The following is a 72,089-nucleotide window of genomic DNA, read 5'->3' as shown; positions in this document are numbered from 1 at the left end:
TTGATATATGAACGTCGTAAAACTTTCTCATATTATCAATTTAACCGACAGATCTATACCGATCGAAATATAGCAAGACTCTGATGTAAAAATGGATATTTTGCAATATTGTTTTCGTCTGAATATTGGTAACGACAGACAAATAATAATAAAGTGTCTGCCTTTGTTCGTAGAAACATAAACATGTCGCAATGTTTTGCTAGTTCACAACCTTTATAACAAAAGGATTTTATTTGTTTCATTGGTTTATGTTTACTATCAAATACACAATGTCGTAACTATGGAGTTATCCGCTATATTGCCTTTCTAAAATCCATAATCTGTGATCTATTCAATTTCAACAAAAAAGAAATAACACCTATCTCAAAAAGGTTATTCTTATGAGATATAATAAAATAGAATACACATCACGGGTCCGTGACCGAATTTAAGTGCATACGCCATACTTTTTACCTAAATCTTTAATACTCGTATTGTCTCTTTCCGAATCTTTATGTTTGAAACCGCCTTGGTTTTCTTACTACAACCAGAAACTATATGCGATATAAACTATGATATCGGTATCGAATCGACCCGTAACTTGTTAATTTATGGAACAACTAATTATGTAGAAAACAAAAGAGTCGGGAATGGTGTAATTTGTTATAGATCACCATGTAAACAAGGTCGAATGACCGTCTAGACATGTTGGGATTCATCTGCTTTATACTTTCTTTGATGTTTCAGTACGTTTCCAGGATCAGCAAACATTATAATTAATTATTTCCTATTATGATGTCGCCTTTGGTTACTCTTGCACTTAGCATGTTTACCACGCGATTACGCAATTTTGAATCAGGGCTCTTAACCTCATGTGTCATGTTTAGCTTGCCCGATTAAAAATAAACCACTGTACGACATACTAATATAAAGTCCTGCTTTCCTTAAAGTCATGGCCAATTAGACTTAGTGTTTATTTTGATATATTTTGATATGGCAATTTTGAAATTCAACTTTGGAAATATTGTTTGAAGCAATAGCACTACTAACATTTTAAATTAGAATTTAAGAGATATAATTGTGGATATTGATATTCTGAGACGGCCATCTTAGAAGAATCTCTCGTATTGAAATTCATGGATGATCCATAACTTATAAATCACCCCGCATAACTGTCATGCCAAATTTGGCCTTCGACGGTATATCAGTAATATATGTTGATTTTTTTAATTTTTGTGTGGCCATCATGGAAAACGCCGCTATATGAAACAAGCAAGGTGTGTCCATGGCTAGTATTATTTGAAACAACCAAAGTATTACGATACCAAATTTGGTGCTTTTGTCATCAAACCAGCAACTGTTATACCAATCAGCCGGACTATTGATACATCTAACTTTTGGCTAAAAGTAAAATTCCAAAACTACTGTACTCCGTGCAAAATTCATAATGGAAAATCCTTAATCAGATCAAACAAATCAAACGAATAGATAACACTTGTCATATTCCTGACTTGGTACAGGCATTTTGTTATGTAGTGGATTAATCCTGGTTTTCTAGCTAGCTAAACCTCTCACTTGTATGACAGTCGAATACATTTCCATTATATAGATAACGATGTTTGAACAAAACAAACAGACAGAATAGGTATAAATGTCAAACATAGGGGTACAGCAGTCAACATGGTGTTATAATGAATTATGCCTGCAGACTTGATTTGGGAATTGTGCTTCGTCTACAGGTAGGTAATATTGTCTAAAATAAAATTTTGAAGTAAAAGACATTTCGTCTAATTTACATCAAATATCACTAACAACATTTCCGAGTTCGTAGTTGAAGAATAACTTTTTCGCGCGGACGTTCAGCGTCTGATTCAATTAAATGCCAACGTTACTGGTATATGTTTGAAAAAGTGACGTTCTATAGTATCTTTTAAATTATTTTTCTCATTTTTATAGCAGGTGTCTTTCGATACAATGTACAAACTAAGTCAGAGTCTTATTGTATCAATTTAACTTGAAATATTTGTGTTACTTTTGACCACAGCTTTCAATAAAAGATTTTTGCCAGTTTTATGATTTTGACGCTTTTTTTAAGGCATTCTTAATGTTAAATTTACATAAGTTTCAAATGAATGATAATTCCATTTTTTTATTATTTTTGTAGATATAATCTGATAAAAATTCCTAAATCAAACATAATGGATTTTTTTTAACTCGTTATATTTTTTTTAACATTTTATTCATTTTCAACTATAGCTCCCTAAATAGCAATGTGATTACGATGTCTAGCAATTATAAGAACGGAATTTCTGCAAACGTTATGAATATGTTGAATGTATTTACGTACATAATTCAAGTGCCTTAAATGTCATTGAAACAATCTATAATGATTTTTTTTTAAATATATGTATGCCTACACAATAATCAAGGCTTTAAATATACAGCAGGAAAATTTTGAAAATATTGATGGATTAAAAATGAATTCTCGAAGTGACTTAAATAACTAAGCAATTTATAAATAAAATTGTGCCAATAATTACTTACATCTACTTAATTTGAACTTTGGTGGATAGCTGTCTCTTTGCAATCATATCACAGTTTAAGTTTGAAGATTATTAATTCATTTTTTTACATAAGGCCGTTAGTTTTCTCGCTTGAATTGTTTTACATTGTCTTATCGGGGCCTTTTACAGCTGACTATGCGGTATGGGCTTTGCTCATTGTTGAAGGCCGTACGGTGACCCCATAGTTGTTAATGTCTGTGTCATTTTGGTCTTTTGTGGATAGTTTTCTCATTGGCAATCATACCACATCTTCTTTTTTATACGATCACTCTATCTCTGTCAAATTTGCTTTTTTTTTCTCACTGTAACATTGCCAAATATTTGTGTTTTAATCAGCGGGTGCAGTCTTTATATTTGTCAATTACTTAAACAAGATCTAGAGTGAAATACTTTAAAGAAAACTATTGAAAAAAAACATTGACGGACTAATCAACCAATAAATTTTCAATAAAAAAGAAAAGAAAATGAGTAAAAAAAAATTAGGGAAAAGAAAATCAGCATTTGAAAAAAAAATATAAACCAAACGTTAGACTAAGCAACGAACAAACGAATTAAAACCAAGTTTTTCCTATAATTCTGTTAGAACAGAAAATAAATCTCAACTACCTCTATCCTTTTTTTTCGTATAGTGGGGTGTATTTTCAGAGTTATTATTTATAAACGTTTACTTAGTAATTACAGATAAATATCAGGAAGAATGACGTAAATTCCCGACAAATTACTTTCAAGGAAACACACCATAAACCAAACTTCTTTTTTTAATTTTTATTTTGCGTGAAAAAGATATTGAATCACATTGCATCTATATATTAGCTTATTTCTTACTATATTAATCCAAGGAGTAAACTCAAGTGTACATAATATCATTGGATGTCATTCTTAAAAGAAGCAAAAACAATCATATGTCATCCTTTTGTATCCTAACAATTGGTTTTGTCGAATTTATGTCAGATTTCGAACCTTATTTTTGTTGTCGTACTATGGGTCATTCGTGTATTGTTGTTAATTCTGGGTAAACGTATAAAGTATGTAAATAAATTAACACATATTATACACTGTTTATTAATTATCTGTCATATTTGTTCATTCTTTATCCTACGATTGTATTCTCCAACCTGAAAGAGACGAACAAATACAAACATATTAAGTATTTGCGCTTACATGGTACTGTATTAGTTTATTCAATAAAAATACTTTTAAAAAGATATTCCTCTGAACAGTTAACATTTAACATTGCAAGAAAAAGTAATTCTACAAATGCATTTAGAGAGATAAAGGACTTTGATTTTCTGAGCAGTTAATGCATATAATAGAAACATTCTTCTGAACCTATATTCTAGTTTTCTTGTACATTACAGCCTATTTCATTGAGTGTGTAGCCAAAGGTAATATCTTTGGTTTGTCTGCTTGTTACCTGAACCCTGAAGTCATTATTAGGTATATTACCCTCCTTTCGAAGTAGCCTAATCCAACAGACAGATAGATTGGTTATCTGCAGGACTAGTCTACTCTTAAAGAAGAGTACTTTACCTGACCTAACAATGACTTCACGGTTCAGTTTACATGCAAGCTAATCAAAGATATTACCTTTGGCTTCACACTCAATGCAATCCGCTGTAATGTACAAGAAAAGTTTATTATCATGATAATGCTTTAAAAACGATATTAGGTAAACCTCGTATAACATTCATAAATTGTAAAACGGTGATGATAATTGACACAAAAACAAAATAATCCAGATATAAAAAAAATTGATGCAAAGGTACTAAATCGAAAACTATTTCAATGAAACTTTTGTATGCTTTTTTTTGTCAATAACACTGGAAGTTTGGATTTTTTTAAGGTCCATTCAGTTTTGCAATTATTAAATAACTGACAACAAATCAGGGTCAGTTTTGTTTCTATTGAACATATTACGAAAAAAAGAAGATATGATATGATTGCCAATGAGTCAACTCTCCACAAGAGACCAAAATGACACAGAAATTAACAACTATAGGTCGCCGTACAGCCTTTAAACAATGAGCAAAGCCAATACCGCATAAACAGCTATAAAAGGTCATATCCGTTTAATTAAATTGTCTAAACCAAAAAGCAACCTAGCATTAGAATAAAACAGCTATGTTAATTCAAATCAATTTAAGGGTATATCAACCTACTTTTTCTCGCAAATAAATTTGAAATGACTCTCACAATGGCCATCATTCCATAATGTTTTGTAGCCTCCGCCCGTCATCAGACAGTCTTCTCCCCCATCATTATTAGGTTCTCCTGGATACCAGTTTGAATAATCCAAGGCATCACCAGTTGACGCCCATTCCCATTGTCCTTCGGAATATTCATCTGTTCCATCCAACCAAAAAGATCCTGTACAGTAGGAAATATTGATTTTTTTTTTTAGGATTTTATTAGGTTTGTATTTTAAATACTGTTGTTTTTTGTCCTTTCTTTTTAACCTTTTTAATTACGCTGATAGTTTTCTTTTTTCCCGTACGTTAACCACAGGCTTTCAAGGGCATGAACTTTTTTTTATTTCCCAGGTGCTTATAGTTTATTTTTACATTAAAGTGAGAAAGGTTCCGAATTATATTGGTTGGAAAATGCTCGCGAGGGTAAAAAATATTCAAAATGGTAAATGCCATCGTATTTGAGGCAAATTCACCGGCATTTGTGAAAAAGGCAAATTCTTTTGAAATGAGGAAAACTTGTTTGAATATGCAAAAAATACACTGGTTTTCAACCAATCAAAATCCAGCATTCATACATGAGTGTAATTATAATAAAAAAAAACTGACCATATTCACATCTTCAATATATGTACAAACAGCTAGCAATGTGAAAACATCATAGCATTCAAACTGTAGGAAGTTATGCGGAAACGCTATGCACCTAATATTCAAGTATGTATTCCAAAATTGACAATGTTCAATTATCTCCAAAAAGAGCAAATATCAATAAAAATCAAACCGCTGACCACATGCACACCTTCAATATATGTACAAACAGACAGCAAAGTGAAAGTTTCATACGAATAACTATATACCCATAATGGGACGGACGGAACGGGGCAACACAATATGCCCTCCCAAACTTTTAGTTGCGGGGGCATAAAAATTACTTTTAACATTCTATTCGTATGTTTGCACAAAGATTTAAGACAGAAAAAATAAGGAACTTGATATTGAAACGTTATGACGTAAATGCACAAAATTCGCATTTGAAATAAATGCAGTGGGTGTTTTATGGACTTTTAAAGTTTATACTTGGAATGTGTATGCCCCACCTATGATAGAAGAGGGGCATTATATTTTCTTGTCTGTGCGTCCGTCTGTTCGTTTGTTCGTCCGTCCGTCAGTCCCACCTACACTAGTAGAGGGGCATTATGTTTTCTGGTCAGCGTTCGTCTGTGCCGCTCCAGGTTAAAGTGTTTAATCAAGGTAGTTTTTATTGAAGTTGAAGTCCAATCAACTTGAAACTTGGTACACGTGTTTCCTTTGATATAAAAGTTTTAATTTTAATGCCAAATAAAAGTTTTGACCTCAATTTTACGGCTACTGAACATACAAAATCCGTCTGTCCCGCTCCAGGTTAAAGTTTTTGGTCAAGGTAGCTTTTAATGAAGCTAAATCCAATCAACTTGAAAATTGGTCTACATGTTTCCTTTGATATAACAGTTATAATTTTATGCCAAATTGAAGTTTTGACCCCAATGGCACGGTCCATTGAACATACAAAATGATAGTGTGAGTGGGGCATCCGTGTACTATGGACTATGTACATTCCTGTACATGTACAATTTCATCATCGGTATAAGGAATAATTCGTAAATATAACTCAACATGCAGACATCTTATACGTTCAGGTATTTCACATCCAATCTTTTATGATAATACTCCTTACAAAGCACAAAAATGACAGTATTTAACTCAAAAGCTTACAAAACCTTTAAACAGACTTATTAAGAAGGGATATAGTTACGATACTGTTGTCAGGTCATTAAAGATTGCATATTTTGGTTTTAATATTGATTCACTTAGGGTCTTTGCATCGGAACTTAACACATTTATTTAAAAAAAAACAGTTGTTGGCATGACACGGGTTATGTTCTTCTCGTATATTTTATGAAAGTATGATACTAAACCCCTAATGGGAGGGATTGTACCTGGTATTCATATAATGAAGACATAATCTTTCAATCAGTTTAATTGAGGTCTATCAGTTAACTGCTAGTAGTCTAATGTTATTTTTGTATTATTGTCATTTTATTTATTTTCTTTTGTTACATCTTCTGACATCGGACTCGGACTTCTCTAAAACAAAATGTTAATGTGCGTATTGTTATGCGTTTACTTTTCTACATTGGCTAGAGGTATAGGGGGAGGATTGAGATCTCATAAACATGTTTAACTCCGCCGCAATTTTGCGCCTGTCCCAAGTCAGGAGCCTCTGGCCTTTGTTAGTCTTGTATGATTTTTAATTTTAGTTTCTTGTGTATAATTCGGAGTTTAGTATGACGTCCATTATCACTGTACTACTATACATATTTTTTAAGGGGCCAACTGAAGGACGCCTACGGGTGAGGGAGTTTCTCGCTACATTGAAGACCCATTGGTGGACTTCGGCTGTTGTCTGCTCTATGGTCGGGTTGTTGTCGCTTTGACACATTCCCCATTTTCTTTCTCAATTTTTTGTTGGTAATACTTTATTTTTATTTTTGAAGGAAATTGTTTCATTGGTAGTTATGTCCTGTATGTAGTATTAAAATTCTTACCTCCAAGTTTAGACATTTCAGACCATATGAACGTATTTTCCTCCATTGTCTCTATGACAGCAAGTTCTGCATGATGTGCCTGACATGAAGCCTGCAAGATAAATAAAATAATGATGACAATAACACTAACATCAAATTCATTACTCAAAATACATTTTTGCATATTAAATTTGATAAAAATTCACATTTACGATGTTATGTTTGCTAAGTCAAAATAATCCGAACCCAATTAAATATTTGAGTCCAAATCATTGTATCATCTGACATGGGGAAAAAAGTATTTATAAACTTATTTTATACTCTTGGTACTTTTAAGCATTAAAAGTTAAAATGTCCGAATTTGTTTTTAGACAATATGTTTTATTAGCAATAGATTACTTGCACTGTCTTGCATATAACCATATTTGACCAGCGAAATTTACAAAAACCTTAAAATGTGATGCCTAGATCAGATTGTTTTACTGATTGCTGATTGATTATAATCAATTTATAAGTGGTATTTGTTTCAGAGTTTAGTGTAACGTCAGTTTTTAACTGACCTAGTACTAATTTTAGTTAAGAGCTGTGTTGAAAACCAATCGGTGGGCTTGAGCTTTTGTTGGGTTGTTGGCTCTTTGTAACATTCCCCATTTCTATTTTCAATTTTTATTTTGCTACTGACACGACAAAATCGTTGACCAAATGCGTACTTAATTTACTACTGTTGGATGTAGAATCTACAAATAAATTTCATATAATTAACGTACAGAGGAAGTATCCCAGCTCTTCGTGTTATCGCTGAAGTAATAACATGATGTACTATGATGAATCCAACCGTTTTTACACTGACAAACAACATTCTGGAAGGCACACGCTACAAAAAAAATTAGTGTTGTATATTGTTTAAAAATTGTATAGTAACGTACAATTTGTCAGTTAAGCGGCAGAATCAAGGTTTTCGCCACAAACATTTTTGATGCAAAATCGTCATGTTCTATTTGCAATATTCAATTTTGATCAACATATTGAGCTTTTTCTGTCCGACAAAATCTCAATTAAAAGCCACTGCATATTTATTAACCATGGATTTACACAAAAGAGGGGCGAAAGTTACCGGAGGGACATTCAAACTTATTGATAAAAAATAAACTGACAACGCCATGGCTAAAAAACAAACAGACAAACAATATTACACAAAACCTGGGACTATAATACTATTAGTAATAGTCCCAGACAAAACACAGCATAGAAAAATACGGATTTAGCAACACGAACCCCACTAAAAACTGGGGTTAATCTCAGGTGCTCTGAAAGGGTAAATTAATTCTGCTCCAAGTGTGGTTCCCATTGTAATGATCATGTTATTACAAACCTGGTAAATAGTTTAATTCGGTAGGTCACATTTGTGAAAAGGGAACGGGATTGTAGTAACGACATAATAATAAAATCAGATATCATCTGTGAAACAGATATTACATAACGATCAACCAACTAGTGACGGTGACGGTAAAATTAACGAAAGAATATTCCAACTTCACCATTTGGAACTCTTGGTTTGATAGCTCTTGTAAGCAGCAACTCTCTATCAAGAAAATACAAGCCAATAGAAATTGTATCAATTTGGAGATATATACTACGTACGAAGGCGCTGCTGAAATACATAACAGCTTTGCAGGCGTACAATAGCTTTTGTTAATAAGAAAATGTGCTCTCCAAATTTAACAATTTATGCCTGTGAGGAAACATTGTTACAGGTAAACAAGCCGAAAGACCTGAATTTGACTCCCATTAAAGTAACAGAATGTTTCATATTTTGCTAAATAAAGTTATATAGTCTGCTTTATATTCACGTAGTTTTGTTTCTATTCATACAATAGGTTATTCAAGATTTAAGATTATAAGAGGATTATAGGTGCGAAAAACAACTGCGTGTGAAAAGAAAAAAATATGGATATTAAAATTAAATATGTTAAAATCATCATCGATTCCAGGATAAAATTTTGTATTTACGCCATTAGCGCATTTCGTCAGTAATGCTCGAATCCAAAAAAGTTAAAAAGGCCAAATAGAGTATAAAGTTGAGGAGCATTGAGGGCCAAAATACCTAAAAGGTTAGCAAAATACAAGTGATCTATTCATAAGGTAGAAAAGCCTTATTATTATAAAAATTCCAAAGTCGTTTCTTGTTACAGACCAAAAAAGGTTAACGAGAAACAGTACAGTGTAAACACATTTGTATAACAACCACACAGAAATTGATAATAGACATCACTCTATTTCTACAAACACAAAAACAAAGTACCATTCATGAGGCTACATATAATAACGTATAACAAAAAAATTATGCTTCCTGTGAATACGGCATTTGATATATTGGCCTGATTTGACCTTGTTATGTTCGGTTCGATAGACAAAAACATTTACACTACAATATTCAACAGCCACCACGTGTTGGTAAATTTAGATACTCCAAGTTACGTAAAACCTTATTAAATTTTTCCATAGATGTTATGATTTAGTTTTCAAATTTGGATATTCCTGAAGAAAACGGGATCGATAAAGTAAGCATGTTTATTCTGACTGTTACTGATGTATTAACATTAAATTCGTTGGATGTTGAATGTGTACTGTTTTTTGTTGTTATCTGAGTGATGAGTGAAATTGTATAAGTTGCATGCTATGGGCTTTGAACTAGCTGTCAGTAACATCAAATACTCTCAGATTTGTACGTTTTGTCTTTTGTCGTGGGGATATATAAGTACACTGCCACGTCCTCTGTAATTTTGTTAGATGTTTATCTTTTGGTATTCATCGAATGAATTATGCTATTTCAACTGATTTCGATATTTTTAGTACTGTAACACTTTTGTCCCATGTTAAGGGGAGGGATGCTGTTTTGATGTAGTTTTATCTCGCCTACCTATTATGGGCCTGTACCAGTTCAGGGGCCTGGTATTTATTGGTTATTGTTTCTGTGTAATAAATTTATAGTTTAGGGCCTTTTATAGCTGGCTTTGCATATAAATGAAGGCCGTACAGTGACCTATAGTTAGTTTCTGTGTCATGTGGTCTCTTGTGGAAAGTTTTCTCATTTGCAATCACTTTTTTATAAACAACATACAAGATTTAGGGGAATATAAAGTCAATACTGTATCGAATATCTTCAGTGAAATGTATGTGCATGATTTGCAATAAAAACCTTTAATCATTACGTTAAAAGGGTACAACACATTTACAAAAGTTAACACATTCTATATCGGATGTTTTGAATTGTGATTGATATATCGTTGGGGTTTTATGCCACTTTCAACACTCTTGGCTATATAATGGTGGTCAGTTTGTAATTTGATGAAGGAAGTCGTAGTACCCTAATACATGCAGAACCACAAACTTTCTTGATTTTCAACTTCTGACGATCAATTATGTATTTTGATTAACCAGCTGTATTATATAGGTAAAGGATGTGATATGAGTGCCAATGAGACAACTCTCCATCCAAGTCACAATTTCTAAAAGTAAACCATTATAGGTCAAGGTACGGCCTTCAACACGAAGCCTTGACTCACACCGAACAACAAGCTATAAAGGGCCCCAAAATAACAAGTGTAAAACCATTCAAACGCGAAAACCAACGGTCTAATCTATATAAAAACGAGACTTGATTCGTGTTATACGTTTTATAAACACGCCCCTGTCTCGCACTCTTATGTCGCCATGCTTTTCTACTATACTTTTAATCTTAAGACGAATTTAACCTATCTTTATGTTTCTTGATTTATTTGATCAATAAATTTATAAACAAAACAAAAAGTTTTTGTCATAATATGAAAGTAGTAAGGTCTAAGTATATAGTTAATAATTCTACCGAAATCTCGGAACATTTATACCAATTCATCTTAGTAAATTAGAAATAATGGTGACATACCAAATAAACTTATCAAAATGTAGCGCAACATGTCCTCATACAAGTACTTGAATATATGAATATATAATCTTATGCGTACGTCTTGTATCTAATATTTCTTATCGGGGTTCTATAGACGAGTCCATATAAACCTTTGACTGATAGTGTAACTTGAAGTATTACTGGGGTAATGTTGGTAACTAAAACACTCTTGCGGGCATTAAGAAAGAGGTCAAAAGCATGTAAACTGTTGAACAAAGATTTTATGACTGGACAATTTGAGAAAAAGTATCAAAGATAATAAGTACTTGGGAACAGGACACCTTTTTTTACCTCCCATTTTTTCCAAAGTCCGGTTATTCTACCCGTTAATATCAATTGTTTTAGTGTATACTTTGAACATACATATCAAATTTACTATAAATAGCGTGTGTTTGTTTTTTTAACTTGTAATTGCTAGTAAATAGCAAATACATTTACTATTATTATAGTGTATGTATGCTTATAGTAAAAAACAACCTATGGTCATCCGTTTTGGAAACATGTCCCAATTTGACTACTGTGATCGAGTAACATTTACTGGATATAAATTGGTCTGCAGGGCTCAATTTTACATCATTTGGTAAAACTATCATACTTGCAGACTGGTTACGGTTTTTCCATGTAAGAAAGCAACAACTCGTTGTCACCTATTTTTGGAACATGCCCAAAGTTGGCTACAGTATAACCTGCTTCCCAGTAGTACGTTCCAGGTATTAGCTGATAGCCATATAAAAGAGTTGTCTAATTGGCAATCATACCACATCTTCTTTTTTATATGTACGCTGTCTCGAGGTCCCGGTACTGGGTTATTTTTTAAATATCAAATTGGTTCTCGAGTCGGCATCTGGGAGTCCTCCTCACGTAATCAAAAGTTCTAAATTTTGGACTTAGTAGACAAAAAATAAGAAAATGAATGTAGATATAGGAAGATGTGGTGTGAGTGCCAATGAGACAACTCTCCATCCAAATAACACACATTTTTGCAAAAAGAAGTATTTTCTTTAATTTAAAGCCTTAATGATTCAAATTGTGACACAGACCGTCGGTGGTTAACATACAATACCATGCTCCTTTATACCGTCTATCAACAGTAATTGTCTATACCTACCGTCGGTGGTTAACATACAGGACACTACTGTTATATACCATCTATAAACAGTATTTGTCTATACCTACTATTGGCGGTAAACATACAATATAGTGCTCCTATATACCATATATCAACATTATTTGTCTATACCTAGTGTCGGTAGTTAACATACAATATAGTGCTCCTATATACCATCTATCAACAGTATTTGTCTATACCTACTATTGGCGGTAAACATACAATATAGTGCTCCTATATACCATATATCAACATTATTTGTCTATACCTAGTGTCGGTAGTTAACATACAATATAGTGCTCCTATATACCATATATCAACAGTATTTGTCTATACCTACCGTCGGTGGTTAAATACATTATAGTGCTCCTATATACCATATATCAACAGTATTTGTCTATACCTAGTGTCGGTAGTTAACATACAATATAGTGCTCCTATATACCATCTATCAACAGTATTTGTCTATACCTACTATTGGCGGTAAACATACAATATAGTGCTCCTATATACCATATATCAACATTATTTGTCTATACCTAGTGTCGGTAGTTAACATACAATATAGTGCTCCTATATACCATCTATCAACAGTATTTGTCTATACCTACTATTGGCGGTAAACATACAATATAGTGCTCCTATATACCATATATCAACATTATTTGTCTATACCTAGTGTCGGTAGTTAACATACAATATAGTGCTCCTATAAACCATATATCAACAGTATTTGTCTATACCTACCGTCGGTGGTTAAATACATTATAGTGCTCCTATATACCATATATCAACAGTATTTGTCTATACCTAGTGTCGGTAGTTAACATACAATATAGTGCTCCTATATACCATCTATCAACAGTATTTGTCTATACCTACTATTGGCGGTAAACATACAATATAGTGCTCCTATATACCATATATCAACATTATTTGTCTATACCTAGTGTCGGTAGTAAACATACAATATAGTGCTCCTATATACCATCTATCAACAGTATTTGTCTATACCTACTATTGGCGGTAAACATACAATATAGTGCTCCTATATACCATATATCAACATTATTTGTCTATACCTAGTGTCGGTAGTAAACATACAATATAGTGCTCCTATATACCATATATCAACAGTATTTGTCTATACCTACCGTCGGTGGTTAACATACAATATAGTGCTCCCATATACCGTCTATCAACAGCATTTGTCTATACCTACTGTCGGTAGTTAACATACAATATAGTGCTCCTATATACCATCTATCAACATTATTTGTCTATACCTAGTGTCGGTAGTTAACATACAATATAGTGCTCCTATATACCATCTATCAACATTATTTGTCTATACCTAGTGTCGGTAGTTAACATACAATATAGTGCTCCTATATACCATATATCAACAGTATTTGTCTATACCTACCGTCGGTGGTTAACATACATTATAGTGCTCCTATATACCGTCTATCAATAGTTAACTTAAGGTAAATGATATAAAGACGTTGATTTTAATTCGTAAAGCATAACATAATTGTTTTTCCTACATTCTTCCTTTTTTTGATGACTACATACTCAATTCTACGACGAAGCATTAAAGTCACTTTCAAAAATCAGCGCAATGGTTTCCCTATGTGCATTTGTGCATGCTTTACCGTTAGAACAGGAGCGTAACACAATAATCCGTACAAACCATGGGGTTCGAAACATGCTGGCATGCAAAAAATTCAGCACCGGTTAAGTAGAAAATATCGTCAATATAAATAATGTTGTTCTGTTAAAATAATTCAACAACAACAAAAATAATTAACTGTAATCAAATGTTCTTAATTAATTTTAAAAAGAACTTCCATTTCGGAAGCGACTAAAGAGACATAATTATAAAAGATAAATTAAAATTCATTAAAATAACACGATTTCTTTCTTTATACCATCTTGTAATTTTGAGGAAAAAAATGACAAACAATTGATTTTCTTGACGGGAGACATTATAAGAGATGAGACTAAATATATTTTCCCAAAACAGGATGAAAAAAAGTATCAGCATGCAACAGATGACAATAAGTATAACACCAAAATACACCTGCTCGAAAAGAATAACAAATGGTCGTGCTCTAAATATATAACTAAAGATTGGATATTTCTAAGAACAGTTTTAAAGAAAATTAAGCTCCAACCGCCAAAACATATGCAGGAATGACGTCTCGGAGACCGCTGACAGAAAAGGAAATTAAGTCTTTTTTAGCTATATTATTAATATTGGTTTTTCTTAGAAAGTCTTCCATGGAAAAATATGGGAATTCATCCATGCCAAGTCATACACCCCACTGGTTCAAAAAAGTTATGTAGAAAAATCGATTTCAGAACTTACCTTAATTCATATTGAGGAAAACAAAAGAAAATAACTAATGAAGACTCTGAAAACTGGGTCGGAATAGAAAATATTTTAGAACTCGACCCTCCTGCCTTTTGTTTTGCTCTGGACCAGATGGCAAAAAGTTACACAGTAAACATTTTAACCAAAATCCTTATTTATTAATAAGTCTCGTAGTTAATTTAATTTCCACATTGTGTAACCAAAATCTTGTTTCTTTATAGGTAAATGATCGACAGATCATCGTCAAAGTTTTGCGATGTCCGTCGCAATGTAGCTACATCTCAATTTACCCTTAAAAAATAGGATGAAGTTGAGGTATATGTACAGGCAGTGGAGGAAACGAAAAATATGGGAATTCATCCATGCCAAGTCATACACCCCACTGGTTCAAAAAAGTTATGTAGAAAAATCGATTTCAGAACTTACCTTAATTCATATTGAGGAAAACAAAAGAAAATAACTAATGAAGACTCTGAAAACTGGGTCGGAATAGAAAATATTTTAGAACTCGACCCTCCTGCCTTTTGTTTTGCTCTGGACCAGATGGCAAAAAGTTACACAGTAAACATTTTAACCAAAATCCTTATTTATTAATAAGTCTCGTAGTTAATTTAATTTCCACATTGTGTAACCAAAATCTTGTTTCTTTATAGGTAAATGATCGACAGATCATCGTCAAAGTTTTGCGATGTCCGTCGCAATGTAGCTACATCTCAATTTACCCTTAAAAAATAGGATGAAGTTGAGGTATATGTACAGGCAGTGGAGGAAACGAAAAATGCTTTAAAGATGGAACTAGGTATGTAAAGTAGAGAAAAAAAGAGTTTTACAAGATTATGTTTTACTTAAGGATTCCCAACTTTTGTACAGCTATATCTTTACTAACCCTACCTTGAAGTGAGGTTTTTCTCATCACTTGGCCATCGTCGTCCGTCGTTAATTTTACAAAATATATTTTTCCTCTGAAACTACTGGGCCAAAATTAACTAAACTTATCCACAATCATCATTGGGGTATCGTGTTTGTCTGACGAACCAGTCCGCCAACAAAGATGGCCTCCATGGCTAAAACTAGAGTATATGGATAAAATGTAGATTTTTGCTGATATCTCTGAAACCAAAGCATTCAATGCAAATCTTACCCTGGGTAAAATTGTTCATCAGGTCAAGATTTATCGGTACTGCAATTGTAAGACAAATCAGACAGCTCGTTGTTAGGTGCTGTCTCTAAATAGGTAATTTTATAAAATAAATATCCTGGCATGATTAGAGCTGAAAATAAATATATTGCCCAAGAAAGGATGAAAAAATATAACCATGCAACAGATGAAAATAACTATCTATATCAAATTCCTACTGCCCGAAAAGAATAACAATGGTCGTGCTAAGTTTTAAGATTTAATTATTAAATCTTTTGTACTGTCTATGATTGGATACAAAATTGAAATGAGAGGTATTCCAGATATATACGAAAAACAAAAATATATTATTATATGGTCCTTTATATGGGATGGGAAAACAAACCAAGTCGCAAGAACAGTGTGCTGTTTACCGAAAGAAAAAGGGGGATACGAATGATAAACTTAAGGGACTTTATTAAATCAAGACAGATGAAAAGTATGTACAGTATTGTAAACACATAAATGGAATACAATAGGTAAATACCGGTTCACGTCACTAGACGAAAAATATGATACAGACTTTTTTGTTTGTTCTTGTTCGGACACTAGAGATTTAGTCATATATAATGTCTAAATATTAGGAAATTTTAAACCTCCAACAAAATATGAACAAGTGAAATGAAGTGGTTTTTTTTTTAAGTTACTAGCACTACGGACAGGGGACGTTTTACTTTCATTTGTACGTCATATCATTGTTAGTATATAGCGACTTTGTGTGTATTTAAGTCCATGTAGAAATGAACAACATGTTTTATTATTATTATACCTCAGTTACCATTTTCTCAATAGAATACGTACACAATATTTTTACTGTTTTCAAATTGCAAGCGTTGAAAACTACAAACCGGTCAATAGTTTTAACTTATACTTGCAAGCATCATTATATTTTGCAGAATATCAACTGCAACTAGCTATGATATAAGTTAATATGAGAGTACCGCACAAATGACGACGCCGCTTTTAACCTTTTGTATCTTGGATTGCCGACAGTACGGGACAAAGACTTTGAATTCAGAATGTATATAAAGTAAACGCGAAATCAGTATGCTTGTATTTCTGCTTTTGATATAACGATAGTTGATTCAGCCCAAAATTAATGTATGTTGTCTCTTTCGGCATTATAAATACTGACTTGATATTCGTTGAATAGTAATTGTATTGTCGCCTCGTAGACGATCTTTCTATGATTTTTTTTTTATCTGTAATCATGGTCTTTTACTTTTGATAAACACTTTTCTAGATATTTTTTTTTAAAACACAGATGAAAGATGAAGTTGATAGCCCCAGGAGTGATGAAAACCAGGGAGCATTCATGAATGATGAGTAGAATGATACCAAAAGAGATGGATACCATGGAGCTCTCATGAAAGATGCAGATCATTATCGCAAGTGAGAGAGAAAATGTTACGGAGTAACCTCAAACGAGATGAAAACACGAAAACTCGCATACCAAAACGTTTTCATAAAGTATGACTAGAATGAACTCAAAAGAGATGAATACCAGGGAGCTTTTATAAAAGATGAAAGGAATAATCTTAAAGGAGAGGAATACTATAGAAATGAACAATGATGAATATCAGCGAACTCGCATGACAGATGCAGAGAATGAATTTAAAAGAGATGAATATCAGGAAGATAATAACCATGAAGCTGTTATGAAAGATGTAGAGGATAAACTCGGAGGCGATTAAAACCAGGGCGTTCTAATGAAAGATGAAAGGAATAACCTCAAAGGAGAGGAATACTAGGGACATGGATACCAGGGAACAATCGTAACAGATGTAGATAATGCCTTCAAAGGAGATGAATACCATGAAGCTCTCATGAAAGATGATTGAAATAACCTCAAAGGAGATGAAAACCAGGGAGCGTTCAAGAAAAGGGTAGAAAATAACCTCAAGAGAAATAAACATTAGGCTTACATGGAAGATGTAAAGGATAACCTCAAAGGATAATAATACTAAGGAGCTCTCATAAAAGATGCAGAAAATTACATCAAAGGAGATCAAAACCAGGAAGATCTCATTAAAGATGAAAAGAATGAACTCAAATGAGATGAAAATCAGGGAGCTATCATAAAAGATGTAATGAATGGGATCAAAGGAGATGAAGAGGTTGAACTGGAAGGGGGTGCATACAAGGAAAATTTTATGAAATATAAAGGCACATATACATTGATACCAACTGCTACCGCGACAATTTCTCGGTTTACAGTAAATAAAATGATTAGCTAATATACAAATACAAAGGTAATCCAATATGTCTTACAACATCTGTGATACTATACAATGTTTTTAATTATAAATAATCATACAACGAGTATATAGACACAATCAAGTCCGCACTAGTTGTAGTCACTCAATGATATTTGGAATTAGGTGATGTCTCCAGATTTTTAATATTTGGAATTAGGTGTTGTCTCCAGATACAGTTTAGTATTTTATGGCTGATCTGGATATATTTGAGACATCGGTGTCAGACTTAGTGATATCTTGTCTCTGTTGTATGCTTTGCTGGCCCTGAAAATGTTGTCTGTTCCACGGAGACGCAATAGTTGTAACCACTAAATGATTTTAGGAATGAGTTATTGTCTCCAGATACAGTTTAGTATTTTATGGTTAATCTGGATATTGTTGAGACGTCGGTATCAGACTTAGTGATATCTTGTCTCTTTTGTATGCTTTGCTGGCCCTGAAAATGTTGTCTGTTCCATGAAGACGATCAAGAATACCGAGGACACCAAAACAGTTAATAAACCTAAAACATATTTTTATATCAATAGCTACATGTATATTATACAGTATATGTACTAGAACACATCTGCGAAATTGCGAGCATTTAGAGCTTGATTGAAAGTATGATGAATTTTGTAAATATATTTTAGCATTTGAGAGTTTCAGGAAAAGTATCAAAAGTCATAGGTAGTTGATCATACATGTACTATAAATAAAGTGTATCTGCCACTCACTATCAATTTCAAGTCTACCGTACACGGCGTTCACTGATATACTATATAAAGATTCTCGATATTATATATCAGTTGCCACCGTGCATACCAAACCCGGAACTGATAGCAAACAGAAAATACACCACATCTATAGTATACGTGTAAGCATTCCCATATTATACAAAAAAATGCAAAAATAATTTTCCTGTCCCCAAGTACTTCTGAAAATTATGTGTAATTCAACAGTCCTAAACATAAGTGTTGTCTATGACTTAAAAGTCCGTCCCATGACGGATACAAAACTAGACGCCTTTATATACGTTTTCCTTACAAAATAACCCAAACTGAACAATCATAAGCGGGGTAAAAAATGAGACTATGCATGGTGCCGATAGGACACATAGGCATGATGATTCATTTAGTGTAGAAGGAAGAGAAGCGACACACAAAATGAAGTCTTCTCGTTTAATAAAATAAATACGTATGGTTTGTTTTTTAATGTTTGCGCAAAATTAATGAGCTTCCTCTGTTCATCGACTCACATTTGTTTCTAATATGTGAATTATTAAATAACAATGTTGGTGCATACCAAGGAAAACATGTAACTTTTAATGAATACAAGCATTCCCCTCAATTTACTCTTTATTTATATTTCAAAATGTTAGTGGAATTGGAAAATAAACGAATGTTTGCTATCACATTACTTTCTTGAATAGTTAAACAGAAAATGTAAACAATACTTGGCAATCATCCACATCTTCGGATTTCTATTCTGTATTTTCCTCGTCATAGCTAGAATTTCCAGATTTTTATTATTATCGAAACTTACATGACTGTATAAGAAATACTTGCTTTTATATATACATGATTGTTTAATAAAAAAAAAAATAGTATAACGCTATACACAGTTGTGCGTTAAAATGTGAGATTATTTACTTGTACCAAGACGTCATCTAAAACCTATAATTCCAATAACTAAAGACAACACTGTTGAACGGAAGAATAAATCATGTAGACACAACATGGGATAGATAGTCTGCGCAACGCAATCCCACCTAAAATTGGGGTTAGTCCGGAAGTTTCTGAACGGTAAGCATTTTCTACTACACATTTGGTAACTGATCTATATTGAAAAAAACTAAGTTTAAAGTTACTTATTATATTGCTTGTCCTTATACATGTTAATTCTAAAGTAGCAAGCACAACATTAACATTAAACTTACATTTGATGGTGAAAATCGTGGGCTTCTTGTGATGGCAGAAAAGGGAAATGATAACCACAATGAGATATAGTTGTGGACACAAGTGTAATAAAATACCACATCCATGTTGTAGATAAGTGTGACCCCATTATTATTGGCCCTAAAATTACAGGCATCAAATTGACGAGACAGTGCTCTAAAGGATGAGCATATATACATATAATGCCTATAGGAGCTGTCCATTCATGGTGTATCTTATGAATGTACTTATAAACGATCGGATGGTGCATCAGCCTGTAAAAAAATATTAGAGATTAGTTTACAGATGTGAAAATGTTATAAAAACACAGGGCATATACAAATTAAAGGCTATAAATGAGTTCTCAACAGAACCAGAAAATGCCACACTCTAAGATGAGTTTCCGCTGAGTTTAACCATTATGTATAGAAAAATGAACTATATACTAAAACCCGAAACAAACAATCGAACCAAAATTTAAAAAAACGCACAGAAGACTATGTTCTTGACCAAAAATGCAACAGGGTTAAACATGTTTTGTGAGATCTCAACCTTCCCCCTAACCTCTTGCCAAGCAACTGGGGATTCATTTAGTGTAGAAGGGAAGAGAAGCGATAAACAATACACAGTTTTAAAGACACCATGATGTTATATTAGGTAACAGACGAAACTGACGGAAGTGACACTAATTAATATAAATTAAACAAAAGAATACTAGCAGCTCTATGCCTCAATTAAATTGACAGAAAACGTATGCCTGCCATAAAGTAGACGAGAAGAACAAATCCCGTATCATGCCAATGACAGGTTTAAATATAAACTGTTTATTTTAAAGAGAATTGAACACACAAGTCCCTACAATTGAGCAATTTGATATGTATTTTGTATAGGTTTAGTTGGAAAATGAGTCTGAAATATTAAAGTAATATAAATCAAGATCAATCGAGAGTTAGTAAAAACCATAGGGGTGATGCCAAAGGCCAGATCTCTGATGTTTTTTACTCATGCACCCTCTATGGTTCGTCACAAGTATGACATATAAAATAAAGTCTGAGTTATTATCGACTTACATTTTAAGTTGATCCATTAGTCTGAAACCTTATGCAGTGTATAGTCTGCAATAGTGCATCAATTGCATTAATCATGTTAATGTACTGTCTGTGTGATTGCCTTTATTTGCAATGTATGTGTTGTCTCCAACGGTAAATGTTTCGTGTATTCTTTGTTATAGAAAACTTTGTTTCATTTTAGACTTTAACATTTGTTCAATTCATACGCTTTGAAAACTTTTTTGTACAAGTGGTTTTTGTATTTGACGACTTAGACAATACCATAGAGCTTTACATATGTATCAATTGTTAGAAGCCATAATACTGAATAAGACTCGTCAACATATTGTCACGCGTCATTTTTCACTGATCATGCTGATGGAACAGGGTATGTTGGCTATTTTAAAACACTTGATGGCGTAAAACAAGTTTTAGTGGGGATCGTGTTGCTTAGTCTTTAGTTTTCTACATTGTTGTTTGTGAATTGAATTGTGTTTTTTTAGTTTTAGTTTTGTAACATAGTGCTATAAATTACTCTCGACTTCTGAGTGTGACTGCCCCTAAGCTTGGTACATATGTAGGACTCAAATCTATGGTGGGTTCCAAATCTATGGCAGATTCCTAATCTATGGTAAATGTGACGTCATGCCATCCCAAATCTATGGCAGATTTTTTACAATCCTAATCTATGGCAAGTTTTGTAGTTTCCTAATTTATGGCAGATTTTTATTGTTTCAAAATCTATGGCAATTTTTTGCAAATGGAAAACAATTAATGCAGTACATTTTCGACCAATGCCTTGTCTTAAGAAAGAGGAAATATACGACAACGGGAACATGTCTATAAACATTTGTGAAATAAACATTCCAAAATGGTCAACCAAAAACAGTCATAAATTATAAATTCATAAACCTTAATACAGACTTCAAGATGAAATTATGTGTTCTGTAAAAAATAAACATTGTTTTTTAATCTGTGCATGGTATCTGTTTAATCCATTCATTAAACCAACTAATAAGTCGTTTAACAAACAAGAAGAACGCTTTTTGTATAAAAAAAAATAATAAAAAGTAACAAATAAAAATAAAGTACAGTTTGAATTTTGAAATAATATTTATTTCAGCGATATCGTTAATTCATCTTTTTTATTTGATGTGGATTTAAATCAAATTTGTATCCGGTAATTTGATCTTTCACATAATAAACTTTGCCAGCCGTGGACCGTAGAATACTACCAGAACTCCTTTTAAAAATATGCGATACTAAAAATAGCGGTGCCCTTATTCATATAAAAAAGAAGATGTGGTATGATTGCCAATGAGACAACTGTCCACAACGCAGGCATTGACCGGTACAGCACATCTTGTCCCTCTTCGGAAAAGTAGGTCATATTTTTCTTTAAACCACCGGCAAATTTTTGTCAGGAAAATAATATTTATTTCAGCGATATCGTTATTTCATCTTTTTTATTTGATGTGGATTTAAATCAAATTTGTATCCGGTAATTTGATCTTTCAATTTATAAACCTTTCCAGCCGTAAACCGTAGACGACTACTACCAAAATCATTTTCAAAAATATGTGATACTGAAAATAGCGGTGACCTAATCACGGGCATTGACCGGTACAACACATCTTGTCCCTCTTTGGAATAGTAGGTCACAAAAAACAGCATCTTCCTTTAAACCAGCAGCAAATTTTTGTCAGGAAAATAACTTCATCTTGAATGGTGTTCAAGTCTATGGGTTCCACCATCGTTAGCGGCGGCGAAGATGTAATATGGCGTTATTCAATTGTGACGTTATATGTTACTCTCTGCAGATCTGCCATAGATTTAGAGAAAACAAAAATCTGCCATAGATTTGAGTTGTTTGGCGTTTGTAACGTCACGTTTGGGATGGCATGACGTCACATTTACCATAGATTAGGAATCTGCCATAGATTTGGAACCCGCCATAGATTTGAGTCCTACATATATATTAGCCTAATTATACCTGTGAGAATAGTAGAATCCAAATTCTTCAACTAAACTAAACATTATTAATTCTACCACCACACGGGTAAAAGTAGGTAGATCACCACTAAAAGCACATCCACGCAATTTCATCGTGTAAATCCCTAACAATGTCATTGGAAATGCAACAACAAATCCATTAAATAGAACAAGTTTCACAGCCTTCTTTAACTTCTTTCTATCAACCTGTAAAACATTTTCGAATATTTATAAATCTGTATAATTCGACAGGACTAGCTATAATATGACAGGATTTAAAACTATAAAGTCAAAGCTTAAAAGAAACAAAAATATGTGTAAAATACTAGAATAAAACTAAGGTATGGCAACTAGAAGACAGTTGTATTGTATTTTAAGCTCCGGCTTCAATTGTTGCTTTGATAGTCGCAAATTAAGTTAAATGGCGAAGCGTCATTCCCATAGGGATGTTTGTGAAGGTTCGTTATCCAGTATATTTTTCAACGTCCTTTTTTTTAGGTTATTACTAAAAAAAGAGAAGGTCGATTTGCGAGTTTCAAAAATGTCCTCTTCGGTGCTTGTAGAAATAATAAAACTAACAAGGGTATTATACTTCTTAATATTGTTAATTTTTATGGAAAAGACAATTAATAAATATCACCTATTTGTTGTACACAATTCTAATATATAAAAAAATAATACTTACAGGTACATTTTTGTCCATTTGAACTTTATACTTCATCAGAAAACCTGGTTTTCCAGTTGTGTCTAGTACAAGAAATATAGCATTAGCACCCCATATTACACAATTAGTAAATAAAATTGATCCTGTAAATAATAAAAAAAAAACACACAATTAGTACAATTTGTCACCCAGCTCTTGTGTTGTCACTTTTGTACACTAGCCCCTCCCTGTTGTACTTCAGATTTGCAGCAATCAGGAGAACGCAGTATTTTTACAGATATGACAATTTAGAAATAACCACCCGTTACCATGTAAAACTTCGGAAACCCATTTAGGACTAATAGAAATATAATACAAGTTCAATAACACGAATTGAAGAATTTGTTATCACCGATTAAATTCGTGGTGATTGTGAATTCGTAACCTCCGTGTTTGGTAAACCGTGATTTAGAAGTTTCACACTTTATAAATCGTTATCGTGATTTATAAATTTTATTATTTCGATTTAAATCCGTTATCTTGAATTTCAAAACAAGTATCGAAATATAAAAGAAGGGATGATATACATAGGTTAGCAATCAACTGTCAATAATGATGTTTCATACCTTGCTTTGTGAAGACAAGCATTGAGGCTCATGCATATTTTATTCGCACAAAGCTGTTAAGTAAGAGGTTTGCTGGTAATGCATTAGTATACAACTCGATGTTCTGTTTTACCAGATTGATATATAATCAACGGCTTGTTGTAAAAAAAAACCAAAGAGAATTTATTGGTTAGTATCCCTGGTGTTTATTGTCAGATAAAAGCAGCATGCACGCTCCCTTTCATTTCTGTATTAAAGAGCAAACTAAATGTGGTACCAATCCATGGAAGTTGTGGGTTGTCTTCCATTTCTAAATCATATATTGAGCAGAAGTGGTGGCCTTCGGCAGTTTTCTGCTCTTTGGTCAGGTTGTTGTCTCTTTGCCACAAGCCAATTTCCATTCTCAATTTTAACACTCTTTACCCAGAAATCACTTTCTGAATGACTCTGACTTGGATTTACTTAGACATTACCTATAACTCCAACTGCAAAATCATTCCTTCCAAACAGTTTGTACACACTATCCCATAGGTTCTGCCAGAAATTTCCTGATGCTGCATACAATTGATGCAGGAACCTAAATATATATATATATATATATAGGTGACATATAATAATTTAAACAGTACAGACGTGCATACTTTCCTCCACAAGTAACTCATTATAAATGCAATAAAAATATATCTGTTTAAATATTCATGTTTTATTCTCTATTTGACTCTGTTTTTTATCATTAGTATAATAATAATTAGTAGTAGTATTTTACTATAAATTTTAGTATTAATATTATAATTATTATCATCAGTTTCAGAGTAGCAACAACAACAAACACATGTCAAAATACAAGTAATAATAATAATGATAATAAAAATTGTAGTAAAAATACTACTAATAATTATTATTATAATAAGAATCAAAAACATATTGTAACCAAAAAGGAACATATTTTGAAAGAAAAATATTCACTTTCAGTTAAACATGTCAATTATAGTGTCAGATAACATCTTAATTTACGCTGATTCCAAATCATGGACGTGTTTTATACTCAAAGTAAAGGAGTTCAGACGGAACTAGTACTTTCGGTCTACAGAATTTCACTTTCTGATTTCATATGAATTTACATTGTAACCTCACACTGATTCAAAAATATAACGACATAACTTTATCGTGAAAAACATGCACAAATTACCACTGTTGCTTTGCCTTTCAATACCATATATCGTCAACCCAATGGTACGACCGCCTAAATATATATCATGTGCTCATAGGAAAAGTAAAATAACAAAATTACTGAACTCCGAGGAAAATTCAAAACGGAAATGGCAAAATCAAATGATAAAAAATGCCCCAAATAGGGGAACAACAACAACACGACCCCCACCTTTCTGGGAAACGACTGCAAAGGCCAGCATCTAGAACGTCAAACTTTAACCATGACCTGAATCTCAAGGGCATAAATTAAGGACCACAAATTGTAAGGCTCTATGCCTTTCCTTAATATGGTTGATAATTTATATAACTTACACCAAATTTCAGATATAACAGCGGGTAAAGTCCAATCAAATGTCAACATACCTATTTAACCAATATTTGTTTTTATCTTACCTCCTATACATTTCTATGAATATGATTGGTTAAAAGCGTCCGCGTGCAAACCGTGTATATTCAATATTAGGTTAGTAGGGGGCGGGGCTTATTCCATACACGGTTAGTAGTGGAGTTACGTCCCTTTGTATAGTAAAGATGGCGTCGACGAGAGGTTCGAAACGTTTCGCAACCACAACAAATGAAGAAATTGATGCAAAAAGATTGAATATGAATGCGGAAAATACCTTAAAAGCAAACAGAAAGTGTGCTAATATACTGCGGGACTATCTTCAGGAGAAACAACAAGATGATGAGTTTGAAAAATTTGATTGTGTCCAACTGAATGAGACTGTGTCATTTTTATGTCGACCTACGGAAAGGGGATGGTGAACGATACAAAGCATCGTCACTGGAGTCCATCAGGCATGGCATTAACAGATACCTTAAGGCTCCTCCGCACAGTAAAACGTTTGATATTGTGAAGGATTCTCCATTTAATGACAGTAACGCAAACTTTAAAGCCGTCTTGGCAGAATCGAAACGTTTTGGACTAGGTGACGTTGAACATTTCCCCGTTATTAATGAAGTTGATCGTGAAACACTGTATACATCTATGTATCTTTCATCTACAACTCCAACTGGCCTGGCAAATAAAGTTCAGTTTGACATCAGACTTTATTTTTGCAGAAGAGGAATTGAAAATATGCACAGTATGACCAAATGTACCTTCACAATTAAAACTGACATTAAAACAGGATTAAAATATGTTACTAAGGCAAAAGATGAACTTACTAAAAACCATAGGGAATCGGATAAGGAGCTTGTCTCTGGAGTAATGCCAGAATCACCAGGTGAGTGTATGACAATAAAGGGGGGGGGGTGTTATTAGACAATTGAAAGGATGAGAAAAAAAAGATCATTAGAACATTACACCATACTAATTGTGTATAAAAAATATATGATAAAATTGAGAATGGAAATGGGGAATGTGTCAAAGAGATAACAACCGACCATATAAAAAACAACAGCATTACTAACTTTATATCAAATATACAACATTGGCGATTGCCACACAAACATGAATGACAATCAATGATATTCCTGAAAATATAAAAACTTAAAACAACAAGTACATTTAGTAACTATAAATAGTTATGAAAGGTAGCAATATCATTATCTAATTATAGACTAAGACAGGAATCTGTAATTTATTGTTGTGTTGTTTATTGCTGTAAGTAAAATGCATATCATACATGTATTTCTCATTTGAATAAATTTACATGTGTCATTTCGGAACCTTCTACATGTCTGATATATCAATGTAAATACAAGAAATACATATACCCATTGTTGAAGGCTGTACGCTGTCACTTATAGTTAAACGTTGTTAATGTCTGTGTCATTTTGGTCTCTTGTGGACAGTTGTCTCATTGGCAATCATACCACATCTTCTTTTTTATATATAGTATCTACGTCTTTGTTGTTGATGGTAAACCTGAAAATATCTAAATGATTACTCTATATTTCAGGATCTGTGTATTGTCCTGTTGCCTCATACGAGAACTATATTCGTAGATTACATCCATCAAATGATCGTTTATGGCAGAAACCGTTGGATAGTTTTTCCACAGAGGCTGATGTCTGGTATTGTAATATGCTACTAGGAGAAAAAAAAACTAAGTACATTTATGTCAGAACTCAGTAAGAAGTGTAAGTTGTCTATTGTTTATACCAATCACTCAATACGAGCAACTGGAGCCACAGTTTTATCACAAAACATGTATGGATCTGCGCATATATTGGCAGTCACTGGGCACAAGTCCGTACAGTCACTCACAACGTACCAGCGTGTTGATACTAACGAGAAAATTAAAATGGGTAAAACTATATCTGACAATCTTGTGCAAAGAGCAGTTATTGCTTCCAACCATACATGCAATAGATCCAAAAGTGATGATAGTGGGTCATTTATGGAACAAATACAAGATATTGACATTGGAGATATTTTAGGAGACTTTGATGACAACGGGCCGAAACCCATCCAATACAGACAAACAACCACATGCATGCAGTCGACAAAACCTCAGAGTCAGATCTTCTATGGCAATGTAACTGTTATACACAACCTTACCATCAACAAGTAGTTGTGAGGAAATTATCACACTTGTCATGTTGACATCAACATTTATTTTTCAATTTGTACACAACAAATGTGTTGCATGATGACTTCGACACTATTTGTCGCCTAAATGTATTGAACATTTTGTTTTAATTAATATTGTTATATCAAGGTTATTGATATTAAATTGTTAATGTTGACATTTGTTTTTCTCTTTCAATAAGACCAATGAAAGTAGATTCTTAAAGTTGTAGATTTGAACACTTTGATATAAAGACCTGGTATGATTGTAAATGAGACAACTCTAGTCGAGATTAAACAAATAAAGATAGTCTGTAAGATAAATTCGTTACATAGTGTGCTAGTAACCTAATACGATATATACGGGGTAAGTAAATTCCATATGGGGTTCGAGCTTCGCTCTCATCCCATATGGAATTTACTAACCCCGTATATATCGTATTAGGTCACTAACACACTATGTAACTAATAATGTTATGACATGGTGGATCTTACAGTTGAGTTAAATTATGTTGTTGATATCGTAAACAGTTCGTCAGAAGATGCGATACCAAGCCTAAATCAAATTTCAGAAAATGACCTTGATCTTTGACCTAGCGTGAACATATTACTTATATCAAATACATAAGAGTAATACCTCTTATTTCGAGTCCTCGGATTTCTGCGATCTTTTGAATTTTTGAAATACTAAGACTTTTCTACCTCAAGAATAGATAAACTTAGCTGTATTTGGCAAAACTTTTAGGAATTTTGGTTCTCAATGCTATTCAACTTCGTACTTTATTTGACCTTTTTGACTGTTTTTGGATTCGTGCGTCACTCATGAAACGCACATCTGGCGTAAATACAAAATTTAATTCTGGTTTCTATTGTGAGTTTATTGACATCCTGACAATGTAACAGTATCTTGGAAAAATGAATTTGTCAGTTTCTTCTACAGTTGAGAAAGCATTAGAGATAACATAGAAAAAAGAGTCCAGAGAGATTACTCTATAAGAAAATATATTCGGTAATGCGGTGTCAGTTTAGAAAACGTCAGCACTTCGGTGTTGACATGAATAGCTATTATATGGTCATTTTTATAAATTTCCTGTTACAAAACTTTGAATTTTCGAAAAAACTAAGGATTTCCGTATCCCAAGAATAGATTACCTTAGCCGTATTTGGCACAACTTTTTGAAAATTTGGGTCCTCAATGCTCTTCAACTTTGTACTTGTTTGGCTTTATAACTTTTTTGATCTGAGCGTCACTGATGAGTCTTATGTAGACGAAACGCGCGTTTGGCGTATTATCCTGGTACCTTTGATAACTATTAATGTTTTCTCTATCATAAACTAAATATCTAACCGACATCTTGCTAAACAAAACAAAAAATAACGTTAAGAGTTTTAATTTGCTGTAGCTAAAAGAACAAAATTGAACGACCTATTAATAATTAGAACAATACAAATGAACTCATCACAAAAAGGTCCTGCCATGAGAAAGTTGATAGACCTGATAATACCCATATTGATAACTATCAGATCAAATATGAATCATATACTAGTGTGGCGTGGTCTATTCCATCACAAAGTTGATGGTCAGTTTTTAATCAGTTTAATGATCTTTCATCTTGATTAATGTGACACTTTATACGGCACACGAGTTGCACAGTAGAATTGCAATAACATTTACAAGTTTATCAAAATAATCTAAGACCATTTAGCAATGTTTAATCTAAATTAAGAACAGATGTTTATAGCTCGATCTTGTGAGAAACTTTATGTATTGGTCAGTTGTTTGAAGTAACATGTTTTATAGAGCTGCAATTAAGTAACGTTAAGTTTTGTATTGGAATCTATAATTGTGTACTTTTATACGATTAAACATGTGAACATTATACAGACTTTTTTGTACATACGGTGAGCTTATGGTGAAATATATGCAATAGCTAGTTCCGTATATTAACGGGCAAGAAGGATTAGATCCCGGACACATAGATCCGAAAATAATATATGGGTCCAAAACATAAACAGAATAGAAAGACCCGTTATACTAGAATATCGAAACGAAAAACTAATAATACACAAACAATGACAAATCAAAAGTGAAAGTAATTCAGCAGGAATAAATAGAAAGTCATAAAGATATTAAGTGTGACGATGTTTAATGATATGTATATAATTACCCTTTGCTTCCTTCAATACCGCTAAGAAGTAAACAACTCCAAGCTCCCATTTCTCATTTGTTATAATAAATAAAACTATTTTGAAAATACACGTAATAACACAAACAGTAATATAAACTATATAGCTAGTGCACAATTGTCAAATTACACACCTAGTAGACTGTTAAATAATTTAAATATCTATAGTGTATTAATAGTTTTGTTAACAGATTAACCATTATTCATGACAATTCAACGCGCATCATATATCTCTATTCATCATAACCCTTTAAATCTTTTTGAAATCATTATTCCAATTGTTAGGACACGAATGCTTACTTTATTAAGTTAAACTCAAATACTGTTATCGTTATGTAATTTATGTGCATGATGTATGGTGTTTTTTAATTTATTAAATTTCGAATGGGAAACTCGGACAATTAAAGCAATCAGTCATTCTGACTACCAAACATCAATATCGTTCTTCTTCAGTAAACTAAAAGATGGGCTAAAGATACCGGAGGGACAGTTAAACTCATAGATCGAAAATAAACTGACAACAACATGGTTAAAAAGGAAAAAGACAAACAGAAATATAATAGTACACAACACACAACATATAAAACTAACTACTAAGCAAAACGAACCCCACCCAAAAACAGGGGGTGATCTCATGTGCTACGGAAGGGTAAGTAGATCCTGCGCCACATTAGGCACCCGTCATGTTGCTCATATTATTACAAACCCGGTAAATAGTCGAATTCGGTAGATCACATTCGTGAAAAGGGAATGGGATTGTAGTTACGACATAAGGAACATATCCGATATCATCTGTGAAACGGATATTCCATACCGGTAAATCAACTCAACATATCATCATTTAGAAAAAAAAATGCATAGTACGTGCTTCTATTTAATTTCACATTTATAAGTGTTTCCTGAACAATTCATTCCAACGGACGAATTTTGTCTTATGAAAATGATGATGTACCAATCATGCTAATATGGTTGTTAAATTCCAGGTCACCTATAACTGTGGTATTAATGTTATAGTTTCCTTGCTAGAAATGCTAGTCATAGATAAGAATATAGTTAGTTAAAAGCAAATTCATTCATGTGATGCTTTTTTTTTTAACTTTCTAAACGTACATGGGTCTGTTTATCTCTACATTTAAAGTTTGAAAGGGTATCAAGCCGGGATCAATCTGTTTAAAAAATTATATATATATAACAGTATCTGTTAGATGTGCATGATACGTTTCAATCATTTGCAATATCAACTTCTAAAAGGGATCTAGATATCAAGTTCATGATTGCAGATTTGACTCCAATTCTCATATTTGGTTTAAAACATACTAAAACGTACATCCCAGTTACTTTAAGTCTAAAATAAACAGTTCACAATGCATCTTCGCAAAAATGTTTATCAGAATTTCGTGTGTATTTTAGTCTATACGCCATCTAATTACCTATCGAGATGACCTCCGAAGACTGTCGATGGTCACATAATCAGACATAAACATAAACAAAAAATATAAAAAGATAACAACGTGTGCAATTGGATTTTTCTAGATCTGTTTGGTTTTATGTTATATGTACAAAAAATCAGATTTTTATCGTTGTTCATGTTGTTACCTGTTTAAGAATATATTTTGTGGATCGATTCAGTCAACGAAATGGTTTACCTTTATTACATATAAAATGTTGACATTCTGTTCTTTATACTCATGCATGCTTAACCAATGTTTAGCTAATGGGTTAAATTAATGAGTTCCCATGAATAAGGCTTCAATGAGGTCGAATGGCGATGTTTCTTTGCTTCTTTTGACCAAATTGAACCAAATTGGCTGCTTTTATTAATAATTGAACCAAACAAAATCAACTATTTTTCTCGTATCTACTTGTAGTGCCACTTTAAAAACATACTAATCTTCATAACGGCTGACAGGCAATTTGTTTTTATAAAGAAAAAGAGTGGATAGAAATTTAATAATGATATACTTCACATAGTGAACGGATTACAAAGTTTAATACATAAATACTTTTAAAAAATAGAGCCACATGTGGGCTGTTTTGGTCAGATTTAGTGACACATGCATGAATGATTCTTCAAATAAAAGTAGTTAACGCGACTAACAAAAGAAGAAAATATATATTTGGACAGAGAAGAAGATATACTTTTGTAAATGATGGGTGTTTTATTGAAACTTGCATTTGTCGTGTTTGTTTTGTCTATGCTCTCTTCTGTTGTGGACGCAGCTCCGAGGAAATTTGGAGGAACACAAAAAACGGTAAGATTAGGAAAATTCTTATAACTTCAATAGTATCTTTACAAACGCAATGATAAAATTGAGAATGGAAATGGGGAATGTGTCAAAGAGACAACAACCCGACCAAATAAAAAACAACAGCAGAGGGTCACCAACAGGTCTTCAATGTAGCGAGAAATTCCCGCACCCGGAGGCGTCCTTCAGCTGGCCCCTAAAAAATGTATACTAGTCCAGTGATAATGAATGTTTGCTTCTATATAATGTAGGCATCTGAAAGTTATAATTAGTTTTACTTCGTATTACATTTATTTGTTTCTTACAGTTAAATTTCATTTCTATTTTCACGTTTTGTTTTGCTATGGTTATTTCAGTTTCTAAACTTACAGTTTGGTTTGTTAAATGAGGTGTACTTTATCATGTTAATGTTTTATGTTATCTTTATTTTGTTTGTCAAAAGCTGTATTTTTGATTTACTATAATAATAAAGATGTAGCATAGAACATTCAATCACGAGAAGAAAAACAAATAAAGTTATTCGGTATGGGTATCACTTAATATATAATTACAAATCTAATAAATCATCGAGTTTAAATAGATTTAGTGATACCTGTTTATTATATCAAATATTAAATATTTGTATATTTATAAGAAGAAAATGTGTAATTTAACTTTGTACTTGTTTGGCTTTATAAATATTTTGATATGAGCGTCACTGATGAGTCGTGTGTAGACAAAACGCGCGTCTGGCGTCCTAAATTATAATCTTGGTATATTTGATAACTATTAAGGCAGCAACCATTTGAATTTCAGGGGTGGGGGCTATGGATTTTTTTCTAAACAAACTTTTTTTTCCTAAAAAATCCATAGCTTTTAATTCTTTAAAAGAGGGACGAAAGATGTCAAGCTCATAGATTGAAAATAAACTGACAACGCCATGGATAAAAATAAAAAGACACACAAATAATAGTACAGAAGACACAACATAGAAAACATACAGAATAAGCAACACGAACCCCACCAAAAATTGGGGATGATCTCAGGTGCTCCGGAAGGGTAAGCAAATCCTACTCCCCATGCGGCACTCGTCGTTTTGCGTATGACATTACAAATCCGGAAAATAGTCTTATTCGGTAGGTCACATTCGTGAAAAGGGAAGAGGATCGTAGTTATGACATAAGGAACATATCCGATATCATCTGTGAAACGCGTATCCCATTACGGTGAACCAAGTCGTGACGGCGTCCGTAAAATTTACGATGGGATGATTTCAACTTCACCATTTGGAACTCTTTAATATACCCTTTCAGTGGTGGATCTAGAAATTGGGGGGACCCACTGGCTGCCTAAGAGGAGGCCCGCTCCCGTCACGCTTCAGTGATTCCCTATAAAAATAACCTTTTTTTCTCATAAGGGGGCCTTAATCCGCCTCTGCCTTTATTGAACTATTAGCTGATCCGGCAGTGAGCATTTTAGCGGAACAAGTCGAACGTTTTAGCGCCAAAGTATAACCCATTTTAGCGCGGCAAGATTTTTAACCCATTGTAGAGAAAAATTAAATTATTAATGCCCACTTCAGCCAAGATGAAATTATCTATGTTCTTTTTAGGTTAGATGAAACTAATTTGTTATACGAAAAGAATACATTCATCCCATACTAAGAAAAAGGTAAAGCTTTCGACATTTCCTATCAAGTTCATTGAGGCATAAACTTTTTTTGATCCATCTACAACATATCCATTTTGTTTTGGGGGATATGTTTTCTATAACAATGAAATCATGAGAGCATTTGCATTCATAAGATCAATCCAGGGTTAAACGTTTTCGTACAAAACATTAACCAATGAAATAATCATGTCAGTTTCAATTCGCAGTAATGTGTGAACGACTCCAATTACTTAGATATTGGATACTAAACAAATACAAAATATTCCGTAATGTTTACCGTTATGATAAACAATGTTCGTATGTGTTTGTATGATTCTAAAGGTTTATTTCAGTCTTAAATGGGCAGTTGAAATGGATTTTTTTATATAAAAGGCGTAAATATTAGCTTTTAAATGGGGACACATTAACTAGATTGTTACTATCAACATAATCTGTTAAGTATAATGATATACTGTGGATTCATTTATTTTCGTGGATACCAATTTTCGTGGATTGAGAAAATAGTTGCATTTTCGTGGATATTAGACTTCGTGGTTTTGACAAAGTCTGCATACATTCCTTAAGAAAATTTGCAATTCGTTGAACATTTAAATTCGTGGTTCCCCTGTTCCCTCAGAATCCACTAAAATTGTTATCCAACGAATATTAATGAATCCACAGTACAGTGTATAACTACAAAGCCACGTTCAATACGAATATTGTGTCTTCTTTCGACCGGTTGTAAAGCCGTTGTCAAAGAAGGGGTTCTGTCTTCGCTGTTTGGGATGTACAAGTACGCAGCCACGTCCGGTCAGAATAGTGACCTGTGAAAAGAGTGACACGCTTTTTGCATGTTGAGAACACAGTCAGCAACTTCATTAGGAGTACGTGGCCTGTTGCAATGAAAAATATCAGTCCTGATCCAAGAAACTCTCCTTTTCCAGTGTTACTCGTAATTACCATGACCTTCATCCCTGACGCCTCTGTTAATGGCCTACCTACTGTATGTTTTGTTTATTTCTTCCCCATTATATGACTGAAATATTTGCCAATGGACGTTAAGGAAACAACAATCAATCATTAATTCAATATGAATAGTTCAGACATCTTATAACTAAAGGCCCTGCGGTGACATATTGTTGTTAATTTCTGTGTTATTTTGGTCTCTTGCGGAGAGTTGTCTCATTGGCCAGGTTGGATAAAGTTTAAATCATTATAAATGATAAGATAGTTGTGTAATTTAACAATTTAAATCGTTCTGCGTGATGTGTTATAATCTTTTTACCACAGACCTTTGGTTTGGTCATTATATAATATAATAGCGATATAGATTATAATACAAATCTTCAGTGTTAAACCTCAATAATTTAGGTACATAGACTGAGTAAAAATAATAACAACTGAAAATTTAATAAAAAAAAACAACCTCCAAAACTGTAGTTTCAAACTGCAGACAAGTTTTCCCCATATTTTGCTGGAGCAAAAATTTCACCTTATGGTTTATTATCTTTGTTAAATAATTTACTTTATTCATTGTGATGTGTAGAATCATCCAATTTCTTCTTTAGATACGATGCAGAATATCTATTGCTAATTGAATTCGCTCACTAAATATATTTATATTTGTCCAGAATATACACTGTTATGCCCTACCTACGATAGTAGAGGGGCATTATGTTTTCTGGTCTGTCCGTCCGTCCGTTCGTTCGTCTTTCCCGCTTCAGGGTACAGTTTTTGGTCAAGGTAGTTTTTGATAACTTAGTACACATGTTCCCAATGATATGATCTTTCTAATTTTAATGTCAAATTAGATTTTTATCCTAATTTCACGGTCCACTGAACATTGAAAATGATAGTGCGGGAGGGGCATCCGTGTGCTATGAACATTTTTGTTTTTTGTTTAGCGTAAAAACTTTTTAAGTGACTAGTGAATTAAGAAACCGATGTCCTTGTGTGTTTGTTTGTTTTCTTATGGTTTATTTCAATCTGAAATGTGCAGTGAAAGGTCTATTTTTTAAAAGGTTTTGATACTAGATACAGGGATACACATAATACGTCATGTATAATGATTTATCTTACCTCCTATACATTTCTAGGAATATGATTGGTTAAAAGCAACCTCGTGTAGACCGTGTATATTCCATATCAAGTTAGTAGGTAGGCGGGGCTTATCGACACACGGTTAGTAGAGGTGTTACGTCCTTTTATAAAAGCAAAACGGTACTGAGAAAAAAATCTCAAAGGTTTCAACAGACAATGAATGATTGAAATAAATTCATAAAACACATTTAAAGCTAACAAGTGGTTATTGTTGGCATTCGTTTTTGAATGATCAATCGAAGTATAGTTTCTTAATGCTAACGGTATTGAAGACTTGCTAACTATGATAGGTCACTAGACTAATGCACCATGTTAAGATAGTCGGTAAGATGTAACTAATAATATCGCGAATAACTGCAAAGGCAAGTTAAACATGAATATCCATTAAGAGACATAAGAATAACAATATGGTCACTTTTGTCTTCTTTCGACCTGTAGTAAAACTGCTTTCAAAACAGGGGTTCCGTCTTCGCTGTTTGGATGTACAAGTACGCAGCCACCTCCGGTAAGAATAGAGATATGTGAAAAGAGATTCAAGCTCTTTGCATGTTTATAACACAGTCAGAAACTTCATTAGGAGTCCGTACGTGGTCCGTTGCAATAAAAAATATTAGTCCTGATCCAAGATATCCTCATTTTCCAGTGTTACTCTTAATTACCACGACCTTCATCCATTACGCCTCTGTTAATGGCCTATCTACTGTATGTTTTGTTTATTTGTTCTCCATTATATGACTGAAATATTTGCCAATGGACTTATATCAACCAACAGTGGAATATTTATTTAATATGAATAGTTCAGATATATTTTAACTAAAGTTAGATAGTGGGACTCTGACATTCAGTAGTTTAAACAGATTGCGCGAGGTTGGATAAAGTTTAATTCATTATAAATGATAAGATATTTGTGTAATTTAACAATTCAAAACGTTCTGCGTGACGTGCTATAATCTTTTCAGCACAGGCCTTTGGTTAGGTCATTAGATAATATAATAGCGACATAGATGATAATACAAATCGTCAGTGATAAACCTTAAAAATTCAGGTACATAGACTTAGTAAAAAAATAGCTACTAGATTTAAATAACAAAACCTCCATAATTGTTGTTCCAAAGTTGCCGAAAAAAAATTCCCCATTTTTTTGCTGGAGCAAAAATTCACCTAACAGTTTATTGTATTTGTTTGAATAATGTATTCATTGCAAAGTTTAGAAGCATATATTTTCTTCTTTTAATACCAAATGCAAAATATCTATTGCTAAATAAATTTGCTCGCTATATAAATATATATATATATATATTCGTCTAGAATATACATTTTTTGTTCAGCTTAAAGGTTGCACTTTGTAAATACAGATGTTTCTCAAAACACGCCTAAAGGTTGCACTTTGTAAATACAGATGTTTCTCAAAACACGCCTCTTTTGGGGAGAACTTGAATATTCATAGAAAATTAATTTTGTTTACATACTGGTTCCCAGTTATGCTCTCTGTGTTCCATCTCACAGAGACATAACTTGGCAAGTTACCAGTAAATAAACATGTGCATATATTGTTTACATTGAAATCTGTGGTAACCTTTCATTCGAGGTAGGGGTAGTTAAGAAAATAAGTGTTAGTTTAAACTCTGAGAAGTTCAGGGCATATAAACGTTGAAAATATGCCGCACAGCCCTATATTTTGACCTTTGAAAAAAATTGTGGTGCATATAAACATTCAATTCCAGGATAAGATTTTTTTTAGTAGTAAAAGTGGTACAGTTTTAGCCGTAAAAGGAGTTCCTATTGGAAATTGCATTGTCAATATTTACAGAAATGCAACCTGTAAGCTTTTTAATGACTTGTGAAATAAGATACTGCAAGGTACAAAGTTAAATATAGATGTGTAGAAAACTTCAAGCTGAAACTTTTCCAAGCTTCATAGCTGATAGAATTCTTAGAATAAAACAGCCTTGGTATTTTTAAATCATTTCGAAAACCTACATTTGAAATATTTTGCAAATAAATCATAACCCTAAGACTAGCAACCTGATTCACGTTATTACATTCTACATGTAAGAAATAAACTTTGGCACAGAGATATGTCTCGCCTATGCGTTATTTTGATCGTATAACGCCTGCGAGATTTTGTGGCAGGTGAAACAAAAGACAAAAACCAAGTTTGCGAATATTTTTTTTAATTTAAGACTTTAATGCTTCTTTTTGTAAATTCATTGGGATGTAAAAGCGATGACAGAAGTACATTTCATATGAAGCGCGGAAGTGCTTCATTCTTAAACTGTGCGCACGGTCAACGCTTTTACAACCGTATGAAATTGCTAAAAGAAGCATTCAATACTTATATTACCTTTTTTTCTCTCTATAATCACGAAAACACGGTCATGAAAACACGATAACAATCAAAAATTTAAAGTTTTTCTTATATCTAACTGCACACTGATCTAAAAGTGTGTCATCATGAATGTTACAATTCATTTTGAAGTGAATGTTAATTTTAAAATGATGCTAGATTCCTGTAAGCCAATCAAAATAACGTATTATAATGAAACATATATCTGATGTAATTATTTACAGGTATTAACACCGAGACAAACTAAAACTCTTGAGAAAATGTTTATGATGTATGGTAGAAATTTTGATTTTGAGAGAAAGCATGGAATTAAAGGACCAAACTGTAAGTATTAATAGTATTACTAATATCATATACAGTATCAGGAGATATCGCCAATGTCGGAACTGTACAAAAGATATCACCAATGTCGGTACTATACAGGAGATATCACTAATGTTGAAACTGTACAGGAGATATCACCAATGTCGGTACTGTACAATAGATATAACCAATGTCAGTACTATACAGGAGGTATCACCAATGTCTGTTCTTTACAGGAGATATCACCAATTCCAGTACTGTACAGGAAATATAACAAATGTCGTTCTGTACAGGATATATTATTAATGTCAGTACTGTACAGGAGATATCACCAATGTCAGTAATGTACAGGTGATATCACCAATGTCAGCACTGTACAAGAGATATCACCAATGTCAGTACTGTACAAGAGATATCACCAATATCGGTACTGTACAAGAGATATCACCAATTGCAGTACTGTACAAGAGATATCACAAATATCGGTACTGTACAGGAGTTATCACTAATGTCAGTACTGTACAGGAGATATCTCCAATATTGTAATGTACAGAAGACATCACCAATTTCGGTATTGTACAGGATATATCACCAATTTCGGTACTGTACAGGAGATATCACCAATGTCAGTACTGTAAAGGAGATATCATCGATGTCAGTACTGTACAAGAGATATAACAAATGTCAGTACTGTACAGAAGATATCACCAATGTCAGTTATGTACAGGAGATATCACCAATTTCGGTACTGTACAACAGATATCACCGATGTCAGTACTTTACAAGAGATATCACAAATGTCAGTACTGTACAGGAGAAATCACCAATGTCAGTAATGTACAGGAGATATCACTTATGTCGGTACTGTACAGGAGATATCACTTATGTCAGTACTGTACAGAAGATATCACCAATGTCGGTACTGTACAGGAGATATAATCACCAATATCAGTACTGTACAGGAGATATCACCAATGTCAGTACTGTACAGGAGATACCACCAATGTCAGTACTGTACAGGATATATCACCAATGTCAGTACTGTACAGGAGATATCACCAATGTCGCACTGTACAGGAGATATCACCAATGTCGGCACTGTACAAGAGATATCACCAATGTCAGTACTGTACATGAGATATCACCAATTGCGGTACTGTACAGGAGATATCACCAATGACAGTATTGTACAGGAGATATCACCAATGTCGGTATTGTACAGGAGATATCACCAATGTCGGTATTGGTTAATATCGTTTTTAGGCAAAAACTATTTAAGACTCAGTATTTAAGTTTAATGCTTCAATTATGTAGTATTTTTCCATCTGGTCAAATATATCTGGAAGCTTTGCGATTCGGGGACTTTATTTGGATATTTGTAAAGATAGAATTAACTTGTCACGTTTTAATTGCATGAAATGACTATGAACATGCATGCATCTTTACAAATTATATATCAACAAATGTCGGTACTGTACAGGAGATATCACCAATGTCAGTACTGTACAGGATATATCACCAATGTCAGTACTGTACAGGAGGTAACACCAATGTCGCACTGTACAGGAAATATCACCAATGTTGGCACTGTACAAGAGATATCACCAATGTCAGTACTGTACAGGAGATATCACCAATTGCGGTACTGTACAGGAGATATCACCAATGACAGTACTGTACAGGAGATATCACCAATGTCGGTATTGGTTAATATCGTTTTTAGGCAAAAACTATTTAAGACTCATTAGTTAAGTTTAATGCTTCAATTATCAATTTCCAGAATGTAGTATTTTTCCATCTGGTCAAATTTATCTGGAAGCTTTGCGATTCGGGGACTTTATTTGGATATTTGTAAAGATAGAATTAACTTGTCACGTTTTAATTGCATAAAATGACTATGAACATGCATGCGTCTTTACAAATTATTTTTTGAAGACTGTATTGCCTTCTTGGTGAGTTCTTGCTAAATTTGTCGTCAGGTTTCATTTGAAGTGTTGTATACTCAGTGTCCCCTTTTACTCATGTCTTACTGGATAATCTAAACAATAGAAATTAACAATCCTTTTCTCCTTATTTTAAATAAGGTGAGCACAAGATTTTAATTTTGTGGCAATCAGCTTCCATTTTAGAATTTAGTTTTTAGTTTTAAAAAATATAGACATTTGTAGAAGCATAAATAAATAACATGATTGATTTGATTTTAATAGTATAACACAACTATGCTATGGTTTGAGTAAGTTAATCATTTTAACCGGGTTTGTAATAACACGAGCAACACCACGGGTACCACATGCGGAGCAGGATCTGCTTACCCTTCCGAAAATCAGTTTTGAGAGGGGTTCGTGTCGCCTAGTCTTCATTTTTATATGTTGTGTTTTGTGTACTATTGCTTGTCTGTTTGTCTTGTTCTTGTGTAACCATGACGTTGTCAGTTTATTTTCAATCTATGAGTTTGAATGTCCCTCTGGTATCTTTTAAATCTTAACCAGAATACCCGGCACACTAGTAAGTTTTGGATTTGTATATGGGCTCTCAGGTTCAGTGCTTGTCTCAATGTATATTGGCTCTCAGGATGAGTGCTTGTCTCTAAGAATGTTTTTTTTTTGTGAAATATCCATATAGATATACGAAGGATGTGGTTTAGTTTGTTTAGTTTAACATATTTATTTATAGTGGATTGGGAAACAAGTTTTGCAACTTATATTAGTCTCTTTCCACTTTGCGGGTGCGAGTGCTGCCTTGTAGTGGCATTAGCCTGCTCTTTTTCGAAATCTACAAGAGCAACTTGCAAGAGATCTGGCTCTCTCTTAACACGGGTCAGCCATTTATCGTCCCCTTCCGACGGACTATCATCGTTTCCTCAAGACCATACTCGCAAATGGTGTAACGGAAGAGCCGAAATTTCAGTCCCTGAAATTTTCATCCCGGAACGGGAATCGAACCAGGAATCTTTGTGTTAGTAGTCCGATGCACCAACCACTACACTACGGCTCCCTATGTGGTATGAGTACTATTGAGACAGCACTCCATCCAAGTCACAATTAGTTAAAGTAAACCATTATTGGGAAAAGTACGGTTATTCAACACGGAGCATTAGCTCACATCGAATAGCAAGCTATAAAGCGCCCCAAAAATGACCATGTATGTCAATTATATTGATATTGGCAGTTATAGTATATATTACTCAATAAAGAACAAATGAATGCAAAAAATAAGGAACCGTTTGACAATGAATTGCATGAGACAACATATCAAATAATGATTAATTTTGATATATTTGTCCATCCAAAAACAATTGGAGGAGGGGGGAGTAAAGTTCCATTATTCCCTCTCTGAGTCCACCACTGTGTATAAATGTATATTTTCCCTTTTCCCTCTCTGAGTCCACCACTGTGTATATATGTACATTTTCCCTCTCTGAGTACACCACTGTGAAGATATGTACATTTTACCTCTCTGAGTCCACCACTGTGTAGATATGTACATTTTCCCTCTCTAAGTCCACCACTGTGTAGATATGTACATTTTCCCTCTCTGAGTCCACCACTGTGTAGATGTGTACATTTTCCCATATTAAGAAACTGTATGATATTCTGTAATTCAACATTTACTCAGTTTTGTGTCTGTTAATTGTATTTTTGTTTCTTTTCACAGATCTGTGTGCCATTGCAAAATCATGTGATTCCCGGAGAAAAATAGATGATACAACTTCCAAAAAAAATAAATGAACAGTGTGACAAAGCTTCAGTATTACTTACCAATAACATATATATAGAACAAATGTTCTCAAATTAAGCATAATTTGAATGTGATTAAAATAAATTAATAAAACTTGTAGTTTTTTCAAAGGGTTTCGCCTGAGGGTGTACTGGAGTACTTCAGGGTGTTAAAATATGTTTTAAATTCGTTGTAAATTAGTGTATGCGCAATCTGTAGTTTTGACCAAAAGTGACAGAATAATCAGAAATGATGGCGGCCGACGAATAGCAGAAGCAAAAAATACCCATATCTACGGATATGAACGTACAGAACTTATAATATACGATTGTTACAGAGTTTTACGTATGAAAAGATTGTAATTAACGTACGTTCAAAATAGAAATACGATGTGGAATGATTGCCAACGAGATAACTATCCACCAGAAATCAAATAACGTATAAATATCAGCAACTATAGGTAACCGTACGACATTCAACGAGGAGCAAAATCCATAACAGTAGGACCTACTAATAAAGTGTGCTGTAAAAGGCACCAGCATGATCACAACCTTATGCATCTTTATCATGCATAACATTTCCGCCTTTAAGGAGGTATGTTTGTGTCAACCATTTTCATTAATATAAACTAAGCTTCTATGTTACATAGAATACTTTCAATCTGTTTCAGGCAAATGCTAAAAATACATTGATGAAACTTTACTTTTACAAACCATATCTGATTTAAAGAGTTATCCCCCAGAGCCCAAGGCCTACCACTTTAAACGTGCGATTTTCATTGTGGTAAGAAACGGTCGGCTCATGGGATATAAACTCTAAGCCGGGAATGTCACAATATATACCCTGTCTGAGACCTGAATAACATATAATGTAGGGGAGAGTAATATAAAAAAAAATGTTTAACCCCGCCCAATTTTTATGCCTGGCCCAAGTCAGCAGCCTCTGGCCTTTGATAGTCTTGTATGATTTTTAAAATGAGTTCATTTAGATATTCGGAGTTTAGTATGCCGTCCATCATCACAGGACTAGTAGATATTTTTTTGTTTAGGGATCAGCTGAAGCACGGCACCGGGTGCTTGCTGTATTGTAGACCGATTGGCGACCTTCGTCAGTTTTTTGCTCTTTGGTTGGGTTATTGTTTCTTTGACACATCTCCCATTTCCATTTTCAATTATATATGAAGTTTAGACACCATGACTTCATCAGATATATTTTTTTATAATATTGATAAAATGCAACAAGAACATGAGCGAGCGCGTTGACGATATTACACTATAACATACCAGGTCAGGAGCCTATAAATCAGCTGTTGTCGTTTGTTGCATATTTGTTTTCATTATTTTGTTCGTTAATTAGAGCCTAGATTTCTCGATTAATTGTAATACAATTGTAATTTCGGTGCCTTTTTTAGCTGACTATGTGGTATGGGCTTTGATCATTGTTGAAGGCCGTACGGTGTACTATAGTTGTTAATTTCTGAGTCATTTGGTCTCTTTTGGAGAGGTGTTCCGTTTGCTACAGACCACAGTCAGTATTAATTTCGGTTTTTGACACATTTAAAAAGGACACTTCACTATAACAACGGCAAGCATGATGTCACGAAACGACAGAATCGAACAAAAAACAAAAATAAAAATACATATATATGCTACAATAAAAGGAAAACATTACGGATATAAATGAAATTATTCAGATAAATAAAAATAAGTTCAAGTAAAGAAGGTGTCATTACCACCACTGTCAAATTAATTAGATTCGCCTTTAATACAGGAGTAGGTAAATATCACTGACAGGTCCATTTGACATGTGTCATAAGTTTAGAATTATGAACAAGTGAAACAGAAATTCGTGTTAACCAGGTAGAATAATTCAATTAAATTTTCGAATGAGGGGGAGTGTCGTTTTGAAGATTTTGGAAAATAATCTTCTAGCATAAAAAGAACTAACAAAATAACCTATGATTAAATGTATATTCTTCCTCAAAAATTGCTCGGAATGATGATTTTTAAAAATTGACAAAACTTACCTAGCAATAGGCGAAATCTAAAGATTGCAAAAATTCACCATCATGCATAATGATTCCTCTTTTTTTTGAAAATCAAAGATAAATTAAAACAGCATTGATCTTATTAAATATTAGAAGATGTGGTATGAGTACCAATGGGATAAGTCTCTATCCAAGTTACAATTTGTTTTAGTAAACCATTATAGGTCAAAGTCTTCAACATGTACACGTAGCCTCGGCTTACACCGAGTAGCTGGAATGGCCCCGACCGTTACTAGTGTAAAACTATTCACCGAACAGCAAGCAAGGGCCCCAACAATTACTAGTGTAAAACCATTCAAACGGAGAAACCAACGGTATAATCTACTAGTATATAAACTAGAGGCTCTAAAGAGCCTGTGTCGCTCACCTTGGTCTATGTGCATACATGTATTAAACAAAGGACACAGATGGATTCATGACAAACTTGTGGTTTGATGATGGTGAGGTGTTTGTAGATCTTACTTTACTGAACATACTTGCTACTTACAATTTTCTCTATCTGTAATAAACTTGGTCCTTTAGTTACAGAGGAAAATGTTTTGTAAAAATTTACAAAAAATTACCAAATTAATGAAAATTGTTAAAAAATGACGATAAAGGGCAATAACTCCTTAAGGGGTCGAATTACCATCTTAGTCATGTCGACTTATTTGTAGATCTTACTTTGCTGAACATTTATATCTCTATCTATAATAGTATTCAAGATAATAACCAAAAACGGCAAAATGTCCTTACAATTACCAATTCAGGGGCAGCAACCCAACAACCGGTTGTCCGATTCATCCAAAAATTTTCAGGGCAGTTAGATCTTCATTTGATAATCAATTTAACCCCAAATGCTTTGGTTTTAGAGTTATAAGCCAAAATCTATATTTTACCCCTATGTTCTATTTTTAGCCATGGCGGCCATTTTGGTTAGTTGGACGGGTGACCGGACACATATTTTTAACTAGATGCTCCAATGATGATTGTGGTCAAGTTTGGTTAAATTTGGCCAAGTAGTTTCAGCGGAGAATATTTTTGTAAAAGTTAACGATGGATGACGGACGCCAAGTGATGTGAAAAACTAACTTTACCCTTTCGGCCAGGTGAGCTTAAAACGAGAATTGAGAAACACATATGAACCACATAAAAAACGACAACTTAACATCAGATTTCTGACTTAAAACATGTGCAAACCAATGGAGGGGGTTTAAACGTTTTAATAGGAACCAACCTTCATCCTTATCTAAAACAATATTTTACAATCACAGCATAGAAAGATACAGTATAAAATATAAATTGAAATGACTTAACCCAATAAAAAGACATATTAATACCATTGAACGAATTAATTTGATTTCTGATACAATGTATATAAAATATCAATAAAATAAGTGGTGAATGAGTAAAGACAGCAGTGGAATACCTCTATGAGATGTTGAACAAATTTAAAGACAACAATAACATTGAACAAAAAGCCGCCATATACAATAATATACAAAGGTAAAAAAGAAAAAGAAAATATTATCAGAGCGCCTGATCTCACCTTGTAAAATATTATCAAAATTTTCATAGTTGGCTTTAATCGTGTAGTAGAAACTACTCGGAAACAAAATATGTACAGATTGTTTGTAGTGTCTTTTTCAATCCTTTTGTTAGGTGAGTATTTTCTTTGGCGTATTCTCCGCCACAAGATATTACATTTATTCTGTGTATATATATATATATATATTGTATATTATTAGTATATGTTATTTGAATTCTGTTACATTCATCATCGAACACAAACGTGGCGAGTAAAGAAATGACTGGAATATATCTTTATAATGGCTGAACAAATTAGACAATATTAAAATAATTTCAATCAATTATTTTATTTCATTCTGCATCAGAAATATCCGTCTGTTGGTTTGAGTATGACTATGGTCAAATTGATACTGGACAGGTCTGTAATAGAGAACATGATAATGTTTAGACTTACACAAATGACTTAATAAAAACACATTTCATTGGTAGTTCACTTTATCAATTTTATGTATAATAATGATCAGATTTAACTTAAATATTACAACGATAATGGGTCAACACAGTCAAAAGTAAAATAACAAAAATTACCGAGCGCCGAGAAAAACTGAAAATGGAAAGTCCATAATTAAAATGAACTTTGATGCATGGTACTTAATATCCCTAGATTTCAGTGTCATGACGGGTGTCTCATCGTTGAACAGAATCTTATTACACTTCAGAAGCGTCTTATATCATCCCTGATTGCCAGTTTCTTGACGGGTGTCACATGTTAAACAGAGTCTGCTTACTCTTCAAGAGCGTCTAATATCATGAATATCATCCCTGGTTTTCAGTGTCATGACGGGTGTCACATGTTGAACAGGATCTGCTTACTCTTCATTAGCATTTTATATGATCCCTGGTTTTCAGTGTCATGACGGGTGTCACATGTTAAACAGAGTCTGATAACTATTCAAGAGCGTCTAATATCATGAATATCATCCCTGGTTTTCAGTGTCATGACGGGTGTCACATGTTAAACATAGTCTGCTTACTCTTTAGTATCATCTTATATCATCCCTGGTTTTCAGTGTCAAGACGGGTGTCACATGTTAAACATAGTCTGCTTACTCTTTAGTATCATCTTATATCATCCCTGATTGCCAGTTTCTTGACGAGTGTCACATGTTAAAAAAAGTCTGCTTACTCTTCAAGAGCGTCTAATATCATGAATTCCATCCCTGGTTTTCAGTGTCATGACGGGTGTCACATGTTAAACAGAGTCTGCTTACTATTCAAGAGCGTCTAATATCATGAATATCATCCCTGGTTTTCAGTGTTAGGACGGGTGTCACATGTTCAACAGAGTCTTTTTTCATTTCAGGAGCGTCTTATATCATCCCTGATTGCCAGTTTATTGACGGTTGTCGCGTATTAAACTGAGTCAGGAGCGTCTTATTTTATCTCTTGCTGGCAGTGGCTTGACGGGTGTCACATGTTAAACAGATTCTTATTACATTTCAGGAGCGTCTTATATCATTCCTGATTGTCAGTTGATGACGGGTGTCACATGTTTAACATAGTGCTCACTCTTCAGTAGCATCTGATATCATCCATGGTTTTCAGTGTCATGACGGGTTTCGCATGTTTAACAGAGTCTGCTTAAATTTTAGGAGTGTTTAATATTATCACTTGCTGCCAGTGTCATAACGGGTTTCACATGTTGAATACAGTCTGCATACACTTCCGGAGCACCTAATATTATCACTGGTTTTAGGCGTTGGTTCGTACTTCTCAGTTCTATTCGTTGATTTATTGCGTTTTTTCTGAAGTTTTTTTTAATATAAAGTTAAGTTTGTCTTCGACCTTTTTTAAACGAAAACATTTATTTAGGTTTACTTTTACAAATTGTGACTTGGATGAAAAGTTGTCTCACTGGCACTCATACCACATCTTCTTATATCTAAGAACAGACAAATGGCTCTTCTATCTGTGATATACATTCAAAGTATCGTAAATTTATTTTCTCAACTAATGGTACTCTTTGGTGAATACTTTGTTATAGATAACAAACCCTTCAGAAATAGATACAGTCAGATGTCATCATTCATTACAATATGCTTTACTTAATTAAAAAACATCTATTATTCAAAAAGCAAGACTTAATTTAAGGTATGATTGAGAAATCTATGCATGCATCTACTTGTTGTTGTTCATAACTATTGATATATACAAAAATATATCTAATATTCAAAAATGATTCCAAAAAGATTAATGAACCATATCTCAAACTAACCGTAGGTACTTCGCAAACAAACGTACGGCTGGCATCACAATCTGTTTGAAACCATGTCCAGTCGTTGAATTTTTGAAAAGAGACACATAAAGTTTGTGGTCTACCTGGTGGTACAGCTGAAAAACGTTATAGACAAATTATCAATTTTACAAAGAATTATAAATTATGTACAAAATAACAGATTTAAAAATCAGAAGAAACTATTGTTCGCCGACGTTGTTTATAAATAGCATCTTTAAGACACAACTGCTGTACAATTTTATTTTGAAGAAAACACTGCTACATTAAGGACATCACAGTTTTCGCTGTTCGAAATTCATAAATCGAATGAAAAAAAAAAAAACCAAATCCGGGTTACAAACTTAATCTGAGGAAAACACAACAAATATATTAGATGACTACGGCACCACAGAAACACAACACTAAAATGTAACACACACAAAAACGAACTATAATATAACAATGGCCATTTTCCTGACTTGGAACAGGACATTTTAAGAAAACAAATGGTTGGTTGAACCTTTTTTTTTTTTTATTGATACTAACATTGATTTTATTTTTGACATTCAAAAATAATATAGGTATCCCTGGTATGAACAGACATGCGAAATCGTCATCTTACATGAATTTGAATGTCCCTCTGGTATCTTTCGCCCTTCTTTTACATCCTTTTGATACTGTTTACTAATAATGACTTTTATTTCATTTAATTTTTGTAGTACACGTTTTACACGCTGTTGAGTGTTGCATACAGCATGTAAACCTAGTTATTTCTAATGTTTTTGTGAGCTGTTGAACTACTGTCCAATTGATCTATGTCTCAATTATTTTTTATACCCAGTTTGTTTTACTTTGAAATCAGACTTTAAAAAGTTATATTTAAGCATTCCTTAATGACCAATGCTATAACACTAATACGTTACTATAATAAAGAAAATAGTTATCAAAGGTACCAGGATAATAATTTAGTATTCCAGACGGGCGTTTCGTCTACATAAGACTAATTAGTGACGCTCATATCAAAATATTTATAAAGCCAAACTAGTACAAAGTTAAAGAGCATTAAGGATCCAATATTCCAAAAAGTTGTGCCAAATACGGCTAAAGAAATCTTTGCCTGGAATAAGAAAAACACTTTTTATAATACGCATATTTGGATTATCTTAAAAGGTTGAAATTACCTATTCCAAATGGAGCAGCATTGAATGAAAATAGACCACCGTCTGTGACAAATTCAAAAGTGTTGTCGTTGTTCAGATCATTTGCACCCGTCCAGAGTCTCGGTGTCAGCGCTGTAATATGAATTGAATTGTTATGCGTGTTAAAGGAGTGTGTCACTCTGAATAAAGTATGCAAACACACATATACTATTAAAATCAAATGAAACTGTATGCCTTTATTATGTTAATTGTATACAAAGCCCTCGAACTACAAGTTTGACATTTGAAATATGTTTCAAAAGAACATCAGATACTACACCAATAACTATTATATAAAAGGGGCACTGTCTACAAGATATATAAAAACATAAAGTATGATGTTTTTGTTAAACCATTAATGTGTTACAATGAAATAATAATTCCTTTCAGGAAATCAGTATGCGTCAATTTCGTCAAATTAGCCTAAGAAACATTAAGGATAAATTATTCACCTGCCGGTAAATAATTATATTTCATTGGATTTGTATACATTTGAACTGATCGTATGTGTAAAATCGACTTTACATAAACAAAACTTGCAGCAATTTTACCAAACCCCAAAACCCATCCAGCTCCACCCCATCCCAAACTATTTGATATAAGTTTGTTGTATTCTACATTGATCTTTCGATGTCGTCCCTTACTGAATCGATCCACAATCATTCTTTTATTGTAAAAACGATGATTAATCTGTAGTTTAAATCTATTATATGAAATTCAACAGACAAATTCACCGGCACTAGTTTATGTTTTTCTCAGTCTTTTTTGAGGTCCTTATCTTAATATTTTATTTTTCTTAGTTATTACATGGCATTCATTGCAAAGAATATATAATACGTGTCTTTTTACATGTTTCTGAACTAACAAAATTTGAAAATAATAATGACATTATATTATAATTTAATTTTAGATGTAACGCATCTTCTGATTGGCTGACGTTATTTTGTTATCAGACCATAGACATAATTTAGTCATGTGACCGTGATGTCATCAACGTTTTTTCGTGGTTTTCTACAGTTTAAAATGGAATTTAGAATTAAAGTATAAAAAATTACTGTACTAGTTTTTTCTGTCTATCCGAAATAAGATAAAAAATGTGGTGCACACTGTTAAATAACCCGCTACGCGCGTTATTTAGTGTTCAGTGTCACCAATTTTTTTTTATGTTATTTCTTCATAGACAGAAAAAATATTACAGTCATTCCTTAAATAATATTTAAAGAAGCCAAATCTTAAAAACTTGGTTGGAATGTAGATGAATAGTTGCAGTTGTGTCATATAAAAAACGAATGAATTATATACACTCATAACGTACGATCAAAAAACTTATCTCTGACAGCTTCAGCTTCTGCTTCGCTATTTGGCCTCCAAAGGTAGGCTCCGTCTGTATTGGAACAATTGGCCTGTGATGTTGCAACAAGACACATATCCAGTTTTTACATTGATAACACATAATATAATACAACAAATGAAACATTAATTAAATGACTTAAGACTCGAAGTATCATTGTTGGTATTATCAGGTCATTGACGTGTCTAACATTCATATTACCACATACGTTGGTATCGAGCATCACTGAAAAGACTTCAATTATGAAATGCACAACTAATATCAATATGATATGGTTCATTATTTATATTATGCTGTTGTACAAAAACAGTCGCATTTCATGAATGACAACAATTATTAAACCTTTTCGTAAGGAATAAACAGCATCCAAGTTCTACAATCGGTTGATACCTGTAGTTTAGCTAAGTTATGTTTTGATGCTTAATTCCTAAACAAATGTTGTTGTATTTCTTGTTATTCTTGTTAAACTAGCGGTCATAAACTTTGAGTATTCTTTGATATGTACATCGTGTTTTTTGTTGAAGGAATCTATAAATATTCTTCCACGTCTGGTCAGTGCTATTGTTACTTGTTTTAAAAAAGTCTGTTTTGTATCGATTTGAATAGTTAAGTCCTTTTCAAATGATTTTGTAGTGTTCAAATGATCTACTGCTGCACCACTAGTACTGTTCTAGGTTAAGGGAGGGTTGGTCCCCCGCTTACATATTTAACTGAGCTACATTCTGTATATGCCTGTTATAAGCCAGGAGCCACCTGTAATTAAGTGATTATCGTGTGTTGAAGTATATTAGATTTGTGTTTCGTTAATCAGTGTTACATACACCAGGTGGTTTGTTTCCTCATTTGAATTGTTTAACATTTCAATTTATTGATAATTACATGAATTATGCGGTTATGGTTTTTATGATTGGTGAAGGCCGTACTGTGACCTATAGTTTGAATTGCTAACCTCTACGCCATTAAGTCTTTTGTGAGAGTTTCATTGGCAAGTATACCACCTCTTCTGATTTTTATAAGTAATACAATTTTTTTAAATACACAAGCAAACAAAAACAAAAGTATATTTTTGTACATGTGCTCCAGGGAATGGTTGAATATAAACACATTTCAAGCACTGTACATTAGATATCACGCAATCAAAATAAATGATACTTACATAATGTTTGATTACTAACCTGTGCACTTTGCCACGTGTCTTCTATAGATGCACTGTAGTAGTAACAATTAGGACTAACAGTTTGGTTATCTAGCAAAGAATATCCGTCCGGGCATGGAACACATGGGGCTAATCAGGTGAAATATATGGGTTAGATATTTAAACAGATAGCAACAACATTAAGTTAAACTGATAAAATATTCAAACAATATAATGTAAAATGTACCTTATTGCAAAGACCGATGTAAACTTGCATTGCTTCTTATACGCTAAAGTATCACGTGGTTCTGAGAGACGTAATATTCATATCAATTATTAGAGTTTGTATAGTAAAATACTTGTTCATGTTGCTGTTTGCAGATTCAATTAATATTGATGAAGGGACACAAATTTGAACGCTTTCAATTAATACTTCTTTCTCATTAACGACAAAAGCTTAGTTCAATGCAGGTTTGTATAATTTTGTTTCAATACAGCTATGGTTATTTTTGAAAAAAAAAAGTTTGTTTCCTCTTTGGAGAAAAAAAAATGTTTCACCCTCAATTGCCACTATATGTAATGATAAATTGAAAGAAAAATCCAAAGGCGAAAAAAATAGTCCATAGCCCCCCCCCCCCCCTCTCCCAAAAAAAAATCCAATGGTTGCTGGCAATATGTTATGGAACTTGGTAAAAATAACTAATGTTAAGACATAATGCATGCTATCTATTGAAATATTGTTTCTTCACGTAAACAATATCTATTTTGGAATTTAAGAACAAACTGTCCTCATTTCAACTGATTTGTGCCAAAAATCAGATATTACTAATATGAGCATATATTACGATTAATTTAAACCTAAAAGAATCTGGCATCATCATTAGATCAATGTTTTATTATGATGTTAAGAAAATTATTAGAGCTCTTTTATCTGTAGTACCACATAACAAAAGTATGACCTTTGTCGATTTATTCATATTTGCCCTTATAAACAAGAGCACTTGTCATTCTACCATGAAATTTACGATTCATCGATATAAAAACAAAAAAGACATCAGTCAAACACTAGACGAAACGCGCTCTTTAAATTCGTACTTTATTTGTCCTTTTTAACTCTTTTTAATCGAGCGTGACACAGCACTACAAATATTTTAAATTCTAAGTACCCGAAGGTCCTGGAGGACCAGTATCTCCTTTAGGACCAGTGGATCCAGGTGGCCCTGTTTGTCCAGATTCCCCACGAGGTCCTGTGTTTCCTTGATCCCCTGTGTCACCAGAATATCCCTTTGCTCCCTTTGGTCCAGTGGTTCCTGTTTCTCCTGATGACCCAGATGGTCCTGTCGGACCAGATGGCCCAAGTGGCCCAGTTAGTCCAATGATTCCAGAGGGTCCAGGAGGTCCTGTTTCTCCTTGTTTTCCCTTTGAACCATTAGCACCAGGTGGTCCATCTGCTCCGTCCATTCCGGGGGCACCACTTTGTCCAATAGGTCCAATTTGTCCAGGTGGTCCAGCAGATCCTATTTGACCGGTTTTACCACTTTTTCCAGGATCTCCCATTTGGCCTTTTGGTCCTGAAGCCCCAGTAAAACCTCGAGGTCCAACACGTCCTGTTTTTCCCGGGTCTCCTTTATATCCCTTTGACCCAGGAGTCCCAGCTTGACCAGGATATCCTCTCATTCCTACAAATGTCAAACATAAATGGAATGAATACAATAGCTATAACATTAATTTTGGTTGCTTGGTTAACTTTTTGGAAATATATATGAATAATTTAATTTTGGATGTAACGCGTCTTCTGATTGGCCGACGTTATTTTGTTATCAGACCATAGACATTATTTAGTAATGTGACCGTGACGTCATCAAAATTTTTTTCAAGGTTTTCTACGGTTTAAAATGGAATTTAGAATTAAATTATAAGAAATGACTGTAATATTTTTTTCTGTCTATTCGAAATAACATAGAAAATGTGGTGCGCACTGTTAAATAACCCGCTACGCGCGTTATTCAGTATGCACCAAATCTTTTATGTTATTTCTTAATAGACAGAAAAAATATTACAGTCATTCCTTAAATAATTTTATGCAGCATTCAAAATTAGGAAGATAACAAGTTATTTAAGGGATTTCATTCTGTTTTGCCACATAAATTTATGTGTAATACATAAATAACTTAAATTTGTATTTTCATGGATGTTTGATTATAGGTTTTGCATAAATTCCTATAGAAAATTTGTACATTCGTTAGACACTGAAAATCGTGGTAATAATTAATAATGAATCTACAATAAGCATTACCTTGTGCACCTTGTTTCCCAGGAGGCCCAGGTACTCCTATTTCTGAAAATGAGCAATTCAAATTAGCTTTTCTTCAATGTATTATTTTTAATTGACATGATCATGTTAAATGTTTTGAAAGTTGTAACTTTCTGGACATCCTGTATATGCCGCTTCATTCCATTCGTTTGACTTGTCAGATATTTTGATTTTGTCATTTGATTAGGGATTGGGTATTTTTTGGAATTTTACTTTTTTTCATATTATCAGTGTTGATATAGAAATCAATATCTATAAAAAAAATCTTTAATCGATTTCGTTTAGGCCTATGTGACTTTTAAATAAAGTTAAAGGTGAAAATACATAAGTGTTTTAATCTGCTTTACAATCTTTTTATTGTGTTACCTTTAGCTACAGAATAATCATGGTGTAGACAGTCTTCAATGTTTCAGCATCTAATTTATAATGGTTAACTTTATACATATAATGTCTGTTTGTTTAGTATTTTAGTGATTTCACCTTTTTCCTATATCCTAACAATGAAAATTACACCATACTATTAGTAGAATTCCCATTGTATTTAGTAAATAACAACTTCTTATTGAACGTTTTTGAAAATGCTTCAAGGGGTTCATTAGATTTTCAAACGGCAAATTAGTTGATGTTTCATTATTGTATGAACTATGAAAACTACAGAGGTGTTAAAACTCACCAACTACTTTATAATGTTCATCTGTAAGAACAAATAATATAGCAAGTCTACTCTATGTTTATAAAACGAGAAACGAGAAATTCTTATGAACCACATCAACAATCAAGTATAACTGACCATCAGGTACAAACAAATGCAGCAGGTTTAAACATTTTAAACAGTCGCCAACCATCGTCCTAACCTGCATTTGTAACATAATATTACAATATAGAACAGACACATTGTAAAATATAAATTTTGATATTTATTCATACATCTCAGTCACCTTTTTGCTGATTTCTGTATGATTTCAATGTTACTAGATTTAAAAGAGGGACGAAAGATACCAGAGGGACAGTCAAACGCGTAAATCGAAAATAAACTGACAACGCCATTGCTAAAAATGAGAAAGACAAACAGACAAACAATACAATTGAGAATAATTAAACAATAGTACACATTGCACAACATAGAAAACTAAAGAATAAGCAACACGAACCCCACCAAAAACTAGGGTTGATCTCAGGTGCTCAAGAAAGGTAAGCAGATCCTGCTCCACATGTGGTACCCGTCGTTAAAGTGGCAATCTTAATTAAACTTATCACCAGGTTTGTTATTACGACGGGTTTACATTTGGTCTGCTTACCCTTCCAGATCAATTTATATCAACTCAGTTTCGGTGGGGTTTCGTGTTGCATAGTCTTTAGTTTTCTATGTTGTGTTTTGAACACATGCGTGTGTCTTTGTTTTTCTCTTTTATTTTTTATAATGTTGAATTTGAATTCCCTTTGATACCTTTGCCATTTTTTTATATATTCTATCACATGAGCCTTGAATTGAGAGAACATTGATGGGTGCAATAATCTTTACTGGTAAATGAATTGTCTAACGGTATATATTGGAGTCAATGTTGTTAGTTGTTTGATTTACCTCTGATAGGTATGTCCAATAATTTACAGTCCATCGAGATGATAGGCGATAATTTTAATTGTCTTTGAAAAATAAGAAAAAATTAAAATGGACAATTATTTAATCTTGAAACAAGTCAACTACAGAACCACCAAACAGTTGCTGCAACGGTTCTAAATGTGCAAGAATAATGGTGTCCTTGCTTAATATTCTTGCATACTATACAATCAAACAGACTGCCTTTCGGAGTTAACCAAAAGTTACCATACGTATATTTTGTATTCATTGTGTGGGTTGAATTACATGAATAATAAAAATAGACGGGTTGTTGTTTATCTGTTAAAAGATTCCTACGCGTTCAAAATAATTGCATTTTCTTAATAACAAGAATAATAAAAGATGTATTTACCTTTGTCCTGTTCTTGTCCAAAATCGACATATACATAGTCTGTGTTGTCGTTATTGTATCTTTTTACACGATCTACAACCTGTGTTTGAATATTGTAGTTCTTTGTAAGTATAAAATAGTGATGTTTCCAACATTCGATCAGAGGCTTATCATAATTTTGCCGCTTTAGAATATAGCGGATTGTAAGTCGTTTTCCCGTTCGCACCAAACATTAAAATTACATCACGTCAATGGTTGTTTTATTTTTGTTTATCCTCTCATCATTGAAGCAGGATATGGTGAATAGGGGTCAACACGTGACGGCGTTAAACAAATCACAACGTGATAATTTACCCGCGGTGCGATCAAGTGAATAGTCGTGATGTGTATATTTGTTTTCAGTAATACAGAAACTACGTCAAGGCACATGGTATTTATAGCGTGTTGGTTTCACTTTGTGTTTTAAAATCTTCTGTGGACAAAAATACCTCTTAGTTGTATTTGGCAAAACCATTATAAATAAAAGGTTTTGCACTGCTCTTCAATTTTGAACTTCATTCCGTTTTTTGATTTTTTTTAATCGAGAGTATATAATAGTTCTTAGGAAGACGAAACGTTCTAATGTTTTAGCCTGGTATCTTTCCTGGAGTTTTAATATTAACAATGTGAAATGCAGAATGAATATCTGTATCAATAGAGTGATTTGCTTTTATTACGTCTTTCGTGTGAAATCGTATATAAGAGTTAAGGAATCGCTTGACAATAGAGAAAAGACAATTTATATGCCGAGAAATAAGACACGTGATTAATTAAGAATATATCATACCTCATCTCTATCTTGTTGTTCTGTCAGTTTGCCTGTACAAAATAAAAACAGTGAAAATATATAATTATCTGCAAAGGTATTTATAATAATTACTCAATTACTGAATTAAAATCATGTGTAAGCCGGCGCACTACAGGGGATTGTGGAACAGTCTTTCTTAGGTAAGCAGTGACAAACAAGATTATGTAGCTTGTCCCTTAACACGCTCATTAACATTATCGAAATGACGCTAATTGATATGTTAAAGCATTCTAAAGTGAAAAGTAAAATCACAAAAATACTGAACTGAGAGGAAAATCAAATTTGAAAGTCCCTAATTACATGGCAAAATCAAATGACAAAATACATCAAAAACGAATGCACAAGAACTGTCTGAAATTTAGCTTAATGATTGAGGACTTTAGTTGCAACACACTGAATAAAAACATACTGAAATCGGACGCTATTTACAATGAATATATTTTAAATCAATTATCCAACAACTCAACCGGTGATACACGTTCATGTATATAATGTAAGTATCATGTCACTATAATAATTTGACCGTTATAGAATAAAAGAGGGACGAAAGATACCAGAGGGACAGTCAAACTCATAAATTGTTTGTTCCTTACGTCGTAACTACAATCCCCTACCCCTACCCTTTCATGAATGTGACCTACCGAATTAGACTATTTACCGAATTTGTTATCTCATAAGTAACACGACGGGTGTCACATGTGGAGCAGGATCTGCTTACCCTTCTAAAGCATCTGAGATCACCACTAGTTTTTGGTGTGGTTCGTGTTGTTTATTCTTTGGTTTTCTATGTTGTGTCATGTGTACTATTGTTTGTTTGTTTGTCTTTTTCATTTTCAGCCATGGCGTTGTCAGTTTATTTTCGATTTATGAGTTTGACTGTCCTTCTTGTTTCTTTCGTCCCTCTTTAAGGTCGAATATGGAATTATTTCCTATAAGAACGATAGGTCATTCTTTCGAAGAATCAACCCACACGATACCATATTTCAATGAAATTAGTTCCAAGGCATAAAATAATGACCTGTCTTTATTGATTCACACTGAAAAGGTTAATTGATTGTTGGTTGTTTAACTCCAGTGGCGATATTTCATGCATGTTCAGGACGATACACACTGAATAGGAAATCATGTATCGATATTCATTTTCGTGTTATATGTACATGTATCACGATTTCGTACTCCTTTTGTGTCATTGTTTAACTTTTACATTTATGTATACCTTTTACTATATCAAATGATCCACTTATAAAATATTCTTATATTCTATTGAATAACATTTATTTACCTAACAATGGGATTGGATGGGGATGGGGGAGAGTATATATTTATATCCTGATTATCTGTTAAAATATGTATTGCTATTCAAAAGAAAGTCATTCTTCATAATTCATTCGATTCAATTAAAATTGTTCAGAAAGTAATCACTTCTCCGTGATAGAAGTGTCAATACAAATAGACGAGAATTAACAACATTGCCACCCCCTTTTTACATAAAATAAGTTGGTACAATAATTAACTAACAAAGTGTCATGTATTTTTCATGTACTTTTATCGGATGGTAACAATTCATTTGTATCTTCTTGATAGAGGGTTGCTGCTCACAAGGAAGCTATTAAACCAAGAGTTCCAAATGGTGAAGTTTAAATCATCCCTTCGTAAATTTTACGGACGTCATCACGAGTTGGTTGACCGTTATGGAATAACCGTTTCACAAATGATATCGGATATGTTCCTTACGTCGTAACTACAATCCCCTTCTCTTTCATGAATGTGAATTACCGAATTAGACTATTAACCGGATTTGTTATCACATAAACAACACGACGGGTGCCACATGTGGAGCAGAATCTGCTTACCCTTCCGGAGCACCTGAGATCACCCTTTTTTATGGGGTTCGCGTTGTTTATTCTTTAGTTTTCTATGTTGTGTCATGTGTGCTGTTGTTTGTTTGTCTTTTTCATTTTTAGCCATGGCGTTGTCAATTTGTTTTAGATTTATGAGTTTGACTGTCCCTTTGGTATCTTTCGTCCCTCTTTTACTTCATGCAGTTACAGTAATATTTTTTTATAGTGTATGGATAATAATTTATAAGGTTTATCTCTAGATTAATTAGTGAACTTTATTTCACTTTTTAAATGAGCCGTCGGGCGTTTTAAAACCTGAACGCATTAGAAAGGAATATCTCACTTGAGTGGTCGGTAAATAAAGGCAACAGTAGTATACCGCTATTCAAAAATCGTAAATCTATGGACAAAAAACAAAATCGGGAAAAACAAACTAAAACTGAGGGAAACGCATTAAATTTAAGAGGAGAACAACGACACAACATTCAAATGTAACACACATAGCAACGGACTAAGCATTAGACAAACTCCGATGAGAATAACCAATATAACATCAAAAACCAAATACATGAATTTGGGATAGAAAAGTAAAATGCTAAATTTTGGCAAATCTTTATAAAAAAAATATATTTAGACGGTATATAAGTCAGAAAATGCATATTTTAATGTTTTTCTTATCTATGAAATAAATTACTTGTTTTTGCAAATTCTGTTTTTTTACAACGTCACTGTATGGCTAAAACACAGGCTTTTGTATAAATAGTATATTTAATACGTTTACAAAACGTTGAATGGAATACATGTACAACGCATTCAATTAGAGAATTTGCTTTAGTTAAACAGATGTTAAAATCAAAATATAATAATTTAACACTTCACTTCATAAAATATAATATTTAAACACCTCACTACGTAAAGTATAACATTTGATGACTTCTTGTTTATTTCATATTTCGGACTAAATTAAACAAAATCACGCATTGAAATAACTTTTTAATTTCATTATCCATACATATATTACACAATCACAAAATTACAGTAATGAAACATTTTCTGTCACAAACTGATTAAATAAAAACACACATAGCAATGTCGAGTTTTAAACATTTTAAAAGTATATTTAATTTAGCATAGAGATATATTTGCGATGCAATGCTTTATCTATTACGAAAATGGCGACGTGAAAACTTGCAAATTTTACTTTGATAGCGGTTTAAGTAAGCCGTGAATTGTAATGTTTAATCTAGGTTTTAATAAGCCGTGAATTGTAATGTTTAATCTAGGTTTTAGTAAGCCGTGAATTGTAATGTTTAATCTAGGTTTTAGTAAGCCGTGAATTGTAATGTTTAATCTAGGTTTTAGTAAGCCGTGAATTGTAATGTTTAATCTAGATTTACTTTGATAGCGGTTTTAGTAAGCCGTGTATTGTAATGTTTAATCTAGATTTACTTTGATAGCGGTTTTAGTAAGCCGTGAATTGTAATGTTTAATCTAGATTTACTTTTATAGCGGTTCTAGTAAGCCGTGTATTTTAATGTTTAATCTAGATTTACTTTGATAGCGGTTTAAGTAAGCCGTGTATTGTAATGTTTAATCTAGATTTACTTTAATAGCGGTTTAAGTAAGCCGTGTATTGTAATGTTTAATCTAGATTTACTTTCATAGCGGTTCAAGTAAGCCGTGTATTGTAATGTTTAATCTAGATTTACTTTGATAGCGGTTTAAGTAAGCCGTGAATTGTAATGTTTAATCTAGATTTACTTTGATAGCGGTTTAAGTAAGCCGTGAATTGTAATGTTTAATCTAGATTTACTTTGATAGCGGTTTAAGTAAGCCGTGAATTGTAATGTTTAATCTAGATTTACTTTGACAGCGGTTTAAGTAAGCCGTGTATTGTAATGTTTAATCTATATTTACTTTGATAGCGGTTTAAGTAAGCCGAGAAATTGTAATGTTTAATCTAGATTTTACTTTGATAGCGGTTTTAGTAAGCCGTGAATTGTAATGTTTAATCTAGATTTACTTTGATAGCGGTTTTAGTAAGCCGTGTATTGTAATGTTTAATCTATATTTACTTTGATAGCGGTTTAAGTAAGCCGAGAAATTGTAATGTTTAATCTAGATTTTACTTTGATAGCGGTTTTAGTAAGCCGTGAATTGTAATGTTTAATCTAGATTTACTTTGATAGCGGTTTTAGTAAGCCGTGAATTGTAATGTTTAATCTAGATTTACTTTGATAGCGGTTTTAGTAAGCCGTGAATTGTTAATCTATAACTCAAAAGCAAAATCTAATAATTAAAGTATACATGTACAATATGATGTTTGTAGACGACATGATATATATATACGTTCATATATACGAGTCTAAATTGAAAACAAGCCTATGATTGCGTTGGATAAAAACCGCAATTTTTATACGTGTGCATGTAAAACAAATTTCGTTGTATAAGGGTCTAAAAACAGCACAAACAACATTTTCCAAAAGACCAAAAAAGTGTAAAAGTATATTTAAACAAAACACATTTGACTAACAGGTCGAACAACTGATGTTCTTTAACCCTGCTGACTGCCAAATAAAATTGATCACAAGATGTAACAAAATGGATCTTGATTAATACTAAACAGAAAAAAATGTAACTTGTGGCCACGATGTTATGCCACAAACATACGGTGTCAATATTTTTTTAGTACACCAGATACGGATTTCGACAATAAATGTCTCTTCAGTGATGTAAGGGATCGACACGGTATTTTGAAGGCCATATAAAAAGTACCCTCATTTTTAAATAGACTCTTGAATTTTAAGAGTCAATGTAGGATGAACGGATCATATAAACCGGAGGGAAAATATGATACAAGCCCAAACGAAAAATTATAAACGAGTCTAAATTGAAAACTACGTTCAAACCTATGATTACGTTGGATAAAAAACGCAATTTTTATACGTGTGCATGGAAAACAAAATTCGTTGTAGAAGGGTCTAAAAACAGCACAAACAACATTTTCCAAAAGACCAAAAAGTGAAAAAGTATATTTAAACAAAACGCATTTGACAAACAGGTCGAACAACTGATGTTCTTTAACCCTACTGACTGCCATTGGCGATTGCCAAATAAAATTGATCACAAGATGTAACAAAATGGATCTTAATATAAATTTAATACTAAACAGAAAAAAAAAATAACTTGTGGCCACGATGTAATGCCACAAACATACGGTGTCAATATATTATGTGCCTGTCCCAAGTCAGGAGCCTGTAATTCAGTGGTTGTCGTTTGTTTATGTGTTACATATTTGTTTTTCGTTCTTTTTTTTACATAAATAAGGCCGTTAGTTTTCTCGTTTGAATTGTTTTACATTGTCTTATCAGGGCCTTTTATAGCTGACTATGCGGTATGGGCTTTGCTCATTGTTGAAGGCCGTACGGTGACCTATAGTTGTTAATGTCTGTGTCATTTTGGTCTTTTGTGGATAGTTGTCTCATTGGCAATACTACCACATCTTCTTTTTTATAATGTATATCGATATCTCAGTAGCATGGGTTCAAATCCCGGCGAGGGAAGAACGAAATATTTGCGAAAGCAAATTTACAGAACTAACATTGTTGGGTTGATGTTTAGACGATATTTATATACATATATCGTTTCGATATACAATATTTGGTCAATGTCAGAAAAAATATCAACTTTTTTGTATGAGGCTAAAAACTGGGGAAGGGTGAGGAAGGGTGAGGTTCTATGTTTCATCATTTATAAATCTGACATGGTTAAGTATTAAAAAAAAACCATAAAACGGATAAACAATCTGCAAAACACTGCACAAAAAAAATAAACGAATCATGAACTCTACGTTGACATATATGATAATATGATATCAACGTAGAGAACTTATTTTTTAAAGTAAGAACTTACCGAGTATCTTATGCGTAGATTTAGCACCAATCGTAATAGCAACAAGCGCTCCTATGCAATAACATAGACACATATATATTGACATCTTGTTTTGTGTTTGCATCCTTTGCAGAATACTTCTAAAGAGATCCATTTATATACTTCTTCTAAGCAATAAAACTATTTTGTTAAAAGAAATATCCTTTTGACAAATAATCTTTTTGAAGTTTTTTAGCAACATGTTTCTCTTTGTTTATTCATTAAGAAAACATTTATCGACTTATCTTTCATTTTCAAATACTGAATTATTTCATTGAAGAGAATTTAAACATACGAAAAGTAAAATCACAAAAATTCTAAATTCCGAGAAAAAAATCAAAAAGGAAACTCCCTAATCAAATGGCAAAATCAAAAGCTCAAACACATCAAACGATTGGCCAACAACTGTCATATTCCTGACTTGGTACAGACACTTTTGTGGAAATTGGTGGATAGAACCTTGTATCATAGCATAAACCTATCACTTGTATGACAGTCGCATCAAATTACATTATATTGACAACGATGCGTGAACCAAACAAACAAACTTAATAGTTAAAAATTCAAAAATACAGCAGTCAACATAATCTTTACCACAAAAATAAACAAACAAATATGTAAAAAAAGGAGCACAAAATGGTATTAAGACCAAGCATATTAACAAAAAATAAAGATAAGAATACACAAATTTAGCATTGTACAATAAAACAACAAGTGAAACTGCGATCTACTCTGCTCACTGATGATACCCCGCCGCAAGTGGATAATATTAATAGTGTAAAAATATGCAAGTGTTCGGTAAACAGGAATTTATCGAGTGATGACTCTGAAAACGCATCACGCAGTAAAGCTGACTTATATAAACCTTGAAACCTAATTTCAGAAATCCTTGTATTGAAGTTCCTGCGAGAATAGTGACGCAAATTTTCAACTTGGCTATAATGTGTAAAATCATACAAGTGTTCGGTAAAAAGGAAGTTGTCAAGTGATGAAACTGAAAACGCATCACACGATATAGCTGTCTTATATAAACCCTGAAACCAAATTTCAGAAATCATTGTATTGTAGTTCCAGAGAAAAATGTGACGGAAATTTTCAATTTGGCTATCATGTGTAAAGTCATACAAGTGTTCGGTAAACAGGAAGTTGGCAAGTGATGAAACTGAAAACGCATAAGACGGTATAGCGGACTTATAAAAACCCTGAAACCAAATTTCAGAAATCCTTGTGTTAATTGTAGTTCCAGAGAAAAATGTGACAAAAATTTTCAACTTTACTATCATGTGTAAAATCGTACAAGTGTTCGGTAAACAAGAAGTTGGCGCGTGATGAATCTGAAAACGCATCACACGGTATAGCTGACTTATATCAAGCCTGAAACCAAATTTCAGAAATCCTTGTAGTGTAATTCCTGAGATAAATGTGACGAAACGTATTCATAGGACGGACGGAATGAGGGATGGATTTATGGAAGGACAGACAGAGGTAAAACAGAATACCACCCTTTTTTCAAAGCGGGGGTAAAGTAACGGAAAAAAGTACAGATCAACTTCATATATGTAACAAAAAAACATTAAAAGGCATATAACAAAGGTCAGATTAATGGATATATATACAGAATCAAGTACTATATATCTGAGAAAATGTTTTTTTATGTCTTTCTTTAAGATGTATGCGTGCATGTTTTTATTATTCAAAATTATAATTTAAAAGTGTTTAGTCCAACTGATTCATTTCATGTATAAATAATCAATATGTCATGTATGTTTTCGACATAATTTGATATTTTGCTCCGTGTGGAAGGCCTAATTGTGAATTTGAAGAACACCAATAAAACATTTGTTTTGAGTATTTCGTAAGTTTTTAGTGCGTATGTGTTGATTTTGTGTCATGGATGGATTATGTTATTCTTTGTGGTTTTTTTTTTCGATTTCTTCGATTTTAAAATCTGTCGAATATGAAAATTAAAACAATAAATGTCTGGTGCATGCTTCATTAATTTTGATGACCATAAAGGGAAACATAACATCGGAATAAAGAGAATGATATGTACAAAAAACCCACATTTCAACAGTTAAAAACTAAATATCTTTTGTTTGACAAAAAGTCTTTATTTCATGTAAATTTCTGGATCTTTGATTGTTTTTACGATTAAACGATTGCTCTCTCTTTTGTGAGCAAGGATCGATAACTCTGTACTCTATATTTTGAGATCGTTTGTATTTTTTTCTTTACATATTTGATATATAGTTTGCATGGTATTATTAAGGGATATTCAATATGATCTTATACTATGAACATACCGAGACAATTTGGCACAACTTCGGGAATTTATTGTCCTCAATGCTCTTCACTTTTGTACTTGTTTAGCTTTATACCTATTTTAATCTGAACGTCACTGATGAGTCTTGTGAATGTCAATGTTCTAATAATGTAATCGATCTATATAATGTCCAAGTATACAAGTGACACGTCTCAAAGTCTTGATGTTACAATATAAGACATAAGTGACGTTCCCGCGTTGTGTTCGCGCCGTATTTACAAGAGAGACAGCAACTCAACTACAAGAATAACCAAAGGAACACATCAAGATACTTTTTTAACTGTCTAATCAAACCTAATGCTCCCTACAGTCAAATACCAAACAATTTCAAAGAGTAAACGCATGCAGTAATTCATTAAATACATAATGTTTGTCTCCAAATAATGAAGCAGTTGTCTGAACTTGTGTCATATCTTTGTAGGGAAATAAGATGCAGAGAACCATTCATGAAGTGTATACATGAAACTGATATTTACAATGTTTTTCAGAGCTATAACTCTAGCCCTTAAGATCACATTACACTACTATTGCTTGCTAATTCTACTATCAACAGTACAGGAGAGAGAAGATTCAGGACTAAGAGTGATTTTTGCAATTTGCTGTGGATGATGACTTAATCAAATTTGGATGCATTGATGAAATTCATACAACAATGACAGTTAATTCTTTGAACAAGAAAAAGCTGTAGAGATTTTCAATGGTGCAAAACAAAAAAGTGATGAACTATAAAATGATTAAAACTGTGTTGAGTTTACAATTTTTATAAAAGTGACAACATTAACCTACATGTACAGAAATATGATAAACCCAAAAGATGCATTTATTTAGATTGTAAAGTTAACATGTCTGGCTGGCATGCATCATCTGTCTCTGTTCATGGTTCATAAGTCGGTGTAACTTTTCAAATGGTGGATCCTCCTCTAAGATACACGTACTAGAAACAAAATGTCTCTAAATGTCTATTTGGTTTATGGAATGATTGTAAGGTGTTCAAGTCTGTCAGGTTTGGTTTATCTGTCAGACCTTGACCTCATTGTTATGAATCATTAATATCTTTAAACTTGTAGTAAACTTTTATCTGTTATGCTGATAATAAACATATTTCAGCTTGTTTTAGACATCAATCTCGAAAAAAATAGTTTATGATCAAAAGAAGATATTCAGTGCAGAATATTTTATTTCATGTTGCTATATTATACTGATAGGGTCTGAGTCTTTTGCAATTTTTATATAAACATTAAGATTGCATTTTTGGGTTCATGCATTAAAAAAATTAAGTCAAACAGTCCTAGAATGTAGATGGCAGATTTGCTCAAAATTGGTGCAAGGAAGATATTATTTGAAGCAAACTTTACAAATACAAATGTATATCTTTTTATTATTAGTTCTTTTAAGTTTTTGCAGTGAACATTTACATATAATTGTCAATAATTTTTTTATACATAAATAACTTAGTTAAGAAGATGCGGTGATAATTGCAAATGAGACGACTTTCCACTAGAGAGAAAATGACGTGGAACTTAATAACAACTAAATGTGACCATATTGCTTTCAACAATAAAAAAAAAACAAATTGCAGAGTTAGCTATAAAAGGCCACAAAACTGAAATGTAAAACAATTCCAGAGAGAAAACTAACAGTCTGATTTATGTTAAAAATAAATGAAATACAAATATGATAAACGCCCACTGGTACAGGTTCTCGGCCTTGGACAGGCACATTAAAAATTCAGTAGTGGTGGGCTTAAACATGTTGGCCAGCGCCAAACACTCTTCTAACCTAGGACAACGATTTAACAGTACCATATATGAGGCTGAACTATGAAAATCAGTTGATTAGAACTGAAATTGTATTGTATTTACTGTTTGTACAGGACTGGCAGTTACTGACAGCTAGTTCAAAGTCAATAACAACTTGTAAAAAATGTGTTTTTAAAGACTAAAGTATCAATAAGCACACATCCGATCGATTTAAGTGTAAAGATGTCATTAACAGTCTAATTTATGACTGTACACGTGCAACAAGAAATATTACAGACATCCACATATAGGATAAAAACAAGTTCATGCCAAATGAATAAAAGCACTGCTCTACATGTATTTTATAGGGTAGGCACTTAAAGCTAACCATCGAGAGACGTTAACTACCGAGAGTCGGTTTTTAGACCCGCCCAGTGCACCTAAGCACGCCTACTTTTGGAGCTCTTTAGTATGAAGATAAGAAAAGTATACGAAATTACGGAACTGTGTACCCTGTTTTATCCTTATTGTTGGTTTACAGACGTTACCCGTAAATAAACTGGATCCCTGTTGTGTTCACTTATCGATACACTACGATGGAAATACGGACCAGTTTAACATAAACATGGAAAATAGATAGACAGCTGATAATCATAATTGATTAAGAAATAACCTGGAAGAAGAAATGAGTTAACTATTGATTATAACAGAGACGAGAATGCTCTCGTGTTTGTTCTGCTAAAAAAAGCAGGAACATTGGAGTTTATGGGTTAGATTTTAAATATTTATTGTCTCCAAACTGGGTAAATTTAATATAGTAACACACCCCCCTTTTTTAAATAACTCGAGAACCACACATCGCGCTCGCTGAACAAAGTAACAATTAGAAATAATTATTGTTAGTTTCAAGAATAATTAATTGTCAAAACTTATCCCCTCCCCGACATCAAAGGAAGTTAAATGTATTGTTATCCCAAAACTAGACCAAATTATTATGATATAATGACGTCTTGACAGGCTATTATTTTATTTTGTTTTGTTGGTTTTTTTTTTTTTGTTGTTGCTTTGACGTCTTCCTCCTGTATGAAAAAACCATAATAGACCCCCTCCTTCCCCATAATATAGCTTTTTAAGAAGTCATAATTATTTGGACTACCCCTGAATATGTTTCAGACGGACTCTTCTTCAAGTTTCTCTAAAGAAATGTACACTTGATTTGAGAGAAATCTTTGGAATAGTTTTTTAAATGATTTAATTATTATGTCATGTATATAATTAACATTAACATAGTTATAAACTGATACTACTAGTATAACACATAGTGTTATAGTAGTCTCAGCTATAAACTTTCCATTGCATTGACCAATATGACTAACTCATATGCTCTTTCCCATAAATGTCACAATATCAATATATTACAATAAAACTGATAGTTTGATGACATTGTTTAAGACTATTGACCTCAGGTCAGCCTAAACTGAGTTTAAAACTGTAATTTATTCATTAAAACAGTTCAAGACATGTACCTTCTGAAATGTGATTGCATCCAAATTAAACCTAAGGCATAACATACTTAGTGTGCAGGAAGTGCCACCAAATAAAAACTGATTTGTAAAATTAGATGATGATATTTGTGAAGTCAAAGATATTATAGCTAGTTATAACTGGTTTTAGATATAAATCTGAGTAAAAGGTTGATATGTGCTCTTTCATGTTTAGATTATAATTTGAATTTAATCTTTTGAAGTTTTTTTTTTATAATATTAAGAAATTAAAATCACAATTATTTATTTATACACAAAAAAATAATTTTTGTCCTTTTTTAGTTGAATGACTGTACACAAACATTATACACAAATTAATTTGATACCTAATTCTGTAATGTTTTTTTCTATAGCCCAAGAATGGTTAAAACAGTGACAAAAGACTTATTAATCCAGATTTACAAAAAATAGAAATAGTTCAGCTACCATAAAACTGCCATGACAAAAATTCTGCAGGTTCCAGAATTTGAGGTAGAGTATAGTTAGGAATAGTTTGAATATACAGATGCTTAGTTTGCCATAAACAATTATGCCCTTGATACAAAAGCAGAGGAAACAAAAAAAGTAGGAAAATAGTTGAAAAAAGTAATCATTATTACCTAGTCATATACTGTAAATAGAAAAAAAGAAAGGCACTGGTTATGATTTGGTACTTTTAATAGCATTATCATTTGTCCATAACTTGGAATATATACTGGATTGAGCTTGACATTTATTTAATAGCATTGACACATGGTTGCAAGAAATGAATGATGGTAATTTAAACCTAGCAATTTTATTAAGATTTTAAAAAAGCTTTTGATTTGGTAGATCATGACTTTCTTTGTTTAAAGCTCGGCATTTATGGATTTAGTGAGACTACTGTTAGTTTTTATAAGTCATACCTGAATAACAACAGGTATACATTTGTAATATTAACTCTGAACAACAACATGTAAAATTTGGTGTCCCCCAATGTTTTATACCTTGTCCTCTATTGTTTGTGCTATTTATAAATGACCTTCCCTTATACATTGAAAATTGTGAAACAGACCTATATCGTTGTTAATGCTGATGACACTCCTCATCATAAATCAGGGGGAAACATCTAGAAAATATAAATGATGATGTTCAAGCCGTTGAAGATTTATACAGGGTTGAAGAGTGGTGTAAAATGAATATTATAACATGTTAATAAATGCAAATGAAACAAAATGTTTGATTACTGGAACAAAGCAGAAACTATTCAGACTTTTCAACCAAACTTGATAATAAATTAAAGTATTACAAAATTCTTTATGTGAAAAAATATTAGTTTCAAAATTGACAGCCCACTAAGTAACTGGAGAAATCAAATTGACCAAGGTTGTGCTAATATATCATCCAGAATATACCATCTTTCTTAAATAAAGATTTGTTTTAATATAAATGCAAGAAAACACAATACAATTGATATTCTGCCCCTAATTGACTACTGTTGTATTATTTGGGATGAATGTAAAAATGAAAGGATAACAAGAATTTTAAAAATCCAAAAAAAGGGCAGCATGATAAATTCTACATGCTATCCGTTCCCCTCGGTATATAGGACCACTATATTCTATGTTAACCACCGACAGTAGGTATAAACAAATACTGTTGATAGACGGTAAATAGGAGCACTATATTCCATGTTAACCACCGACGGTAGGTATAGACAAATACTGGTGATAAACGGTATATAGGAGCACTATATTGTATGTTAACCAACGACGGTCGGTATAGACAAATACTGTTGATAGACAGTATATAGGATCACTATATTCTATGTTAACCACTGACGGTAGGTATAGACAAATACTGTTGATAGACGGTATATAGGAGCACTATATTGTGTGTTAACTACCGAAAGTAGGTATAGACAAATACTGTTGATAGACGGTATATAGGAGCACTATATTGTATTTTAACCACCGACGGTAGGTATAGACAAATACTGTTGATAGACGGTATATAGGAGCACTATATCGTATGTTAACCACCGACGGTAGGTATAGACAAATACTGTTGATAGACGGTATATAGGAGCACTATATTATATATTAAATACCGACGGTAGGTATAGACAAATACTGTTGATAGACGGTATATAGGAGCACTATATTGTATGTTAACCACCGACGGTAGGTATAGACAAATACTGTTGATAGACGGTATATAGGAGCACTATATTGTATGTTAACGACCGACGGTAGGTATAGACAAATACTGTTGAAAGACGGTATATAGGAGCACTATATTGTATTTTAACTACCGACGGTAGGTATAGACAAATACTCTTGATAGACGGTATATAGGAGCACTATATTGTATGTTAACCACCGACGGTAGTTAAAGACATATACTGTTGATAGAAGGTATATAGGAGCACTATATTATATATTAAATACCGACGGTAGGTATAGACAAATACTGTTGATAGACGGTATATAGGAGCACTATATTGTATGTTAACCACCGACGGTAGCTATAGACAAATACTGTTGATAGACGGTATATCGGAGCACTATATTGTATGTTAACCACCGACGGTAGGTATAGACAAATACTGTTGATAGACGGTATATAGGAGCACTATATCGTATGTTAACCACCGACGGTAGGTATAGACAAATACTGTTGATAGACGGTATATAGGAACACTATATTATATATTAAATACCGACGGTAGGTATAGACAAATACTGTTGATAGACGGTGTATAGGAGCACTATATTGTATGTTAACCACCGACGGTAGGTATAAACAAATACTGTTGATAGACGGTATATAGGAGCACTATATTGTATGTTAACCACCGACGGTAGCTATAGACAAATACTGTTGATAGACGGTATATAGGAGCACTATCTTGTATGTTAACTACCGATAGTAGGTATAGACAAATACTGTTGATAGACGGTATATAGGAGCACTATATTCTATGTTAACCACTGACGGTAGGTATAGACAAATACTGTTGATAGACGGTATATAGGAGCACTATATCGTATGTTAACCACCGACGGTAGGTATAGACAAATACTGTTGATAGACGGTATATAGGAGCACTATATTATATATTAAATACCGACGGTAGGTATAGACAAATACTGTTGATAGACGGTATATAGGAGCACTATATTGTATGTTAACCACCGACGGTAGGTATAAACAAATACTGTTGATAGACGGTATATAGGAGCACTATATTGTATGTTAACCACCGACGGTAGCTATAGACAAATACTGTTGATAGACGGTATATCGGAGCACTATATTGTATGTTAACCACCGACGGTAGGTATAGACAAATACTGTTGATAGACGGTATATAGGAGCACTATATCGTATGTTAACCCCCGACGGTAGGTATAGACAAATACTGTTGATAGACGGTATGTAGGAGCACTATAGGAGCACTATATTGTATGTAAACCACAGACGGTAGGTATAGACAAATACTGTTGATA

At 33.0% G+C, this 72,089-nt stretch overlaps 2 protein-coding genes, 2 long non-coding RNA genes and 1 pseudogene across 4 annotated transcripts; 2 read left to right on the top strand and 3 right to left on the bottom strand.

Moving 5' to 3' along the window:
- Positions 1 to 3,587: 3,587 nt before the first annotated feature.
- LOC143054401 (CD209 antigen-like protein D) lies at positions 3,588 to 11,292 on the bottom strand. Its single transcript, XM_076227414.1, has 5 exons — positions 11,219 to 11,292; positions 8,061 to 8,167; positions 7,315 to 7,405; positions 4,703 to 4,910; positions 3,588 to 3,658 (listed from the first exon to the last, which is right to left on the bottom strand). Exons 1-5 carry the CDS (start codon positions 11,247 to 11,249, stop codon positions 3,634 to 3,636), a joined length of 462 nt encoding a protein of 153 aa, XP_076083529.1. The 5' UTR covers positions 11,250 to 11,292; the 3' UTR covers positions 3,588 to 3,633.
- A 7,012-nt stretch (positions 11,293 to 18,304) lies between these two features.
- On the bottom strand, positions 18,305 to 30,374 carry LOC143054440 (fatty acid hydroxylase domain-containing protein 2-like). The gene is made up of 6 exons (XM_076227454.1): positions 30,257 to 30,374; positions 24,835 to 24,938; positions 23,799 to 23,920; positions 23,115 to 23,320; positions 20,075 to 20,347; positions 18,305 to 18,661 (listed from the first exon to the last, which is right to left on the bottom strand). The coding sequence occupies exons 1-6, from the start codon at positions 30,304 to 30,306 to the stop codon at positions 18,523 to 18,525; spliced, it is 894 nt and encodes a 297-aa protein (XP_076083569.1). The 5' UTR covers positions 30,307 to 30,374; the 3' UTR covers positions 18,305 to 18,522.
- Positions 26,087 to 27,735, top strand: LOC143054284 (zinc finger MYM-type protein 2-like; annotated as a pseudogene).
- Positions 30,375 to 32,334: 1,960 nt separating the features above from the next.
- LOC143055031 (uncharacterized) lies at positions 32,335 to 42,734 on the top strand. Its single transcript, XR_012971919.1, has 3 exons — positions 32,335 to 32,526; positions 38,821 to 38,920; positions 42,554 to 42,734. It is a non-coding gene; the product is annotated as an uncharacterized LOC143055031 (long non-coding RNA).
- A 3,766-nt stretch (positions 42,735 to 46,500) lies between these two features.
- On the bottom strand, positions 46,501 to 48,537 carry LOC143055615 (uncharacterized). The gene is made up of 2 exons (XR_012972104.1): positions 48,448 to 48,537; positions 46,501 to 46,592 (listed from the first exon to the last, which is right to left on the bottom strand). It is a non-coding gene; the product is annotated as an uncharacterized LOC143055615 (long non-coding RNA).
- Positions 48,538 to 72,089: the final 23,552 nt, after the last annotated feature.

Source organism: Mytilus galloprovincialis, chromosome 12 (assembly GCF_965363235.1).
Source record: "Mytilus galloprovincialis chromosome 12, xbMytGall1.hap1.1, whole genome shotgun sequence".
In the NCBI taxonomy this organism is placed as follows: Eukaryota; Metazoa; Mollusca; class Bivalvia; order Mytilida; family Mytilidae; genus Mytilus; species Mytilus galloprovincialis.
Note: the sequence above shows the minus strand (reverse complement) of the source record. Positions and strands in the feature narration are given on the sequence as shown.

Bases quoted from the DNA above. Each gene is read 5' to 3' on its own strand.
- LOC143054401 (XM_076227414.1), bottom strand. From the start codon at position 11,249: ATGTTGCGCTACATTTTGATAAGTTTATTTG. The intron at 4,911-7,314 runs GTAAGAATTTTA...CCTACTGTACAG, and splicing joins TGAAATGTCTAAACTTGGAG to GATCTTTTTGGTTGGATGGA. The intron at 3,659-4,702 runs GTAGGTTGATAT...CGTCTCTTTCAG, and splicing joins AAATTTATTTGCGAGAAAAA to GTTGGAGAATACAATCGTAG.
- LOC143054440 (XM_076227454.1), bottom strand. From the start codon at position 30,306: ATGGGAGCTTGGAGTTGTTTACTTCTTAGCGGTATTGAAGGAAGCAAA. The intron at 23,921-24,834 runs GTAATGTCTAAG...TATTATTTACAG, and splicing joins TTTTGCAGTTGGAGTTATAG to GATCAATTTTATTTACTAAT. The intron at 23,321-23,798 runs GTAAGTATTATT...AATGTTTTACAG, and splicing joins AAATGGACAAAAATGTACCT to GTTGATAGAAAGAAGTTAAA.